This window comes from Hemitrygon akajei, chromosome 5 (assembly GCF_048418815.1).
Source record: "Hemitrygon akajei chromosome 5, sHemAka1.3, whole genome shotgun sequence".
NCBI classification, from domain to species: Eukaryota; Metazoa; Chordata; class Chondrichthyes; order Myliobatiformes; family Dasyatidae; genus Hemitrygon; species Hemitrygon akajei.
Genome location: NC_133128.1, coordinates 106,740,046 through 106,812,134, shown reverse-complemented (window position 1 = coordinate 106,812,134; position 72,089 = coordinate 106,740,046).

Here is a 72,089-nt window from a genome sequence, read left to right as displayed (position 1 = left end):
TGAATGTTTTCCACATGTAGGAGTGCCAATCGACTCACTCTGATAGAATGTTTTCCACATGTAGGAGGGCCAATTGACTCACTCTAAAGAGAAGGTTATCCACATGTAGGAGGCCCAATGGACACACTTTGAAGAGAAATTTTTTCTAAATGTAGGAAGGCAAATTGACTCACTCTAATGAGAATGTTTTCCACATGTAGGAGGAACAATTGACTCACTATGAAGAGAAATGTTTTCCACGTGTAGGATGGCCAATCGACTCAATTCAAAGAGATTGTTTTCCGCATGTAGGTGGGCTAATCGACTCACGCTACAGAGCATGTTCTCCGCATTTAGGAGGGCCAATCGACTGACTCTAAAGAGAGATATTTTCTGCGTGTAGGAGGGCCCATCGAATCACTCTAATGCGAGTGTTTTCCACATTTAAGGGGGCCAATCCACTCACCCTAAAGAATGCTTTCCTCATGTAGGAGGGCCAATTGACTCACTCTAAAGAGAAAGTTTTCCACATGTAGGAGGGCCAATTCACTCACTCTAAAGAGAATGTTTTCCACAAGTAGTAGGGCCAAACGACTCACTCCAAAGAGAATGCTTTCCACATGTAGGAGGGCCAATCGACTCACTCTGATAGAATGTTTTCCACATGTTGGAGGGCCAATTGACTCACCCTAAAGAGAATGTTTTCCGCATGTAGGAGTGCCAATCGACTCACTCTAAAGAGAATGTTTTCCAGATTTAGGAGGGCCAATTGACACACTCTAAAGAGAAATGTTTCCTACATGTAGGAAGGCCAATTGACTCACTCTAAAGAGAAAGTTTTCTACATGTAGGAGGGCCAATCGACTCAATTGAAAGAGATTGTTTTCCACATGTATGTGGGCCAATCGACTCACCCTACAGAGCATCTTCTATGCATGTAAGACGGCCAATCGACTCACCCTAAAGAGCATGGTCTCCGCATTTAGGAGGGCCAATCGACTCACTCTAAGGAGAGATGTTTTCCACATGTAGGACGGCCAATCGACTCAATTGAAAGAGATTGTTTTCCACATGTAGGTTGGCCAATCGACTCACCCTAAAGAGCATGTTCTATGCATGTAAGACGGCCAATCGAATCACCCTAGAGAGCATGTTCTCCGCATGTAGGAGGGCCAATCAACTCACTCTAAAGAGAATGTTCTCTGAATGTTGATGGGCAAATCAACTCACTCTAAAGAGAATGTTTTCTACATGTAGGAGGGCCAATTGACTCACTCTAAAGAGAAAGTTTTCTACATGTAGGAGGGCCAATCGACTCAATTGAAAGAGATTGTTTTCCACATGTATGTGGGCCAATCGACTCACCCTACAGTGCATGTTCTATGCATGTAAGACGGCCAATCGACTCACCCTAAAGAGCATGGTCTCCGCATTTAGGAGGGCCAATCGACTCACTCTAAAGAGAGATGTTTTCCACATGTAGGACGGCCAATCGACTCAATTGAAAGAGAATGTTTTCCACATGTTGGAGGGCCAATTGACTCACCCTAAAGAGAATGTTTTCCGCATGTAGGAGTGCCAATCGACTCACTCTAAAGAGAATGTTTTCCAGATTTAGGAGGGCCAATTGACACACTCTAAAGAGAAATGTTTTCTACATGTAGGAAGGCCAAATGCCTCACTCTAAAGGGAAAGTTTTCTACATGTAGGAGGGCCAATCGACTCAATTGAAAGTGATTGTTTTCCACATGTATGTGGGCCAATCGACTCACCCTACAGAGCATGTTCTATGCATGTAAGACGGCCAATCGACTCACCCTAAAGAGCATGGTCTCCGCATTTAGGAGGGCCAATCGACTCACTCTAAAGAGAGATGTCTTCCACATGTAGGACGGCCAATCGACTCAATTGAAAGAGATTGTTTTCCACATGTAGGTTGGCCAATCGACTCACCCTAAAGAGCATGTTCTATGCATGTAAGACGGCCAATCGAATCACCCTAGAGAGCATGTTCTCCGCATGTAGGAGGGCCAATCAACTCACTCTAAAGAGAATGTTCTCTGAATGTAGATGGGCAAATCAACTCACTCTAAAGAGAATGTTTTCTACATGTAGGAGGGCCAATTGACTCACTCTAAAGAGAATGTTTCCCACAGGTAGGAGGGCCAATCGACTCACTCCAAAGAGAATGCTTTCCACATGTAGGAGGACCAATCGACTCACTGTAAAGAGAATATTTTCTGAATGTAGGAGGGCCAATCGACTCACTCTAACGGGAATATTCTCCACATGAAAGAGGGCCAATAGACTCACCCTAAAGAGCATGTTCTCCGCATGTAGGAGGGCCAATAAACTCACTCTAAAGAGAGATGTTTTCTGCATGTAGGAGGGCCCATCGACTCACTCGAATGAGAATGTTTTCCACATGTAGGAGGGCCAATCGTCTCACTGTAAAGATAATACTTTCTGAATGTAGGAGGGCCAATCGACTCACTCTAACGGGAATATTCTCCACATGAAAGAGGGTCAATAGACTCACCCTAAAGAGAGATGTTTTCTGCATGTAGGAAGGCCAATCGACTAACTCGAATGTGAATGTTTTCCACATGTAGGAGGGCCAATCGACTCACTCTGATAGAATGTTTTCCACATGTAGGAGGGCCAATTGACTCACTCTAAAGAGAAGGTTATCCACATGTAGGAGGCCCAATGGACACACTTTGAAGAGAAATTTTTTCTAAATGTAGGAAGGCAAATTGACTCACTCTAATGAGAATGTTTTCCACATGTAGGAGGAACAATTGACTCACTATGAAGAGAAATGTTTTCCACGTGTAGGATGGCCAATCGACTCAATTCAAAGAGATTGTTTTCCGCATGTAGGTGGGCTAATCGACTCACGCTACAGAGCATGTTCTCCGCATTTAGGAGGGCCAATCGACTGACTCTAAAGAGAGATATTTTCTGCGTGTAGGAGGGCCCATCGAATCACTCTAATGCGAGTGTTTTCCACATTTAAGGGGGCCAATCCACTCACCCTAAAGAATGCTTTCCTCATGTAGGAGGGCCAATTGACTCACTCTAAAGAGAAAGTTTTCCACATGTAGGAGGGCCAATTCACTCACTCTAAAGAGAATGTTTTCCACAAGTAGTAGGGCCAAACGACTCACTCCAAAGAGAATGCTTTCCACATGTAGGAGGGCCAATCGACTCACTCTGATAGAATGTTTTCCACATGTTGGAGGGCCAATTGACTCACCCTAAAGAGAATGTTTTCCGCATGTAGGAGTGCCAATCGACTCACTCTAAAGAGAATGTTTTCCAGATTTAGGAGGGCCAATTGACACACTCTAAAGAGAAATGTTTCCTACATGTAGGAAGGCCAATTGACTCACTCTAAAGAGAAAGTTTTCTACATGTAGGAGGGCCAATCGACTCAATTGAAAGAGATTGTTTTCCACATGTATGTGGGCCAATCGACTCACCCTACAGAGCATCTTCTATGCATGTAAGACGGCCAATCGACTCACCCTAAAGAGCATGGTCTCCGCATTTAGGAGGGCCAATCGACTCACTCTAAAGAGAGATGTTTTCCACATGTAGGACGGCCAATCGACTCAATTGAAAGAGATTGTTTTCCACATGTAGGTTGGCCAATCGACTCACCCTAAAGAGCATGTTCTATGCATGTAAGACGGCCAATCGAATCACCCTAGAGAGCATGTTCTCCGCATGTAGGAGGGCCAATCAACTCACTCTAAAGAGAATGTTCTCTGAATGTTGATGGGCAAATCAACTCACTCTAAAGAGAATGTTTTCTACATGTAGGAGGGCCAATTGACTCACTCTAAAGAGAAAGTTTTCTACATGTAGGAGGGCCAATCGACTCAATTGAAAGAGATTGTTTTCCACATGTATGTGGGCCAATCGACTCACCCTACAGTGCATGTTCTATGCATGTAAGACGGCCAATCGACTCACCCTAAAGAGCATGGTCTCCGCATTTAGGAGGGCCAATCGACTCACTCTAAAGAGAGATGTTTTCCACATGTAGGACGGCCAATCGACTCAATTGAAAGAGAATGTTTTCCACATGTTGGAGGGCCAATTGACTCACCCTAAAGAGAATGTTTTCCGCATGTAGGAGTGCCAATCGACTCACTCTAAAGAGAATGTTTTCCAGATTTAGGAGGGCCAATTGACACACTCTAAAGAGAAATGTTTTCTACATGTAGGAAGGCCAAATGCCTCACTCTAAAGGGAAAGTTTTCTACATGTAGGAGGGCCAATCGACTCAATTGAAAGTGATTGTTTTCCACATGTATGTGGGCCAATCGACTCACCCTACAGAGCATGTTCTATGCATGTAAGACGGCCAATCGACTCACCCTAAAGAGCATGGTCTCCGCATTTAGGAGGGCCAATCGACTCACTCTAAAGAGAGATGTCTTCCACATGTAGGACGGCCAATCGACTCAATTGAAAGAGATTGTTTTCCACATGTAGGTTGGCCAATCGACTCACCCTAAAGAGCATGTTCTATGCATGTAAGACGGCCAATCGAATCACCCTAGAGAGCATGTTCTCCGCATGTAGGAGGGCCAATCAACTCACTCTAAAGAGAATGTTCTCTGAATGTAGATGGGCAAATCAACTCACTCTAAAGAGAATGTTTTCTACATGTAGGAGGGCCAATTGACTCACTCTAAAGAGAAAGTTTTCTACATGTAGGAGGGCCAATCGACTCAATTGAAAGAGATTGTTTTCCACATGTATGTGGGCCAATCGACTCACCCTACAGATCATGTTCTATGCATGTAAGACGGCCAATCGACTCACCCTAAAGAGCATGGTCTCCGCATTTAGGAGGGCCAATCGACTCACTCTAAAGAGAGATGTTTTCCACATGTAGGATGGCCAATCGACTCAATTGAAAGAGATTGTTTTCCACATGTAGGTTGGCCAATCGACTCACCCTAAAGAGCAAGTTCTATGCATGTAAGACGGCCAATCGAATCACCCTAGAGAGCATGTTCTGCTCATGTAGGAGGGCCAATTGACACACTCTAAAGAGAAATGTTTTCTACATGTAGGAAGGCCAATTGACTCACTCTAAAGAGAATGTTTTCTACATGTAGGAGGGCCAATTGACTCACTCTAAAGAGAATGTTTTCTACATGTAGGAGGGCCAATCGACTCAATTGAAAGAGATTGTTTTCCACATGTAAGAGGGCCAATCGACTCACCCTAAAGAGCATGTTCTATGCATATAAGACGGCCAATCGAATCACCCTAGAGAGCATGTTCTCCGCATGTAGGAGGGCCAATCAACTCACTCTAAAGAGAGATTTTTTCTGCATGTAGGAGGGCCCATCGACTCATTCGAATGAGAATGTTTTCCACATGTAGGAAGGCCAATCGACTCACTCTAAAGAGAAAGATTTCCAGATTTAGGAGGGCCAATTGATACACTCTAAAGAGAAATGTTTTCTACATGAAGGAAGGCCAATTGACTCACCCTAAGGAGCATGTTCTCCACATGTAGGAAGGCCAATCGACTCACTTCAAAGAGAATGCTTTCCACATGTAGGAGGACCAATCGACTCACTGTAAAGAGAATATTTTCTGAATGTAGGAGGGCCAATCGACTCACTCTAACGGGAATATTCTCCACATGAAAGAGGGCCAATAGACTCACCCTAAAGAGCATGTTCTCCGCATGTAGGAGGGCCAAACAACTCACTCTAAAGAGAGAAGTTTTCTGCATGTAGGAGGGCCCATCGACTCACTCGAATGAGAATGTTTTCCACATGTAGGAGGGCCAATCGTCTCACTGTACAGAGAATACTTTCTGAATGTAGGAGGGCCAATCGACTCACTCTAACGGGAATATTCTCCACATGAAAGAGGGTCAATAGACTCACCCTAAAGAGAGATGTTTTCTGCATGTAGGAAGGCCAATCGACTAACTCGAATGAGAATGTTTTCCACATGTAGGAGGGCCAATTGACTCATTCTAAAGAGAAGGTTATCCACATGTAGGAGGCCCAATGGACACACTTTGAAGAGAAATTTTTTCTAAATGTAGGAAGGCAAATTGACTCACTCTAATGAGAATGTTTTCCACATGTAGGAGGAACAATTGACTCACTATGAAGAGAAATGTTTTCCACGTGTAGGATGGCCAATCGACTCAATTCAAAGAGATTGTTTTCCGCATGTACGTGGGCCAATCGACTCACGCTACAGAGCATGTTCTCTGCATGTAAGACGGCCAATCGACTCACCCTAAAGAGCATGTTCTCCGCAATTAGGAGGGCCAATCGACTGACTCTAAAGAGAGATATTTTCTGCGTGTAGGAGGGCCCATCGAATCACTCTAATGAGAATGTTTTCCACATTTAAGGGGGCCAATCCACTCACCCTAAAGAATGCTTTCCTCATGTAGGAGGGCCAATTGACTCACTCTAAAGAGAAAGTTTTCCACATGTAGTAGGGCCAATTCACTCACTCTAAAGAGAATGTTTTCCACAAGTAGTAGGGCCAAACGACTCACTCCAAAGAGAATGCTTTCCACATGTAGGAGGACCAATCGACTGAATTGAAAGAGATTGTTTTCCACATGTAGGACGGCCAATCGACTCATCCTAAAGAGCATGTTCTATGCATGTAAGACGGCCAATCGAATCACCCTAAAGAGCATGTTCTCCGCATGTAGGAGGGCCAATCAACTCACTCTAAAGAGAGATTTTTTCCGCATGTAGGAGGGCCCATCGACTCATTCGAATGAGAATGTTTTCCACATGTAGGAGGGCCAATCGGCTCACTCTGATAGTATGTTTTCCACATGTAGGAGGGCCAATTGATACACTCTAAAGAGAAATGTTTTCTACATGAAGGAAGGCCAAATGACTCACCCTAAGGAGCATGTTCTCCACATGTAGGAGGGCCATTCGACTCACCCTAAAGGGCATGTTCTCTGCATGTAAGACGGCCAAGCGACTCAACCGAAAGAGCATGTTCTGCGCATGTAGGAGGGCCAATCGACCCAAGCTAAAGAGAATGTTCTCCGCATGTAGGCGTGCGAATCGACTCACTCTAAAGAGAAAGATTTCCAGATTTAGGAGGGCCAATTGACACACTCTAAAGAGAAATGTTTTCTACATGTAGGAAGGCCAATTGACTCACTCTAAAGAGAATGTTTCCCACAGGTAGGAGGGCCAATCGACTCACTCCAAAGAGAATGCTTTCCACATGTAGGAGGACCAATCGACTCACTGTAAAGAGAATATTTTCTGAATGTAGGAGGGCCAATCGACTCACTCTAACGGGAATATTCTCCACATGAAAGAGGGCCAATAGACTCACCCTAAAGAGCATGTTCTCCGCATGTAGGAGGGCCAATAAACTCACTCTAAAGAGAGATGTTTTCTGCATGTAGGAGGGCCCATCGACTCACTCGAATGAGAATGTTTTCCACATGTAGGAGGGCCAATCGTCTCACTGTAAAGATAATACTTTCTGAATGTAGGAGGGCCAATCGACTCACTCTAACGGGAATATTCTCCACATGAAAGAGGGTCAATAGACTCACCCTAAAGAGAGATGTTTTCTGCATGTAGGAAGGCCAATCGACTAACTCGAATGAGAATGTTTTCCACATGTAGGAGGGCCAATCGACTCACTCTGATAGAATGTTTTCCACATGTAGGAGGGCCAATTGACTCACTCTAAAGAGAAGGTTATCCACATGTAGGAGGCCCAATGGACACACTTTGAAGAGAATTTTCTTCTAAATGTAGGAAGGCAAATTGACTCACTCTAATGAGAATGTTTTCCACATGTAGGAGGAACAATTGACTCACTATGAAGAGAAATGTTTTCCACGTGTAGGATGGCCAATCGACTCAATTCAAAGAGATTGTTTTCCGCATGTACGTGGGCCAATCGACTCACGCTACAGAGCATGTTCTCTGCATGTAAGACAGCCAATCGACTCACCCTAAAGAGCATGTTCTCCGCATTTAGGAGGGCCAATCGACTGACTCTAAAGAGAGATATTTTCTGCGTGTAGGAGGGCCCATCGAATCACTCTAATGAGAATGTTTTCCACATTTAAGGGGGCCAATCCACTCAACCTAAAGAATGCTTTCCTCATGTAGGAGGGCCAATTGACTCACTCTAAAGAGAAAGTTTTCCACATGTAGTAGGGCCAATTCACTCACTCTAAAGAGAATGTTTTCCACAAGTAGTAGGGCCAAACGACTCACTCCAAAGAGAATGCTTTCCACATGTAGGAGGACCAATCGACTGAATTGAAAGAGATTGTTTTCCACATGTAGGAGGGCCAATCGACTCATCCTAAAGAGCATGTTCTATGCATGTAAGACGGCCAATCGAATCACCCTAAAGAGCATGTTCTCCGCATGTAGGAGGGCCAATCAACTCACTCTAAAGAGAGATTTTTTCCGCATGTAGGAGGGCCCATCGACTCATTCGAATGAGAATGTTTTCCACATGTAGGAGGGCCAATCGGCTCACTCTGATAGTATGTTTTCCACATGTAGGAGGGCCAATTGATACACTCTAAAGAGAAATGTTTTCTACATGAAGGAAGGCCAAATGACTCACCCTAAGGAGCATGTTCTCCACATGTAGGAGGGCCATTCGACTCACCCTAAAGGGCATGTTCTCTGCATGTAAGACGGCCAAGCGACTCAACCTAAAGAGCATGTTCTGTGCATGTAGGAGGGCCAATCGACCCAAGCTAAAGAGAATGTTCTCCGCATGTAGGCGTGCGAATCGACTCACTCTAAAGAGAAAGATTTCCAGATTTAGGAGGGCCAATTGACACACTCTAAAGAGAAATGTTTTCTACATGTAGGAAGGCCAATTGACTCACTCTAAAGAGAATGTTTCCCACAGGTAGGAGGGCCAATCGACTCACTCCAAAGAGAATGCTTTCCACATGTAGGAGGACCAATCGACTCACTGTAAAGAGAATATTTTCTGAATGTAGGAGGGCCAATCGACTCACTCTCACGGGAATATTCTCCACATGAAAGAGGGCCAATAGACTCATCCTAAAGAGCATGTTCTCCGCATGTAGGAGGGCCAATAAACTCACTCTAAAGAGAGATGTTTTCTGCATGTAGGAGGGCCCATCGACTCACTCGAATGAGAATGTTTTCCACATGTAGGCGGGCCAATCGTCTCACTGTAAAGATAATACTTTCTGAATGTAGGAGGGCCAATCGACTCACTCTAACGGGAATATTCTCCACATGAAAGAGGGTCAATAGACTCACCCTAAAGAGAGATGTTTTCTGCATGTAGGAAGGCCAATCGACTAACTCGAATGAGAATGTTTTCCACATGTAGGAGGGCCAATCGACTCACTCTGATAGAATGTTTTCCACATGTAGGAGGGCCAATTGACTCACTCTAAAGAGAAGGTTATCCACATGTAGGAGGCCCAATGGACACACTTTGAAGAGAATTTTTTTCTAAATGTAGGAAGGCAAATTGACTCACTCTAATGAGAATGTTTTCCACATGTAGGAGGAACAATTGACTCACTATGAAGAGAAATGTTTTCCACGTGTAGGATGGCCAATCGACTCAATTCAAAGAGATTGTTTTCCGCATGTAGGTGGGCTAATCGACTCACGCTACAGAGCATGTTCTCTGCATGTAAGACGGCCAATCGACTCACCCTAAAGAGCATGTTCTCCGCATTTAGGAGGGCCAATCGACTGACTCTAAAGAGAGATATTTTCTGCGTGTAGGCGGGCCCATCGAATCACTCTAATGAGAGTGTTTTCCACATTTAAGGGGGCCAATCCACTCACCCTAAAGAATGCTTTCCTCATGTAATAGGGCCAATTGACTCACTCTAAAGAGAAAGTTTTCCACATGTAGGAGGGCCAATTCACTCACTCTAAAGAGAATGTTTTCCACAAGTAGTAGGGCCAAACGACTCACTCCAAAGAGAATGCTTTCCACATGTAGGAGGGCCAATCGACTCACTCTGATAGAATGTTTTCCACATGTTGGAGGGCCAATTGACTCACCCTAAAGAGAATGTTTTCCGCATGTAGGAGTGCCAATCGACTCACTCTAAAGAGAATGTTTTCCAGATTTAGGAGGGCCAATTGACACACTCTAAAGAGAAATGTTTTCTACATGTAGGAAGGCCAATTGACTCACTCTAAAGAGAATGTTCTCTGAATGTAGATGGGCAAATCAACTCACTCTAAAGAGAATGTTTTCTACATGTAGGAGGGCCAATTGACTCACTCTAAAGAGAAAGTTTTCTACATGTAGGAGGGCCAATCGACTCAATTGAAAGAGATTGTTTTCCACATGTATGTGGGCCAATCGACTCACCCTACAGAGCATGTTCTATGCATGTAGGACGGCCAATCGACTCACCCTAAAGAGCATGGTCTCCGCATTTAGGAGGGCCAATCGACTCACTCTAAAGAGAGATGTTTTCCACATGTAGGACGGCCAATCGACTCAATTGAAAGAGATTGTTTTCCACATGTAGGTTGGCCAATCGACTCACCCTAAAGAGCATGTTCTATGCATGTAAGACGGCCAATCGAATCACCCTAGAGAGCATGTTCTCCGCATGTAGGAGGGCCAATTGATACACTCTAAAGAGAAATGCTTTCTACATGAAGGAAGGCCAATTGACTCACCCTAAGGAGCATGTTCTCCACATGTAGGAGGGCCATTCGACTCACCCTAAAGGGCATGTTCTCTGCATGTAAGACGGCCAATCGACTCACCCTAAAGAGCATGTTCTGCGCATGTAGGGGGGCCAATCGACCCACCCTAAAGAGAATGTTTTCCGCATGTAGGCGTGCGAATCGACTCACTCTAAAGAGAAAGTTTTCCAAACTTAGCAGGGCCAATTGACACACTCTAAAGAGAAATGTTTTCTACATGTAGGAAGGCCAATTGACTCACTCTAAAGAGAATGTTTTCTGAATGTAGATGGGCCAATCAACTCACTCTAAAGAGAATGTTTTCTACCTGTAGGAGGGCCAATCGACTCAATTGAAAGATTGTTTTCCACATGTAGGTGGGCCAATCGACTCACGCTACAGAGCATGTTCTCTGCATGTAAGACGGCCAATCGACTCACCCTAAAGAGCATGTTCTCCGCATTTAGGAGGGCCAATCGACTGACTCTAAAGAGAGATATTTTCTGCGTGTAGGAGGGCCCATCGAATCACTCTAATGAGAGTGTTTTCCACATTTAAGGGGGCCAATCCACTCACCCTATAGAATGCTTTCCTCATGTAGGAGGGCCAATTGACTCACACTAAAGAGAAAGTTTTCCACATGTAGGAGGGCCAATTCACTCACTCTAAAGAGAATGTTTTCCACAAGTAGTAGGGCCAAACGACTCACTCCAAAGAGAATGCTTTCCACATGTAGGAGGGCCAATCGGCTCACTCTGATAGAATGTTTCCCACATGTTGGAGGGCCAATTGACTCAGCCTAAAGACAATGTTTTCCAGATTTAGGAGGGCCAATTGACACACTCTAAAGAGAAATGTTTTCTACATGTAGGAAGGCCAATTGACTCACTCTAAAGAGAATGTTCTCTGAATGTAGATGGGCAAATCAACTCACTCTAAAGAGAATGTTTTCTACATGTAGGAGGGCCAATTGACTCACTCTAAAGAGAAAGTTTTCTACATGTAGGAGGGCCAATCGACTCAATTGAAAGAGATTGTTTTCCACATGTATGTGGGCCAATCGACTCACCCTACAGAGCATGTTCTATGCATGTAAGATGGCCAATCGACTCACCCTAAAGAGCATGGTCTCCGCATTTAGGAGGGCCAATCGACTCACTCTAAAGAGAGATGTTTTCCACATGTAGGACGGCCAATCGACTCAATTGAAAGAGATTGTTTTCCACATGTAGGTTGGCCAATCAACTCACCCTAAAGAGCATGTTCTATGTATGTAAGACGGCCAATCGAATCACCCTAGAGAGCATGTTCTCTGCATGTAGGAGTGCCAATCAACTCACTCTAAAGAGAGATGTTTTCTGCGTGTAGGAGGGCCCATCGAATCACTCTAATGAGAGTGTTTTCCACATTTAAGGGAGCCAATCCACTCACCCTAAAGAATGCTTTCCTCATGTAATAGGGCCAATTGACTCACTCTAAAGAGAAAGTTTTCCACATGTAGGAGGGCCAATTCACTCACTCTAAAGAGAATGTTTTCCACAAGTAGTAGGGCCAAACGACTCACTCCAAAGAGAATGCTTTCCACATGTAGGAGGGCCAATCGACTCACTCTGATAGAATGTTTTCCACATGTTGGAGGGCCAATTGACTCACCCTAAAGAGAATGTTTTCCGCATGTAGGAGTGCCAATCGACTCACTCTAAAGAGAATGTTTTCCAGATTTAGGAGGGCCAATTGACACACTCTAAAGAGAAATGTTTTCTACATGTAGGAAGGCCAATTGACTCACTCTAAAGAGAATGTTCTCTGAATGTAGATGGGCAAATCAACTCACTCTAAAGAGAATGTTTTTTACATGTAGGAGGGCCAATTGACTCACTCTAAAGAGAAAGTTTTCTACATGTAGGAGGGCCAATCGACTCAATTGAAAGAGATTGTTTTCCACATGTATGTGGGCCAATCGACTCACCCTACAGAGCATGTTCTATGCATGTAAGACGGCCAATCGACTCACCCTAAATAGCATGGTCTCCGCATTTAGGAGGGCCAATCGACTCACTCTAAAGAGAGATGTTTTCCACATGTAGGACGGCCAATCGACTCACCCTAAAGAGCATGTTCTATGCATGTAAGACGGCCAATCGAATCACCCTAGAGAGCATGTTCTCCGCATGTAGGAGGGCCAATCAACTCACTCTAAAGAGAGATGTTTTCTGCATGTAGGAGGGCCAATCGACTCACTCTGATAGAATGTTTTCCACATGTAGGAGGGCCAATTGATACACTCTAAAGAGAAATGTTTTCTACATGAAGGAAGGCCAATTGACTCACCCTAAGGAGCATGTTCTCCACATGTAGGAGGGCCATTCGACTCACCCTAAAGGGCATGTTCTCTGCATCTAAGACGGCCAATCGATTCACCCTAAAGAGCATGTTCTGCGCATGTAGGGGGGCCAATCGACCCACCCTAAAGAGAATGTTCTCCACATGTAGGCGTGCAAATCGACTCACTCTAAAGAGAAAGTTTTCCAAACTTAGCAGGGCCAATTGACACACTCTAAAGAGAAATGTTTTCTACATGTAGGAAGGCCAATTGACTCACTCTAAAGAGAATGTTTTCTGAATGTAGATGGGCCAATCAACTCACTCTAAAGAGAATGTTTTCTACCTGTAGGAGGGCCAATCGACTCAATTGAAAGATTGTTTTCCACATGTAGGTGGGCCAATCGACTCACCCTACAGAACATGTTCTCTGCATGTAAGACGGCCAATCGACTCACCCTAAAGAGCATGTTCTCCGCATTTAGGAGGGCCAATCGACTGACTCTAAAGAGAGATATTTTCTGCGTGTAGGAGGGCCCATCGAATCACTCTAATGAGAATGTTTTCCACATTTAAGGGGGCCAATCCACTCACCCTAAAGAATGCTTTCCTCATGTAGGAGGGCCAATTGACTCACTCTAAAGAGAAAGTTTTCCACATGTAGGAGGGCCAATTCACTCACTCTAAAGAGAATGTTTTCCACAAGTAGTAGGGCCAAATGACTCACTCCAAAGAGAATGCTTTCCACATGTAGGAGGGCCAATCGACTCACTCTGATAGAATGTTTTCCACATGTTGGAGGGCCAATTGACTCACCCTAAAGAGAATGTTTTCCGCATGTAGGAGTGCCAATCGACTCACTCTAAAGAGAATGTTTTCCAGATTTAGGAGGGCCAATTGACACACTCTAAAGAGAAATGTTTTCTACATGTAGGAAGGCCAATTGACTCACTCTAAAGAGAATGTTCTCTGCATGTAGATGGGCAAATCAACTCACTCTAAAGAGAATGTTTTCTACATGTAGGAGGGCCAATTGACTCACTCTAAAGAGAAAGTTTTCTACATGTAGGAGGGCCAATCGACTCAATTGAAAGAGATTGTTTTCCACATGTATGTGGGCCAATCGACTCACCCTACAGAGCATGTTCTATGCATGTAAGACGGCCAATCGACTCACCCTAAATAGCATGGTCTCCGCATTTAGGAGGGCCAATCGACTCACTCTAAAGAGAGAAGTTTTCCACATGTAGGACGGCCAATCGACTCACCCTAAAGAGCATGTTCTATGCATGTAAGACGGCCAATCGAATCACCCTAGAGAGCATGTTCTCCGCATGTAGGAGGGCCAATCAACTCACTCTAAAGAGAGATGTTTTCTGCATGTAGGAGGGCCAATCGACTCACTCTGATAGAATGTTTTCCACATGTAGGAGGGCCAATTGATACACTCTAAAGAGAAATGTTTTCTACATGAAGGAAGGCCAATTGACTCACCCTAAGGAGCATGTTCTCCACATGTAGGAGGGCCATTCGACTCACCCTAAAGGGCATGTTCTCTGCATCTAAGACGGCCAATCGATTCACCCTAAAGAGCATGTTCTGCGCATGTAGGGGGGCCAATCGACCCACCCTAAAGAGAATGTTCTCCACATGTAGGCGTGCAAATCGACTCACTCTAAAGAGAAAGTTTTCCAAACTTAGCAGGGCCAATTGACACACTCTAAAGAGAAATGTTTTCTACATGTAGGAAGGCCAATTGACTCACTCTAAAGAGAATGTTTTCTGAATGTAGATGGGCCAATCAACTCACTCTAAAGAGAATGTTTTCTACCTGTAGGAGGGCCAATCGACTCAATTGAAAGATTGTTTTCCACATGTAGGTGGGCCAATCGACTCACCCTACAGAACATGTTCTCTGCATGTAAGACGGCCAATCGACTCACCCTAAAGAGCATGTTCTCCGCATTTAGGAGGGCCAATCGACTGACTCTAAAGAGAGATATTTTCTGCGTGTAGGAGGGCCCATCGAATCACTCTAATGAGAATGTTTTCCACATTTAAGGGGGCCAATCCACTCACCCTAAAGAATGCTTTCCTCATGTAGGAGGGCCAATTGACTCACTCTAAAGAGAAAGTTTTCCACATGTAGGAGGGCCAATTCACTCACTCTAAAGAGAATGTTTTCCACAAGTAGTAGGGCCAAATGACTCACTCCAAAGAGAATGCTTTCCACATGTAGGAGGGCCAATCGACTCACTCTGATAGAATGTTTTCCACATGTTGGAGGGCCAATTGACTCACCCTAAAGAGAATGTTTTCCGCATGTAGGAGTGCCAATCGACTCACTCTAAAGAGAATGTTTTCCAGATTTAGGAGGGCCAATTGACACACTCTAAAGAGAAATGTTTTCTACATGTAGGAAGGCCAATTGACTCACTCTAAAGAGAATGTTCTCTGCATGTAGATGGGCAAATCAACTCACTCTAAAGAGAATGTTTTCTACATGTAGGAGGGCCAATTGACTCACTCTAAAGAGAAAGTTTTCTACATGTAGGAGGGCCAATCGACTCAATTGAAAGAGATTGTTTTCCACATGTATGTGGGCCAATCGACTCACCCTACAGAGCATGTTCTATGCATGTAAGACGGCCAATCGACTCACCCTAAAGAGCATGGTCTCCGCATTTAGGAGGGCCAATCGACTCACTCTAAAGAGAGATGTTTTCCACATGTAGGACGGCCAATCGACTCAATTGAAAGAGATTGTTTTCCACATGTAGGTTGGCCAATCGACTCACCCTAAAGAGCAAGTTCTATGCATGTAAGACGGCCAATCGAATCACCCTAGAGAGCATGTTCTGCTCATGTAGGAGGGCCAATTGACACACTCTAAAGAGAAATGTTTTCTACATGTAGGAAGGCCAATTGACTCACTCTAAAGAGAATGTTTTCTACATGTAGGAGGGCCAATTGACTCACTCTAAAGAGAATGTTTTCTACATGTAGGAGGGCCAATCGACTCAATTGAAAGAGATTGTTTTCCACATGTAAGAGGGCCAATCGACTCACCCTAAAGAGCATGTTCTATCCATATAAGACGGCCAATCGAATCACCCTAGAGAGCATGTTCTCCGCATGTAGGAGGGCCAATCAACTCACTCTAAAGAGAGATTTTTTCTGCATGTAGGAGGGCCCATCGACTCATTCGAATGAGAATGTTTTCCACATGTAGGAAGGCCAATCGACTCACTCTAAAGAGAAAGATTTCCAGATTTAGGAGGGCCAATTGATACACTCTAAAGAGAAATGTTTTCTACATGAAGGAAGGCCAATTGACTCACCCTAAGGAGCATGTTCTCCACATGTAGGAAGGCCAATCGACTCACTCCAAAGAGAATGCTTTCCACATGTAGGAGGACCAATCGACTCACTGTAAAGAGAATATTTTCTGAATGTAGGAGGGCCAATCGACTCACTCTAACGGGAATATTCTCCACATGAAAGAGGGCCAATAGACTCACCCTAAAGAGCATGTTCTCCGCATGTAGGAGGGCCAAACAACTCACTCTAAAGAGAGAAGTTTTCTGCATGTAGGAGGGCCCATCGACTCACTCGAATGAGAATGTTTTCCACATGTAGGAGGGCCAATCGTCTCACTGTACAGAGAATACTTTCTGAATGTAGGAGGGCCAATCGACTCACTCTAACGGGAATATTCTCCACATGAAAGAGGGTCAATAGACTCACCCTAAAGAGAGATGTTTTCTGCATGTAGGAAGGCCAATCGACTAACTCGAATGAGAATGTTTTCCACATGTAGGAGGGCCAATTGACTCATTCTAAAGAGAAGGTTATCCACATGTAGGAGGCCCAATGGACACACTTTGAAGAGAAATTTTTTCTAAATGTAGGAAGGCAAATTGACTCACTCTAATGAGAATGTTTTCCACATGTAGGAGGAACAATTGACTCACTATGAAGAGAAATGTTTTCCACGTGTAGGATGGCCAATCGACTCAATTCAAAGAGATTGTTTTCCGCATGTACGTGGGCCAATCGACTCACGCTACAGAGCATGTTCTCTGCATGTAAGACGGCCAATCGACTCACCCTAAAGAGCATGTTCTCCGCAATTAGGAGGGCCAATCGACTGACTCTAAAGAGAGATATTTTCTGCGTGTAGGAGGGCCCATCGAATCACTCTAATGAGAATGTTTTCCACATTTAAGGGGGCCAATCCACTCACCCTAAAGAATGCTTTCCTCATGTAGGAGGGCCAATTGACTCACTCTAAAGAGAAAGTTTTCCACATGTAGTAGGGCCAATTCACTCACTCTAAAGAGAATGTTTTCCACAAGTAGTAGGGCCAAACGACTCACTCCAAAGAGAATGCTTTCCACATGTAGGAGGACCAATCGACTGAATTGAAAGAGATTGTTTTCCACATGTAGGACGGCCAATCGACTCATCCTAAAGAGCATGTTCTATGCATGTAAGACGGCCAATCGAATCACCCTAAAGAGCATGTTCTCCGCATGTAGGAGGGCCAATCAACTCACTCTAAAGAGAGATTTTTTCCGCATGTAGGAGGGCCCATCGACTCATTCGAATGAGAATGTTTTCCACATGTAGGAGGGCCAATCGGCTCACTCTGATAGTATGTTTTCCACATGTAGGAGGGCCAATTGATACACTCTAAAGAGAAATGTTTTCTACATGAAGGAAGGCCAAATGACTCACCCTAAGGAGCATGTTCTCCACATGTAGGAGGGCCATTCGACTCACCCTAAAGGGCATGTTCTCTGCATGTAAGACGGCCAAGCGACTCAACCTAAAGAGCATGTTCTGAGCATGTAGGAGGGCCAATCGACCCAAGCTAAAGAGAATGTTCTCCGCATGTAGGCGTGCGAATCGACTCACTCTAAAGAGAAAGATTTCCAGATTTAGGAGGGCCAATTGACACACTCTAAAGAGAAATGTTTTCTACATGTAGGAAGGCCAATTGACTCACTCTAAAGAGAATGTTTCCCACAGGTAGGAGGGCCAATCGACTCACTCCAAAGAGAATGCTTTCCACATGTAGGAGGACCAATCGACTCACTGTAAAGAGAATATTTTCTGAATGTAGGAGGGCCAATCGACTCACTCTCACGGGAATATTCTCCACATGAAAGAGGGCCAATAGACTCATCCTAAAGAGCATGTTCTCCGCATGTAGGAGGGCCAATAAACTCACTCTAAAGAGAGATGTTTTCTGCATGTAGGAGGGCCCATCGACTCACTCGAATGAGAATGTTTTCCACATGTAGGCGGGCCAATCGTCTCACTGTAAAGATAATACTTTCTGAATGTAGGAGGGCCAATCGACTCACTCTAACGGGAATATTCTCCACATGAAAGAGGGTCAATAGACTCACCCTAAAGAGAGATGTTTTCTGCATGTAGGAAGGCCAATCGACTAACTCGAATGAGAATGTTTTCCACATGTAGGAGGGCCAATCGACTCACTCTGATAGAATGTTTTCCACATGTAGGAGGGCCAATTGACTCACTCTAAAGAGAAGGTTATCCACATGTAGGAGGCCCAATGGACACACTTTGAAGAGAATTTTTTTCTAAATGTAGGAAGGCAAATTGACTCACTCTAATGAGAATGTTTTCCACATGTAGGAGGAACAATTGACTCACTATGAAGAGAAATGTTTTCCACGTGTAGGATGGCCAATCGACTCAATTCAAAGAGATTGTTTTCCGCATGTAGGTGGGCTAATCGACTCACGCTACAGAGCATGTTCTCTGCATGTAAGACGGCCAATCGACTCACCCTAAAGAGCATGTTCTCCGCATTTAGGAGGGCCAATCGACTGACTCTAAAGAGAGATATTTTCTGCGTGTAGGCGGGCCCATCGAATCACTCTAATGAGAGTGTTTTCCACATTTAAGGGGGCCAATCCACTCACCCTAAAGAATGCTTTCCTCATGTAATAGGGCCAATTGACTCACTCTAAAGAGAAAGTTTTCCACATGTAGGAGGGCCAATTCACTCACTCTAAAGAGAATGTTTTCCACAAGTAGTAGGGCCAAACGACTCACTCCAAAGAGAATGCTTTCCACATGTAGGAGGGCCAATCGACTCACTCTGATAGAATGTTTTCCACATGTTGGAGGGCCAATCGACTCACCCTAAAGAGCAAGTTCTATGCATGTAAGACGGCCAATCGAATCACCCTAGAGAGCATGTTCTGCTCATGTAGGAGGGCCAATTGACACACTCTAAAGAGAAATGTTTTCTACATGTAGGAAGGCCAATTGACTCACTCTAAAGAGAATGTTTTCTACATGTAGGAGGGCCAATTGACTCACTCTAAAGAGAATGTTTTCTACATGTAGGAGGGCCAATCGACTCAATTGAAGGAGATTGTTTTCCACATGTAAGAGGGCCAATCGACTCACCCTAAAGAGCATGTTCTATCCATATAAGACGGCCAATCGAATCACCCTAGAGAGCATGTTCTCCGCATGTAGGAGGGCTAATCAACTCACTCTAAAGAGAGATTTTTTCTGCATGTAGGAGGGCCCATCGACTCATTCGAATGAGAATGTTTTCCACATGTAGGAAGGCCAATCGACTCACTCTAAAGAGAAAGATTTCCAGATTTAGGAGGGCCAATTGATACACTCTAAAGAGAAATGTTTTCTACATGAAGGAAGGCCAATTGACTCACCCTAAGGAGCATGTTCTCCACATGTAGGAAGGCCAATCGACTCACTCCAAAGAGAATGCTTTCCACATGTAGGAGGACCAATCGACTCACTGTAAAGAGAATATTTTCTGAATGTAGGAGGGCCAATCGACTCACTCTAACGGGAATATTCTCCACATGAAAGAGGGCCAATAGACTCACCGTAAAGAGCATGTTCTCCGCATGTAGGAGGGCCAAACAACTCACTCTAAAGAGAGAAGTTTTCTGCATGTAGGAGGGCCCATCGACTCACTCGAATGAGAATGTTTTCCACATGTAGGAGGGCCAATCGTCTCACTGTACAGAGAATACTTTCTGAATGTAGGAGGGCCAATCGACTCACTCTAACGGGAATATTCTCCACATGAAAGAGGGTCAATAGACTCACCCTAAAGAGAGATGTTTTCTGCATGTAGGAAGGCCAATCGACTAACTCGAATGAGAATGTTTTCCACATGTAGGAGGGCCAATTGACTCATTCTAAAGAGAAGGTTATCCACATGTAGGAGGCCCAATGGACACACTTTGAAGAGAAATTTTTTCTAAATGTAGGAAGGCAAATTGACTCACTCTAATGAGAATGTTTTCCACATGTAGGAGGAACAATTGACTCACTATGAAGAGAAATGTTTTCCACGTGTAGGATGGCCAATCGACTCAATTCAAAGAGATTGTTTTCCGCATGTACGTGGGCCAATCGACTCACGCTACAGAGCATGTTCTCTGCATGTAAGACGGCCAATCGACTCACCCTAAAGAGCATGTTCTCCGCAATTAGGAGGGCCAATCGACTGACTCTAAAGAGAGATATTTTCTGCGTGTAGGAGGGCCCATCGAATCACTCTAATGAGAATGTTTTCCACATTTAAGGGGGCCAATCCACTCACCCTAAAGAATGCTTTCCTCATGTAGGAGGGCCAATTGACTCACTCTAAAGAGAAAGTTTTCCACATGTAGTAGGGCCAATTCACTCACTCTAAAGAGAATGTTTTCCACAAGTAGTAGGGCCAAACGACTCACTCCAAAGAGAATGCTTTCCACATGTAGGAGGACCAATCGACTGAATTGAAAGAGATTGTTTTCCACATGTAGGACGGCCAATCGACTCATCCTAAAGAGCATGTTCTATGCATGTAAGACGGCCAATCGAATCACCCTAAAGAGCATGTTCTCCGCATGTAGGAGGGCCAATCAACTCACTCTAAAGAGAGATTTTTTCCGCATGTAGGAGGGCCCATCGACTCATTCGAATGAGAATGTTTTCCACATGTAGGAGGGCCAATCGGCTCACTCTGATAGTATGTTTTCCACATGTAGGAGGGCCAATTGATACACTCTAAAGAGAAATGTTTTCTACATGAAGGAAGGCCAAATGACTCACCCTAAGGAGCATGTTCTCCACATGTAGGAGGGCCATTCGACTCACCCTAAAGGGCATGTTCTCTGCATGTAAGACGGCCAAGCGACTCAACCTAAAGAGCATGTTCTGTGCATGTAGGAGGGCCAATCGACCCAAGCTAAAGAGAATGTTCTCCGCATGTAGGCGTGCGAATCGACTCACTCTAAAGAGAAAGATTTCCAGATTTAGGAGGGCCAATTGACACACTCTAAAGAGAAATGTTTTCTACATGTAGGAAGGCCAATTGACTCACTCTAAAGAGAATGTTTCCCACAGGTAGGAGGGCCAATCGACTCACTCCAAAGAGAATGCTTTCCACATGTAGGAGGACCAATCGACTCACTGTAAAGAGAATATTTTCTGAATGTAGGAGGGCCAATCGACTCACTCTCACGGGAATATTCTCCACATGAAAGAGGGCCAATAGACTCATCCTAAAGAGCATGTTCTCCGCATGTAGGAGGGCCAATAAACTCACTCTAAAGAGAGATGTTTTCTGCATGTAGGAGGGCCCATCGACTCACTCGAATGAGAATGTTTTCCACATGTAGGCGGGCCAATCGTCTCACTGTAAAGATAATACTTTCTGAATGTAGGAGGGCCAATCGACTCACTCTAACGGGAATATTCTCCACATGAAAGAGGGTCAATAGACTCACCCTAAAGAGAGATGTTTTCTGCATGTAGGAAGGCCAATCGACTAACTCGAATGAGAATGTTTTCCACATGTAGGAGGGCCAATCGACTCACTCTGATAGAATGTTTTCCACATGTAGGAGGGCCAATTGACTCACTCTAAAGAGAAGGTTATCCACATGTAGGAGGCCCAATGGACACACTTTGAAGAGAATTTTTTTCTAAATGTAGGAAGGCAAATTGACTCACTCTAATGAGAATGTTTTCCACATGTAGGAGGAACAATTGACTCACTATGAAGAGAAATGTTTTCCACGTGTAGGATGGCCAATCGACTCAATTCAAAGAGATTGTTTTCCGCATGTAGGTGGGCTAATCGACTCACGCTACAGAGCATGTTCTCTGCATGTAAGACGGCCAATCGACTCACCCTAAAGAGCATGTTCTCCGCATTTAGGAGGGCCAATCGACTGACTCTAAAGAGAGATATTTTCTGCGTGTAGGCGGGCCCATCGAATCACTCTAATGAGAGTGTTTTCCACATTTAAGGGGGCCAATCCACTCACCCTAAAGAATGCTTTCCTCATGTAATAGGGCCAATTGACTCACTCTAAAGAGAAAGTTTTCCACATGTAGGAGGGCCAATTCACTCACTCTAAAGAGAATGTTTTCCACAAGTAGTAGGGCCAAACGACTCACTCCAAAGAGAATGCTTTCCACATGTAGGAGGGCCAATCGACTCACTCTGATAGAATGTTTTCCACATGTTGGAGGGCCAATTGACTCACCCTAAAGAGAATGTTTTCCGCATGTAGGAGTGCCAATCGACTCACTCTAAAGAGAATGTTTTCCAGATTTAGGAGGGCCAATTGACACACTCTAAAGAGAAATGTTTTCTACATGTAGGAAGGCCAATTGACTCACTCTAAAGAGAATGTTCTCTGAATGTAGATGGGCAAATCAACTCACTCTAAAGAGAATGTTTTCTACATGTAGGAGGGCCAATTGACTCACTCTAAAGAGAAAGTTTTCTACATGTAGGAGGGCCAATCGACTCAATTGAAAGAGATTGTTTTCCACATGTATGTGGGCCAATCGACTCACCCTACAGAGCATGTTCTATGCATGTAGGACGGCCAATCGACTCACCCTAAAGAGCATGGTCTCCGCATTTAGGAGGGCCAATCGACTCACTCTAAAGAGAGATGTTTTCCACATGTAGGACGGCCAATCGACTCAATTGAAAGAGATTGTTTTCCACATGTAGGTTGGCCAATCGACTCACCCTAAAGAGCATGTTCTATGCATGTAAGACGGCCAATCGAATCACCCTAGAGAGCATGTTCTCCGCATGTAGGAGGGCCAATTGATACACTCTAAAGAGAAATGCTTTCTACATGAAGGAAGGCCAATTGACTCACCCTAAGGAGCATGTTCTCCACATGTAGGAGGGCCATTCGACTCACCCTAAAGGGCATGTTCTCTGCATGTAAGACGGCCAATCGACTCACCCTAAAGAGCATGTTCTGCGCATGTAGGGGGGCCAATCGACCCACCCTAAAGAGAATGTTTTCCGCATGTAGGCGTGCGAATCGACTCACTCTAAAGAGAAAGTTTTCCAAACTTAGCAGGGCCAATTGACACACTCTAAAGAGAAATGTTTTCTACATGTAGGAAGGCCAATTGACTCACTCTAAAGAGAATGTTTTCTGAATGTAGATGGGCCAATCAACTCACTCTAAAGAGAATGTTTTCTACCTGTAGGAGGGCCAATCGACTCAATTGAAAGATTGTTTTCCACATGTAGGTGGGCCAATCGACTCACGCTACAGAGCATGTTCTCTGCATGTAAGACGGCCAATCGACTCACCCTAAAGAGCATGTTCTCCGCATTTAGGAGGGCCAATCGACTGACTCTAAAGAGAGATATTTTCTGCGTGTAGGAGGGCCCATCGAATCACTCTAATGAGAGTGTTTTCCACATTTAAGGGGGCCAATCCACTCACCCTATAGAATGCTTTCCTCATGTAGGAGGGCCAATTGACTCACTCTAAAGAGAAAGTTTTCCACATGTAGGAGGGCCAATTCACTCACTCTAAAGAGAATGTTTTCCACAAGTAGTAGGGCCAAACGACTCACTCCAAAGAGAATGCTTTCCACATGTAGGAGGGCCAATCGGCTCACTCTGATAGAATGTTTCCCACATGTTGGAGGGCCAATTGACTCAGCCTAAAGAGAATGTTTTCCAGATTTAGGAGGGCCAATTGACACACTCTAAAGAGAAATGTTTTCTACATGTAGGAAGGCCAATTGACTCACTCTAAAGAGAATGTTCTCTGAATGTAGATGGGCAAATCAACTCACTCTAAAGAGAATGTTTTCTACATGTAGGAGGGCCAATTGACTCACTCTAAAGAGAAAGTTTTCTACATGTAGGAGGGCCAATCGACTCAATTGAAAGCGATTGTTTTCCACATGTATGTGGGCCAATCGACTCACCCTACAGAGCATGTTCTATGCATGTAAGACGGCCAATCGACTCACCCTAAAGAGCATGGTCTCCGCATTTAGGAGGGCCAATCGACTCACTCTAAAGAGAGATGTTTTCGACATGTAGGACGGCCAATCGACTCAATTGAAAGAGATTGTTTTCCACATGTAGGTTGGCCAATCGACTCACCCTAAAGAGCATGTTCTATGCATGTAAGACGGCCAATCGAATCACCCTAGAGAGCATGTTCTCTGCATGTAGGAGTGCCAATCAACTCACTCTAAAGAGAGATGTTTTCTGCCTGTAGGAGGGCCCATCGAATCACTCTAATGAGAGTGTTTTCCACATTTAAGGGAGCCAATCCACTCACCCTAAAGAATGCTTTCCTCATGTAATAGGGCCAATTGACTCACTCTAAAGAGAAAGTTTTCCACATGTAGGAGGGCCAATTCACTCACTCTAAAGAGAATGTTTTCCACAAGTAGTAGGGCCAAACGACTCACTCCAAAGAGAATGCTTTCCACATGTAGGAGGGCCAATCGACTCACTCTGATAGAATGTTTTCCACATGTTGGAGGGCCAATTGACTCACCCTAAAGAGAATGTTTTCCGCATGTAGGAGTGCCAATCGACTCACTCTAAAGAGAATGTTTTCCAGATTTAGGAGGGCCAATTGACACACTCTAAAGAGAAATGTTTTCTACATGTAGGAAGGCCAATTGACTCACTCTAAAGAGAATGTTCTCTGAATGTAGATGGGCAAATCAACTCACTCTAAAGAGAATGTTTTTTACATGTAGGAGGGCCAATTGACTCACTCTAAAGAGAAAGTTTTCTACATGTAGGAGGGCCAATCGACTCAATTGAAAGAGATTGTTTTCCACATGTATGTGGGCCAATCGACTCACCCTACAGAGCATGTTCTATGCATGTAAGACGGCCAATCGACTCACCCTAAATAGCATGGTCTCCGCATTTAGGAGGGCCAATCGACTCACTCTAAAGAGAGATGTTTTCCACATGTAGGACGGCCAATCGACTCACCCTAAAGAGCATGTTCTATGCATGTAAGACGGCCAATCGAATCACCCTAGAGAGCATGTTCTCCGCATGTAGGAGGGCCAATCAACTCACTCTAAAGAGAGATGTTTTCTGCATGTAGGAGGGCCAATCGACTCACTCTGATAGAATGTTTTCCACATGTAGGAGGGCCAATTGATACACTCTAAAGAGAAATGTTTTCTACATGAAGGAAGGCCAATTGACTCACCCTAAGGAGCATGTTCTCCACATGTAGGAGGGCCATTCGACTCACCCTAAAGGGCATGTTCTCTGCATCTAAGACGGCCAATCGACTCACCCTAAAGAGCATGTTCTGCGCATGTAGGGGGGCCAATCGACCCACCCTAAAGAGAATGTTCTCCACATGTAGGCGTGCAAATCGACTCACTCTAAAGAGAAAGTTTTCCAAACTTAGCAGGGCCAATTGACACACTCTAAAGAGAAATGTTTTCTACATGTAGGAAGGCCAATTGACTCACTCTAAAGAGAATGTTTTCTGAATGTAGATGGGCCAATCAACTCACTCTAAAGAGAATGTTTTCTACCTGTAGGAGGGCCAATCGACTCAATTGAAAGATTGTTTTCCACATGTAGGTGGGCCAATCGACTCACCCTACAGAACATGTTCTCTGCATGTAAGACGGCCAATCGACTCACCCTAAAGAGCATGTTCTCCGCATTTAGGAGGGCCAATCGACTGACTCTAAAGAGAGATATTTTCTGCGTGTAGGAGGGCCCATCGAATCACTCTAATGAGAATGTTTTCCACATTTAAGGGGGCCAATCCACTCACCCTAAAGAATGCTTTCCTCATGTAGGAGGGCCAATTGACTCACTCTAAAGAGAAAGTTTTCCACATGTAGGAGGGCCAATTCACTCACTCTAAAGAGAATGTTTTCCACAAGTAGTAGGGCCAAATGACTCACTCCAAAGAGAATGCTTTCCACATGTAGGAGGGCCAATCGACTCACTCTGATAGAATGTTTTCCACATGTTGGAGGGCCAATTGACTCACCCTAAAGAGAATGTTTTCCGCATGTAGGAGTGCCAATCGACTCACTCTAAAGAGAATGTTTTCCAGATTTAGGAGGGCCAATTGACACACTCTAAAGAGAAATGTTTTCTACATGTAGGAAGGCCAATTGACTCACTCTAAAGAGAATGTTCTCTGCATGTAGATGGGCAAATCAACTCACTCTAAAGAGAATGTTTTCTACATGTAGGAGGGCCAATTGACTCACTCTAAAGAGAAAGTTTTCTACATGTAGGAGGGCCAATCGACTCAATTGAAAGAGATTGTTTTCCACATGTATGTGGGCCAATCGACTCACCCTACAGAGCATGTTCTATGCATGTAAGACGGCCAATCGACTCACCCTAAAGAGCATGGTCTCCGCATTTAGGAGGGCCAATCGACTCACTCTAAAGAGAGATGTTTTCGACATGTAGGACGGCCAATCGACTCAATTGAAAGAGATTGTTTTCCACATGTAGGTTGGCCAATCGACTCACCCTAAAGAGCATGTTCTATGCATGTAAGACGGCCAATCGAATCACCCTAGAGAGCATGTTCTCCGCATGTAGGAGGGCCAATCAACTCACTCTAAAGAGAGATGTTTTCTGCATGTAGGAGGGCCAATCGACTCACTCTGATAGAATGTTTTCCACATGTAGGCGGGCGAATTGATACACTCTAAAGAGAAATGTTTTCTACATGAAGGAAGGCCAATTGACTCACCCTAAGGAGCATGTTCTCCACATGTAGGAGGGCCATTCGACTCACCCTAAAGGGCATGTTCTCTGCATGTAAGACGGCCAATCGACTCACCCTAAAGAGCATGTTCTGCGCATGTAGGGGGGCCAATCGACCCACCCTAAAGAGAATGTTCTCCACATGTAGGCGTGCGAATCGACTCACTCTAAAGAGAAAGTTTTCCAAACTTAGCAGGGCCAATTGACACACTCTAAAGAGAAATGTTTTCTACATGTAGGAAGGCCAATTGACTCACTCTAAAGAGAATGTTTTCTGAATGTAGATGGGCCAATCAACTCACTCTAAAGAGAATGTTTTCTACCTGTAGGAGGGCCAATCGACTCAATTGAAAGATTGTTCTCCGCATTTAGGAGGGCCAATCGACTGACTCTAAAGAGAGATATTTTCTGCGTGTAGGAGCTCCCATCGAATCACTCTAATGAGAGTGTTTTCCACATTTAAGGGGGCCAATCCACTCACCCTACAGAATGTTTTCCACATGTTGGAGGGCCAATTGACTCACCCTAAAGAGAATGTTTTCCGCATGTAGGAGTGCCAATCGATACACTCTAAAGAGAATGTTTTCCAGATTTAGGAGGGCCAATTGACACACTCTAAAGAGAAATGTTTTCTACATGTAGGAAGGCCAATTGACTCACTCTAAAGAGAAAGTTTTCTACATGTAGGAGGGACAATCGACTCAATTGAAAGAGATTGTTTTCCACATGTATGTGGGCCAATCGACTCACCCTATAGAATGCTTTCCTCATGTAGGAGGGCCAATTGACTCACTCTAAAGAGAAAGTTTTCCACATATAGGAGGGCCAATTCACTCACTCTAAAGAGAATGTTTTCAACAAGTAGTAGGGCCAAACGACTCACTCCAAAGAGAATGCTTTCCACATGTAGGAGGGCCAATCGGCTCACTCTGATAGAATGTTTCCCACATGTTGGAGGGCCAATTGACTCAGCCTAAAGACAATGTTTTCCAGATTTAGGAGGGCCAATTGACACACTCTAAAGAGAAATGTTTTCTACATGTAGGAAGGCCAATTGACTCACTCTAAAGAGAATGTTCTCTGAATGTAGATGGGCAAATCAACTCACTCTAAAGAGAATGTTTTCTACATGTAGGAGGGCCAATTGACTCACTCTAAAGAGAAAGTTTTCTACATGTAGGAGGGCCAATCGACTCAATTGAAAGAGATTGTTTTCCACATGTATGTGGGCCAATCGACTCACCCTACAGAGCATGTTCTATGCATGTAAGACGGCCAATCGACTTACCCTAAAGAGCATGGTCTCCGCATTTAGGAGGGCCAATCGACTCACTCTAAAGAGAGATGTTTTCCACATGTAGGATGGCCAATCGACTCAATTGAAAGAGATTGTTTTCCACATGTAGGTTGGCCAATCGACTCACCCTAAAGAGCATGTTCTATGCATGTAAGACGGCCAATCGAATCACCCTAGAGAGCATGTTCTCCGCATGTAGGAGTGCCAATCAACTCACTCTAAAGAGAGATGTTTTCTGCGTGTAGGAGGGCCCATCGAATCACTCTAATGAGAGTGTTTTCCACATTTAAGGGAGCCAATCCACTCACCCTAAAGAATGCTTTCCTCATGTAATAGGGCCAATTGACTCACTCTAAAGAGAAAGTTTTCCACATGTAGGAGGGCCAATTCACTCACTCTAAAGAGAATGTTTTCCACAAGTAGTAGGGCCAAACGACTCACTCCAAAGAGAATGCTTTCCACATGTAGGAGGGCCAATCGACTCACTCTGATAGAATGTTTTCCACATGTTGGAGGGCCAATTGACTCACCCTAAAGAGAATGTTTTCCGCATGTAGGAGTGCCAATCGACTCACTCTAAAGAGAATGTTTTCCAGATTTAGGAGGGCCAATTGACACACTCTAAAGAGAAATGTTTTCTACATGTAGGAAGGCCAATTGACTCACTCTAAAGAGAATGTTCTCTGAATGTAGATGGGCAAATCAACTCACTCTAAAGAGAATGTTTTTTACATGTAGGAGGGCCAATTGACTCACTCTAAAGAGAAAGTTTTCTACATGTAGGAGGGCCAATCGACTCAATTGAAAGAGATTGTTTTCCACATGTATGTGGGCCAATCGACTCACCCTACAGAGCATGTTCTATGCATGTAAGACGGCCAATCGACTCACCCTAAAGAGCATGGTCTCCGCATTTAGGAGGGCCAATCGACTCACTCTAAAGAGAGATGTTTTCCACATGTAGGACGGCCAATCGACTCACCCTAAAGAGCATGTTCTATGCATGTAAGACGGCCAATCGAATCACCCTAGAGAGCATGTTCTCCGCATGTAGGAGGGCCAATCAACTCACTCTAAAGAGAGATGTTTTCTGCATGTAGGAGGGCCAATCGACTCACTCTGATAGAATGTTTTCCACATGTAGGAGGGCCAATTGATACACTCTAAAGAGAAATGTTTTCTACATGAAGGAAGGCCAATTGACTCACCCTAAGGAGCATGTTCTCCACATGTAGGAGGGCCATTCGACTCACCCTAAAGGGCATGTTCTCTGCATCTAAGACGGCCAATCGACTCACCCTAAAGAGCATGTTCTGCGCATGTAGGGGGGCCAATCGACCCACCCTAAAGAGAATGTTCTCCACATGTAGGCGTGCAAATCGACTCACTCTAAAGAGAAAGTTTTCCAAACTTAGCAGGGCCAATTGACACACTCTAAAGAGAAATGTTTTCTACATGTAGGAAGGCCAATTGACTCACTCTAAAGAGAATGTTTTCTGAATGTAGATGGGCCAATCAACTCACTCTAAAGAGAATGTTTTCTACCTGTAGGAGGGCCAATCGACTCAATTGAAAGATTGTTTTCCACATGTAGGTGGGCCAATCGACTCACCCTACAGAACATGTTCTCTGCATGTAAGACGGCCAATCGACTCACCCTAAAGAGCATGTTCTCCGCATTTAGGAGGGCCAATCGACTGACTCTAAAGAGAGATATTTTCTGCGTGTAGGAGGGCCCATCGAATCACTCTAATGAGAATGTTTTCCACATTTAAGGGGGCCAATCCACTCACCCTAAAGAATGCTTTCCTCATGTAGGAAGGCCAATTGACTCACTCTAAAGAGAAAGTTTTCCACATGTAGGAGGGCCAATTCACTCACTCTAAAGAGAATGTTTTCCACAAGTAGTAGGGCCAAACGACTCACTCCAAAGAGAATGCTTTCCACATGTAGGAGGGCCAATCGACTCACTCTGATAGAATGTTTTCCACATGTTGGAGGGCCAATTGACTCACCCTAAAGAGAATGTTTTCCGCATGTAGGAGTGCCAATCGACTCACTCTAAAGAGAATGTTTTCCAGATTTAGGAGGGCCAATTGACACACTCTAAAGAGAAATGTTTTCTACATGTAGGAAGGCCAATTGACTCACTCTAAAGAGAATGTTCTCTGCATGTAGATGGGCAAATCAACTCACTCTAAAGAGAATGTTTTCTACATGTAGGAGGGCCAATTGACTCACTCTAAAGAGAAAGTTTTCTACATGTAGGAGGGCCAATCGACTCAATTGAAAGAGATTGTTTTCCACATGTATGTGGGCCAATCGACTCACCCTACAGAGCATGTTCTATGCATGTAAGACGGCCAATCGACTCACCCTAAAGAGCATGGTCTCCGCATTTAGGAGGGCCAATCGACTCACTCTAAAGAGAGATGTTTTCCACATGTAGGACGGCCAATCGACTCAATTGAAAGAGATTGTTTTCCACATGTAGGTTGGCCAATCGACTCACCCTAAAGAGCATGTTCTATGCATGTAAGACGGCCAATCGAATCACCCTAGAGAGCATGTTCTCCGCATGTAGGAGGGCCAATCAACTCACTCTAAAGAGAGATGTTTTCTGCATGTAGGAGGGCCAATCGACTCACTCTGATAGAATGTTTTCCACATGTAGGCGGGCGAATTGATACACTCTAAAGAGAAATGTTTTCTACATGAAGGAAGGCCAATTGACTCACCCTAAGGAGCATGTTCTCCACATGTAGGAGGGCCATTCGACTCACCCTAAAGGGCATGTTCTCTGCATCTAAGACGGCCAATCTACTCACCCTAAAGAGCATGTTCTGCGCATGTAGGGGGGCCAATCGACCCACCCTAAAGAGAATGTTCTCCACATGTAGGCGTGCAAATCGACTCACTCTAAAGAGAAAGTTTTCCAAGCTTAGCAGGGCCAATTGACACACTCTAAAGAGAAATGTTTTCTACATGTAGGAAGGCCAATTGACTCACTCTAAAGAGAATGTTTTCTGAATGTAGATGGGCCAATCAACTCACTCTAAAGAGAATGTTTTCTACCTGTAGGAGGGCCAATCGACTCAATTGAAAGATTGTTTTCCACATGTAGGTGGGCCAATCGACTCACCCTACAGAACATGTTCTCTGCATGTAAGACGGCCAATCGACTCACCCTAAAGAGCATGTTCTCCGCATTTAGGAGGGCCAATCGACTGACTCTAAAGAGAGATATTTTCTGCGTGTAGGAGGGCCCATCGAATCACTCTAATGAGAATGTTTTCCACATTTAAGGGGGCCAATCCACTCACCCTAAAGAATGCTTTCCTCATGTAGGAGGGCCAATTGACTCACTCTAAAGAGAAAGTTTTCCACATGTAGGAGGGCCAATTCACTCACTCTAAAGAGAATGTTTTCCACAAGTAGTAGGGCCAAACGACTCACTCCAAAGAGAATGCTTTCCACATGTAGGAGGGCCAATCGACTCACTCTGATAGAATGTTTTCCACATGTTGGAGGGCCAATTGACTCACCCTAAAGAGAATGTTTTCCGCATGTAGGAGTGCCAATCGACTCACTCTAAAGAGAATGTTTTCCAGATTTAGGAGGGCCAATTGACACACTCTAAAGAGAAATGTTTTCTACATGTAGGAAGGCCAATTGACTCACTCTAAAGAGAATGTTCTCTGCATGTAGATGGGCAAATCAACTCACTCTAAAGAGAATGTTTTCTACATGTAGGAGGGCCAATTGACTCACTCTAAAGAGAAAGTTTTCTACATGTAGGAGGGCCAATCGACTCAATTGAAAGAGATTGTTTTCCACATGTATGTGGGCCAATCGACTCACCCTACAGAGCATGTTCTATGCATGTAAGACGGCCAATCGACTCACCCTAAAGAGCATGGTCTCCGCATTTAGGAGGGCCAATCGACTCACTCTAAAGAGAGATGTTTTCCACATGTAGGACGGCCAATCGACTCAATTGAAAGAGATTGTTTTCCACATGTAGGTTGGCCAATCGACTCACCCTAAAGAGCATGTTCTATGCATGTAAGACGGCCAATCGAATCACCCTAGAGAGCATGTTCTCCGCATGTAGGAGGGCCAATCAACTCACTCTAAAGAGAGATGTTTTCTGCATGTAGGAGGGCCAATCGACTCACTCTGATAGAATGTTTTCCACATGTAGGCGGGCGAATTGATACACTCTAAAGAGAAATGTTTTCTACATGAAGGAAGGCCAATTGACTCACCCTAAGGAGCATGTTCTCCACATGTAGGAGGGCCATTCGACTCACCCTAAAGGGCATGTTCTCTGCATGTAAGACGGCCAATCGACTCACCCTAAAGAGCATGTTCTGCGCATGTAGGGGGGCCAATCGACCCACCCTAAAGAGAATGTTCTCCACATGTAGGCGTGCGAATCGACTCACTCTAAAGAGAAAGTTTTCCAAACTTAGCAGGGCCAATTGACACACTCTAAAGAGAAATGTTTTCTACATGTAGGAGGGCCAATTGACTCACTCTAAAGAGAATGTTTTCTGAATGTAGGAGGGCCAATCGACTCAATTGAAAGAGATTGTTTTCCACATGTATGTGGGCCAATCGACTCACCCTACAGAGCATGTTCTATGCATGTAAGACGGCCAATCGACTCACCCTAAAGAGCATGGTCTCCGCATTTAGGAGGGCCAATCGACTCACTCTAAAGAGAGATGTTTTCCACATGTAGGACGGCCAATCGACTCAATTGAAAGAGATTGTTTTCCACATGTAGGTTGGCCAATCGACTCACCCTAAAGAGCATGTTCTATGCATGTAAGACGGCCAATCGAATCACCCTAGAGAGCATGTTCTCCGCATGTAGGAGGGCCAATCAACTCACTCTAAAGAGAGATGTTTTCTGCATGTAGGAGGGCCAATCGACTCACTCTGATAGAATGTTTTCCACATGTAGGCGGGCGAATTGATACACTCTAAAGAGAATGTTTTCCACAAGTAGTAGGGCCAAACGACTCACTCCAAAGAGAATGCTTTCCACATGTAGGAGGGCCAATCGACTCACTCTGATAGAATGTTTTCCACATGTTGGAGGGCCAATTGACTCACCCTAAAGAGAATGTTTTCCGCATGTAGGAGTGCCAATCGACTCACTCTAAAGAGAATGTTTTCCAGATTTAGGAGGGCCAATTGACACACTCTAAAGAGAAATGTTTTCTACTTGTAGGAAGGCCAATTGACTCACTCTAAAGAGAATGTTCTCTGCATGTAGATGGGCAAATCAACTCACTCTAAAGAGAATGTTTTCTACATGTAGGAGGGCCAATTGACTCACTCTAAAGAGAAAGTTTTCTACATGTAGGAGGGCCAATCGACTCAATTGAAAGAGATTGTTTTCCACATGTATGTGGGCCAATCGACTCACCCTACAGAGCATGTTCTATGCATGTAAGACGGCCAATCGACTCACCCTAAAGAGCATGGTCTCCGCATTTAGGAGGGCCAATCGACTCACTCTAAAGAGAGATGTTTTCCACATGTAGGACGGCCAATCGACTCAATTGAAAGAGATTGTTTTCCACATGTAGGTTGGCCAATCGACTCACCCTAAAGAGCATGTTCTATGCATGTAAGACGGCCAATCGAATCACCCTAGAGAGCATGTTCTCCGCATGTAGGAGGGCCAATCAACTCACTCTAAAGAGAGATGTTTTCTGCATGTAGGAGGGCCAATCGACTCACTCTGATAGAATGTTTTCCACATGTAGGCGGGCGAATTGATACACTCTAAAGAGAAATGTTTTCTACATGAAGGAAGGCCAATTGACTCACCCTAAGGAGCATGTTCTCCACATGTAGGAGGGCCATTCGACTCACCCTAAAGGGCATGTTCTCTGCATGTAAGACGGCCAATCGACTCACCCTAAAGAGCATGTTCTGCGCATGTAGGGGGGCCAATCGACCCACCCTAAAGAGAATGTTCTCCACATGTAGGCGTGCGAATCGACTCACTCTAAAGAGAAAGTTTTCCAAACTTAGCAGGGCCAATTGACACACTCTAAAGAGAAATGTTTTCTACATGTAGGAAGGCCAATTGACTCACTCTTAAGAGAATGTTTTCTGAATGTAGATGGGCCAATCAACTCACTCTAAAGAGAATGTTTTCTACCTGTAGGAGGGCCAATCGAATCAATTGAAAGATTGTTTTCCACATGTAGGTGGGCCAATCGACTCACCCTACAGAACATGTTCTCTGCATGTAAGACGGCCAATCGACTCACCCTAAAGAGCATGTTCTCCGCATTTAGGAGGGCCAATCGACTGACTCTAAAGAGAGATATTTTCTGCGTGTAGGAGCTCCCATCGAATCACTCTAATGAGAGTGTTTTCCACATTTAAGGGGGCCAATCCACTCACCCTACAGAATGCTTTCCACATGTTGGAGGGCCAATTGACTCACCCTAAAGAGAATGTTTTCCGCATGTAGGAGTGCCAATCGATACACTCTAAAGAGAATGTTTTCCAGATTTAGGAGGGCCAATTGACACACTCTAAAGAGAAATGTTTTCTACATGTAGGAAGGCCAATTGACTCACTCTAAAGAGAAAGTTTTCTACATGTAGGAGGGACAATCGACTCAATTGAAAGAGATTGTTTTCCACATGTATGTGGGCCAATCGACTCACTCTGATAGAATGTTTTCCACATGTAGGTGGGCCAATCGACTCACGCTACAGAGCATGTTCTCTGCATGTAAGACGGCCAATCGACTCACCCTAAAGAGCATGTTCTTCGCATTTAGGAGGGCCAATCGACTGACCCTAAAGAGAGATATTTTCTGCGTGTAGGAGGGCCCATCGAATCACTCTAATGAGAGTGTTTTCCACATTTAAGGGGGCCAATCCACTCACCCTGAAGAATGCTTTCCTCATGTAATAGGGCCAATTGACTCACTCTAAAGAGAAAGTTTTCCACATGTAGGAGGGCCAATTCACTCACTCTAAAGAGAATGTTTTCCACAAGTAGTAGGGCCAAACGACTCACTCCAAAGAGAATGCTTTCCACATGTAGGAGGGCCAATCGACTCACTCTGATAGAATGTTTTCCACATGTTGGAGGGCCAATTGACTCACCCTAAAGAGAATGTTTTCCGCATGTAGGAGTGCCAATCGACTCACTCTAAAGAGAATGTTTTCCAGATTTAGGAGGGCCAATTGACACACTCTAAAGAGAATGTTTTCCACAAGTAGTAGGGCCAAACGACTCACTCCAAAGAGAATGCTTTCCACATGTAGGAAGGCCAATTGACTCACTCTAAAGAGAATGTTCTCTGAATGTAGATGGGCAAATCAACTCACTCTAAAGAGAATGTTTTCTACATGTAGGAGGGCCAATTGACTCACTCTAAAGAGAAAGTTTTCTACATGTAGGAGGGCCAATCGACTCAATTGAAAGAGATTGTTTTCCACATGTATGTGGGCCAATCGACTCACCCTACAGAGCATGTTCTATGCATGTAAGACGGCCAATCGACTCACCCTAAAGAGCATGGTCTCCGCATTTAGGAGGGCCAATCGACTCACTCTAAAGAGAGATGTTTTCCACATGTAGGACGGCCAATCGACTCAATTGAAAGAGATTGTTTTCCATATGTAGGTTGGCCAATCGACTCACCCTAAAGAGCATGTTCTATGCATGTAAGACGGCCAATCGAATCACCCTAGAGAGCATGTTCTCCGCATGTAGGAGGGCCAATCAACTCACTCTAAAGAGAGATGTTTTCTGCATGTAGGAGGGCCAATCGACTCACTCTGATAGAATGTTTTCCACATGTAGGAGGGCGAATTGATACACTCTAAAGAGAAATGTTTTCTACATGAAGGAAGGCCAATTGACTCACCCTAAGGAGCATGTTCTCCACATGTAGGAGGGCCATTCGACTCACCCTAAAGGGCATGTTCTCTGCATGTAAGACGGCCAATCGACTCACCCTAAAGAGCATGTTCTGCGCATGTAGGGGGGCCAATCGACCCACCCTAAAGAGAATGTTCTCCACATGTAGGCGTGCGAATCGACTCACTCTAAAGAGAAAGTATTCCAAACTTAGCAGGGCCAATTGACACACTCTAAAGAGAAATGTTTTCTACATGTAGGAAGGCCAATTGACTCACTCTAAAGAGAATGTTTTCTGAATGTAGATGGGCCAATCAACTCACTCTAAAGAGAATGTTTTCTACCTGTAGGAGGGCCAATCGACTCAATTGAAAGATTGTTTTCCACATGTAGGTGGGCCAATCGACTCACCCTACAGAACATGTTCTCTGCATGTAAGACGGCCAATCGACTCACCCTAAAGAGCATGTTCTCCGCATTTAGGAGGGCCAATCGACTGACTCTAAAGAGAGATATTTTCTGCGTGTAGGAGGTCCCATCGAATCACTCTAATGAGAGTGTTTTCCACATTTAAGGGGGCCAATCCACTCACCCTACAGAATGTTTTCCACATGTTGGAGGGCCAATTGACTCACCCTAAAGAGAATGTTTTCCGCATGTAGGAGTGCCAATCGACTCACTCTAAAGAGAATGTTTTCCAGATTTAGGAGGGCCAATTGACACACTCTAAAGAGAAATGTTTTCTACATGTAGGAAGGCCAATTGACTCACTCTAAAGAGAATGTTCTCTGAATGTAGATGGGCAAATCAACTCACTCTAAAGAGAATGTTTTCTACATGTAGGAGGGCCAATTGACTCACTCTAAAGAGAAAGTTTTCTACATGTAGGAGGGCCAATCGACTCAATTGAAAGAGGTTGTTTTCCACATGTATGTGGGCCAATCGACTCACCCTACAGAGCATGTTCTATGCATGTAAGACGGCCAATCGACTCACCCTAAAGAGCATGGTCTCCGCATTTAGGAGGGCCAATCGACTCACTCTAAAGAGAGATGTTTTCCACATGTAGGACGGCCAATCGACTCAATTGAAAGAGATTGTTTTCCACATGTAGGTTGGCCAATCGACTCACCCTAAAGAGCATGTTCTATGCATGTAAGACGGCCAATCGAATCACCCTAGAGAGCATGTTCTCCGCATGTAGGAGGGCCAATCAACTCACTCTAAAGAGAGATGTTTTCTGCATGTAGGAGGGCCAATCGACTCACTCTGATAGAATGTTTTCCACATGTAGGAGGGCCAATTGATACACTCTAAAGAGAAATGTTTTCTACATGAAGGAAGGCCAATTGACTCACCCTAAGGAGCATGTTCTCCACATGTAGGAGGGCCATTCGACTCACCCTAAAGGGCATGTTCTCTGCATGTAAGACGGCCAATCGACTCACCCTAAAGAGCATGTTCTGCGCATGTATTGGGGCCAATCGACCCACCCTAAAGAGAATGTTCTCCGCATGTAGGAGTGACAATTGACTCAGTGTAATGAGAATATTTTCTGAATGTAGGGGGGCCAATCGACTCACTCTAACCGTAATATTCTCCACATGAAAGAGGGCCAATAGACTCACCCTAAAGAGCATGTTCTCCGCATGTAGGAAGGCCAATCAACTCACTCTAAAGAGAGATGTTTTCTGCATGTAGGAGGGCCCATCGACTCACTCGAATGAGAATGTTTTCCACATGTAGGAGGGCCAATCGTCTCACTGTAAAGAGAATACTTTCTGAATGTAGGAGGGCCAATCGACTCACTCTAACGGGAATATTCTCCACATGAAAGAGGGCCAATAGACTCACCCTAAAGAGCATGTTCTCCGCATGTAGGAGGGCCAATCAACTCACTCTAAAGAGAGATGTTTTCTGCATGTAGGAGGGCCCATCGACTCACTCGAATGAGAATGTTTTCCACATGTAGGAGGGCCAATCGTCTCACTGTAAAGATAATACTTTCTGAATGTAGGAGGGCCAATCGACTCACTCTAACGGGAATATTCTCCACATGAAAGAGGGTCAATAGACTCACCCTAAAGAGAGATGTTTTCTGCATGTAGGAAGGCCAATCGACTAACTCGAATGAGAATGTTTTCCACATGTAGGAGGGCCCATCGACTCACTCTGATAGAATGTTTTCCACATGTAGGAGGGCCAATTGACTCACTCTAAAGAGAAGGTTATCCACATATAGGAGGCCCAATGGACACACTTTGAAGTGAAATTTTTTCTACATGTAGGAAGGCAAATTGAATCACTCTAATGAGAATGTTTTCCACATGTAGCAGGAACAATTGACTCACTATGAAGAGAAATGTTTTCCACGTGTAGGATGGCCAATCGACTCAATTCAAAGAGATTGTTTGCCGCATGTAGGTGGGCTAATCGACTCACGCTACAGAGCATGTTCTCTGCATGTAAGACGGCCAATCGACTCACCCTAAAGAGCATGTTCTCCGCATTTAGGAGGGCCAATCGACTGACTCTAAAGAGAGATATTTTCTGCGTGTAGGAGGGCCCATCGAATCACTCTAATGAGAGTGTTTTCCACATTTAAGGGGGCCAATCCACTCACCCTAAAGAATGCTTTCCTCATGTAGGAGGGCCAATTGACTCACTCTAAAGAGAAAGTTTTCCACATGTAGGAGGGCCAATTCACTCACTCTAAAGAGAATGTTTTCCACAAGTAGTAGGGCCAAACGACTCACTCCAAAGAGAATGCTTTCCACATGTAGGAGGGCCAATCGACTCACTCTGATAGAATGTTTTCCACATGTTGGAGGGCCAATTGACTAACCCTAAAGAGAATGTTTTCCGCATGTAGGAGTGCCAATCGACTCACTCTAAAGAGAATGTTTTCCAGATTTAGGAGGGCCAATTGACACACTCTAAAGAGAAATGTTTTCTACATGTAGGAAGGCCAATTGACTCACTCTAAAGAGAAAGTTTTCTACATGTAGGAGGGCCAATCGACTCAATTGAAAGAGATTGTTATCCACATGTATGTGGGCCAATCGACTCACCCTACAGAGCATGTTCTATGCATGTAGGAGTGACAATTGACTCAGTGTAATGAGAATATTTTCTGAATGTAGGGGGGCCAATCGACTCACTCTAACCGTAATATTCTCCACATGAAAGTGGGCCAATAGACTCACCCTAAAGAGCATGTTCTCCGCATGTAGGAAGGCCAATCAACTCACTCTAAAGAGAGATGTTTTCTGCATGTAGGAGGGCCCATCGACTCACTCGAATGAGAATGTTTTCCACATGTAGGAGGGCCAATCGTCTCACTGTAAAGAGAATACTTTCTGAATGTAGGAGGGCCAATCGACTCACTCTAACGGGAATATTCTCCACATGAAAGAGGGCCAATAGACTCACCCTAAAGAGCATGTTCTCCGCATGTAGGAGGGCCAATCAACTCACTCTAAAGAGAGATGTTTTCTGCATGTAGGAGGGCCCATCGACTCACTCGAATGAGAATGTTTTCCACATGTAGGAGGGCCAATCGTCTCACTGTAAAGATAATACTTTCTGAATGTAGGAGGGCCAATCGACTCACTCTAACGGGAATATTCTCCACATGAAAGAGGGTCAATAGACTCACCCTAAAGAGAGATGTTTTCTGCATGTAGGAAGGCCAATCGACTAACTCGAATGAGAATGTTTTCCACATGTAGGAGGGCCCATCGACTCACTCTGATAGAATGTTTTCCACATGTAGGAGGGCCAATTGACTCACTCTAAAGAGAAGGTTATCCACATATAGGAGGCCCAATGGACACACTTTGAAGTGAAATTTTTTCTACATGTAGGAAGGCAAATTGAATCACTCTAATGAGAATGTTTTCCACATGTAGCAGGAACAATTGACTCACTATGAAGAGAAATGTTTTCCACGTGTAGGATGGCCAATCGACTCAATTCAAAGAGATTGTTTGCCGCATGTAGGTGGGCTAATCGACTCACGCTACAGAGCATGTTCTCTGCATGTAAGACGGCCAATCGACTCACCCTAAAGAGCATGTTCTCCGCATTTAGGAGGGCCAATCGACTGACTCTAAAGAGAGATATTTTCTGCGTGTAGGAGGGCCCATCGAATCACTCTAATGAGAGTGTTTTCCACATTTAAGGGGGCCAATCCACTCACCCTAAAGAATGCTTTCCTCATGTAGGAGGGCCAATTGACTCACTCTAAAGAGAAAGTTTTCCACATGTAGGAGGGCCAATTCACTCACTCTAAAGAGAATGTTTTCCACAAGTAGTAGGGCCAAACGACTCACTCCAAAGAGAATGCTTTCCACATGTAGGAGGGCCAATCGACTCACTCTGATAGAATGTTTTCCACATGTTGGAGGGCCAATTGACTAACCCTAAAGAGAATGTTTTCCGCATGTAGGAGTGCCAATCGACTCACTCTAAAGAGAATGTTTTCCAGATTTAGGAGGGCCAATTGACACACTCTAAAGAGAAATGTTTTCTACATGTAGGAAGGCCAATTGACTCACTCTAAAGAGAAAGTTTTCTACATGTAGGAGGGCCAATCGACTCAATTGAAAGAGATTGTTTTCCACATGTATGTGGGCCAATCGACTCACCCTACAGAGCATGTTCTATGCATGTAAGACGGCCAATCGACTCACCCTAAAGAGCATGGTCTCCGCATTTAGGAGGGCCAATCGACTCACCCTAAAGAGCATGTTCTCCGCATGTAGGAGGGCCAATAAACTCACTCTAAAGAGAGATGTTTTCTGCATGTAGGAGGGCCAATCGACTCACTCTGATAGAATGTTTTCCACATGTAGGAGGGCCAATTGATACACTCTAAAGAGAAATGTTTTCTACATGAAGGAAGGCCAATTGACTCACCCTAAGGAGCATGTTCTCCACATTTAGGAGGGCCAATCGACTCACCCTAAAGAGCATGTTCTCCGCATGTAGGAGGGCCAATAAACTCACTCTAAAGAGAGATGTTTTCTGCATGTAGGAGGGCCAATCGACTCACTCTAAAGAGAATGTTTTCCGAATGTAGATGGGCCAAGCAACTCACTCTAATGAGAATGTTTTCTATATGTAGGAGGGCTAATCGACTCACTGCAAAGAGAATGCTTTCCACATGTAGAAGGGCCAATCGACTCACCCTAAAGAGCATGATCTCTGCATGTAAGACGGCCAATCGAATCACCCTAAAGAGCATGTTCTCCGCATGTAGGAGGGCCAATCAACTCACTCTAAAGAGAGATTTTTTCTGCATGTAGGAGGGCCCATCGACTCATTCGAATGAGAATGTTTTCCACATGTAGGAGGGCCAATCGACTCACTCTGATAGAATGTTTTGCACATTTAGGAGTGCCAATTCACTCACTCTAAAGAATGCTTTCCTCATGTAGGAGGGCCAATTGACTCACTCTAAAGAGAAAGTTTTCCACATGTAGGAGTGACAATTGACTCAGTGTAAAGAGAATATTTTCTGAATGTAGGGGGGCCAATCGACTCACTCTAACCGTAATATTCTCCACATGAAAGAGGGCCAATAGACTCACCCTAAAGAGCATGTTCTCCGCATGTAGGAGGGCCAATCAACTCACTCTAAAGAGAGATGTTTTCTGCATGTAGTGGGGCCCATCCACTCACTCGAATGAGAATGTTTTCCACATGTAGGAGGGCCAATCGACTCACTCTAAACAGAATGTTTTCCACATTTAGGAGTGCCAATTGACGCACTCTAAAGAGAAATGTTTTCTACATGTAGGAAGGTCAATTGACTCACTCTAAAGATAATGTTTTCTGAATGTAGGAGGGCCAATCGACTCACTCTAAAGAGAATCATTTCCAGTTTAAGGAGGGCCAATCGTCTCACCTTAAAGAGAATGTTTTCTGCATGTAGGAGGGCCGATTGACTCACTCTAAAGAGAATGTTTTCTGAATGTAGGAGGGCCAATTGACTCACTCTAAAGAGAATGTTTTCTGAATGTAGGAGGGCCAATTGACTCAATCTGAAGAGAATGTTTTCCACATGTAGGAGGGCCAATCGTCTCACTGTAAAGAGAATACTTTCTGAATGTAGGAGGGACAATCGACTCACTCTGATAGAATGTTTTCCACATGTTGGAGGGCCAATTGACTCACCCTAAAGAGAATGTTTTCCGCATGTAGGAGTGCCAATCGACTCACTCTAAAGAGAATGTTTTCCAGATTTAGGAGGGCCAATTGACACACTCTAAAGAGAAATGTTTTCTACATGTAGGAAGGCCAATTGACTCACTCTAAAGAGAATGTTCTCTGAATGTAGATGGGCAAATCAACTCACTCTAAAGAGAATGTTTTCTACATGTAGGAGGGCCAATTGACTCACTCTAAAGAGAAAGTTTTCTACATGTAGGAGGGCCAATCGACTCAATTGAAAGAGATTGTTTTCCACATGTATGTGGGCCAATCGACTCACCCTACAGAGCATGTTCTATGCATGTAAGACGGCCAATCGACTCACCCTAAAGAGCATGGTCTCCGCATTTAGGAGGGCCAATCGACTCACTCTAAAGAGAGATGTTTTCCACATGTAGGACGGCCAATCGACTCAATTGAAAGAGATTGTTTTCCACATGTAGGTTGGCCAATCGACTCACCCTAAAGAGCATGTTCTATGCATGTAAGACGGCCAATCGAATCACCCTAGAGAGCATGTTCTGCGCATGTAGGAGGGCCAATTGACACACTCTAAACTGAAATGTTTTCTACATGTAGGAAGGCCAATTGACTCACTCTAAAGAGAATGTTTTCTACATGTAGGAGGGCCAATTGACTCACTCTAAAGAGAATGTTTTCTACATGTAGGAGGGCCAATCGACTCAATTGAAAGAGATAGTTTTCCACATGTAATAGGGCCAATCGACTCACCCTAAAGAGCATGTTCTATGCATATAAGACGGCCAATAGAATCACCCTAGAGAGCATGTTCTCCGCATGTAGGAGGGCCAATCAACTCACTCTAAAGAGAGATTTTTTCTGCATGTAGGAGGGCCCATCGACTCATTCGAATGAGATTGTTTTTCACATGTAGTTTGGCCAATTGACTCACCCTAAAGAGCAGGTTCTATGCATATAAGACGGCCAATCGAATCACCCTAAAGAGCATGTTCTCTGCATGTAGGAGGGCCAATCAACTCACTCTAAAGAGACATGTTTTCTGCATGTAGGAGGGCCCATCGACTCCTTCGAATGAGAATGTTTTCCACATGTAGGAGGTCCAATTGATACACTCTAAAGAGAAATGTTTTCTACATGAAGGAAGGCCAATTGACTCACCCTAAGGAGCATGTTCTCTGCATGTAAGACGGCCAATCGACTCACCCTAAAGAGAATGTTCTCCGCATGTAGGAGTGCGAATCGACTCACTCTAAAGAGAATCTTTCCCACATTTAGGAGAGCCAATTGACGCACTCTAAATAGAAATGTTTTCTATATGTAGGAAGGCCAATTGACTCACTCTAAAGAGAATATTTTCCGAATGTAGATGGGCCAAGCAACTCACTCTAAAGAGAATGTTTTCTATATGTAGGAGGGCTAATCGACTCACTGCAAAGAGAATGCTTTCCACATGTAGAAGGGCCAATCGACTCACCCTAAAGAGCATGATCTCTGCATGTAAGACGGCCAATCGAATCACCCTAAAGAGCATGTTCTCCGCATGTAGGAGGGCCAATCAACTCACTCTAAAGAGAGATTTTTTCTGCATGTAGGAGGGCCCATCGACTCATTCGAATGAGAATGTTTTCCACATGTAGGAGGGCCAATCGACTCACTCTGATAGAATGTTTTGCACATTTAGGAGTGCCAATTCACTCACTCTAAAGAATGCTTTCCTCATGTAGGAGGGCCAATTGACTCACTCTAAAGAGAAAGTTTTCCACATGTAGGAGTGACAATTGACTCAGTGTAAAGAGAATATTTTCTGAATGTAGGGGGGCCAATCGACTCACTCTAACCGTAATATTCTCCACATGAAAGAGGGCCAATAGACTCACCCTAAAGAGCATGTTCTCCGCATGTAGGAGGGCCAATCAACTCACTCTAAAGAGAGATGTTTTCTGCATGTAGTGGGGCCCATCCACTCACTCGAATGAGAATGTTTTCCACATGTAGGAGGGCCAATCGACTCACTCTAAACAGAATGTTTTCCACATTTAGGAGTGCCTATTGACGCACTCTAAAGAGAAATGTTTTCTACATGTAGGAAGGTCAATTGACTCACTCTAAAGATAATGTTTTCTGAATGTAGGAGGGCCAATCGACTCACTCTAAAGAGAATCATTTCCAGTTTAAGGAGGGCCAATCGACTCACCTTAAAGAGAATGTTTTCTGCATGTAGGAGGGCCGATTGACTCACTCTAAAGAGAATGTTTTCTGAATGTAGGAGGGCCAATTGACTCACTCTAAAGAGAATGTTTTCTGAATGTAGGAGGGCCAATTGACTCAATCTGAAGAGAATGTTTTCCACATGTAGGAGGGCCAATCGTCTCACTGTAAAGAGAATACTTTCTGAATGTAGGAGGGCCAATCGACTCACTCTAACGGGAATATTCTCCACATGAAAGAGGGTCAATAGACTCACCCTAAAGAGAGATGTTTTCTGCATGTAGGAAGGCCAATCGACTAACTCGAATGAGAATGTTTTCCACATGTAGGAGGGACAATCGACTCACTCTGATAGAATGTTTTCCACATGTTGGAGGGCCAATTGACTCACCCTAAAGAGAATGTTTTCCGCATGTAGGAGTGCCAATCGACTCACTCTAAAGAGAATGTTTTCCAGATTTAGGAGGGCCAATTGACACACTCTAAAGAGAATGTTCTCTGAATGTAGATGGGCAAATCAACTCACTCTAAAGAGAATGTTTTCTACATGTAGGAGGGCTAATTGACTCACTCTAAAGAGAAAGTTTTCTACATGTAGGAGGGCCAATCGACTCAATTGAAAGAGATTGTTTTCCACATGTATGTGGGCCAATCGACTCACCCTACAGAGCATGTTCTATGCATGTAAGACGGCCAATCGACTCACCCTAAAGAGCATGGTCTCCGCATTTAGGAGGGCCAATCGACTCACTCTAAAGAGAGATGTTTTCCACATGTAGGACGGCCAATCGACTCAATTGAAAGAGATTGTTTTCCACATGTAGGTTGGCCAATCGACTCACCCTAAAGAGCATGTTCTATGCATGTAAGACGGCCAATCGAATCACCCTAGAGAGCATGTTCTGCGCATGTAGGAGGGCCAATTGACACACTCTAAAGTGAAATGTTTTCTACATGTAGGAAGGCCAATTGACTCACTCTAAAGAGAATGTTTTCTACATGTAGGAGGGCCAATTGACTCACTCTAAAGAGAATGTTTTCTACATGTAGGAGGGCCAATCGACTCAATTGAAAGAGATTGTTTTCCACATGTAATAGGGCCAATCGACTCACCCTAAAGAGCATGTTCTATGCATATAAGACGGCCAATCGAATCATCCTAGAGAGCATGTTCTCCGCATGTAGGAGGGCCAATCAACTCACTCTAAAGAGAGATTTTTTCTGCATGTAGGAGGGCCCATCGACTCATTCGAATGAGAATGTATTCCACATGTAGGAGGGCCAATCGACTCACTCTGATAGTATGATTTCCACATGTAGGAGGGCCAATTGATACACTCTAAAGAGAAATGTTTTCTACATGAAGGAAGGCCAATTGATTCACCCTAAGGAGCATGTTCTCCACATGTAGGAGGGCCATTCGACTCACCCTAAAGAGCATGTTCTCTGCATGTAAGACGGCCAAGCGACTCAACCTAAAGAGCATGTTCTGCGCATGTAGGAGGGCCAATCGACCCAAGCTAAAGAGAATGTTTTCCGCATGTAGGAAGGCCAATTGTCTCACTGTAAAGAGAATACTTTCTGAATGTAGGAGGGCCAATCGACTCACTCTAACGGGAATATTCTCCACATGAAAGGGGGTCAATAGACTCACCCTAAAGAGAGATGTTTTCTGCATGTAGGAAGGCCAATCGACTAACTCGAATGAGAATGTTTTCCACATGTAGGAGGGCCAATTGACTCACTCTAAAGAGAAGGTTATCCACATGTAGGAGGCCCAATGGACACACTTTGAAGAGAAATTTTTTCTAAATGTAGGAAGGCAAATTGACTCACTCTAATGAGAATGTTTTCCACATGTAGGAGGGCCAATTGACTCACTGTAAAGAGAATGTTTTCCACATGTGGAAGAGCCAATAGACTCAATCGAAAGAGAATATTCTCCACATGCAGGAGGGCCATTTGACTCACTCTAAAGAGACAGTTTTCCACATATAGGAGGGCCAATCGACTCACGCTACAGAGCATGTTCTCTGCATGTAAGACGGCCAATCAACTCACCCTAAAGAGCATGTTCTCCGCATTTAGGAAGGCCAATCGACTGACTCTAAAGAGAGATATTTTCTGCGTGTAGGAGGGCCCATCGAATCACTCTAATGAGAATGTTTTCCACATTTAAGGGGGCCAATCCACTCACCCTAAAGAATGCTATCCTCATGTAGGAGGGCCAATTGACTCACTCTAAAGAGAATGTTTTCCACAAGTAGTAGGGCCAAACGACTCACTCCAAAGAGAATGCTTTCCACATGTAGGAGGACCAATCGACTGAATTGAAAGAGATTGTTTTTCACATGTAGGAGGGCTAATCGACTCACTCTAAAGAGAAAGTTTTCTACATGTAGGAGGGCCAATCGACTCAATTGAAAGAGATTGTTTTCCACATGTATGTGGGCCAATCGACTCACCCTACAGAGCATGTTCTATGCATGTAAGACGGCCAATCGACTCACCCTAAAGAGCATGGTCTCCGCATTTAGGAGGGCCAATCGACTCACTCTAAAGAGAGATGTTTTCCACATGTAGGACGGCCAATCGACTCAATTGAAAGAGATTGTTTTCCACATGTAGGTTGGCCAATCGACTCACCCTAAAGAGCCTGTTCTATGCATGTAAGACGGCCAATCGAATCACCCTAGAGAGCATGTTCTCCGCATGTAGGAGGGCCAATCAACTCACTCTAAAGAGAGATGTTTTCTGCATGTAGGAGGGCCAATCGACTCACTCTGATAGAATGTTTTCCACATGTAGGAGGGCCAATTGATACACTCTAAAGAGAAATGTTTTCTACATGAAGGAAGGCCAATTGACTCACCCTAAGGAGCATGTTCTCCACATGTAGGAGGGCCATTCGACTCACCCTAAAGGGCATGTTCTCTGCATGTAAGACGGCCAATCGACTCACCCTAAAGAGCATGTTCTGCGCATGTATGGGGGCTTATCGACCAACCCTAAAGAGAATGTTCTCCGCATGTAGGAGTGACAATTGACTCAGTGTAATGAGAATATTTTCTGAATGTAGGGGGGCCAATCGACTCACTCTAACCGTAATATTCTCCACATGAAAGAGGGCCAATAGACTCACCCTAAAGAGCATGTTCTCCGCATGTAGGAGGGCCAATCAACTCACTCTAAAGAGAGATGTTTTCTGCATGTAGGAGGGCCCATCGACTCACTCGAATGAGAATGTTTTCCACATGTAGGAGGGCCAATCGTCTCACTGTAAAGAGAATACTTTCTGAATGTAGGAGGGCCAATCGACTCACTCTAACGGGAATATTCTCCACATGAAAGAGGGCCAATAGACTCACCCTAAAGAGAATGTTCTCCGCATGTAGGAGGGCCAATCAACTCACTCTAAGGAGAGATGTTTTCTGCATGTAGGAGGGCCCATCGACTCACTCGAATGAGAATGTTTTCCACATGTAGGAGGGCCAATTCACTCACTCTAAAGAATGCTTTCCTCATGTAGGAGGGCCAATTGACTCACTCTAAAGAGAAAGTTTTCCACATGTAGGAGTGACAATTGACTCAGTGTAAAGAGAATATTTTCTGAATGTAGGGGGGCCAATCGACTCACTCTAACCGTAATATTCTCCACATGAAAGAGGGCCAATAGACTCACCCTAAAGAGCATGTTCTCCGCATGTAGGAGGGCCAATCAACTCACTCTAAAGAGAGATGTTTTCTGCATGTAGTGGGGCCCATCCACTCACTCGAATGAGAATGTTTTCCACATGTAGGAGGGCCAATCGACTCACTCTAAACAGAATGTTTTCCACATTTAGGAGTGCCTATTGACGCACTCTAAAGAGAAATGTTTTCTACATGTAGGAAGGTCAATTGACTCACTCTAAAGATAATGTTTTCTGAATGTAGGAGGGCCAATCGACTCACTCTAAAGAGAATCATTTCCAGTTTAAGGAGGGCCAATCGACTCACCTTAAAGAGAATGTTTTCTGCATGTAGGAGGGCCGATTGACTCACTCTAAAGAGAATGTTTTCTGAATGTAGGAGGGCCAATTGACTCACTCTAAAGAGAATGTTTTCTGAATGTAGGAGGGCCAATTGACTCAATCTGAAGAGAATGTTTTCCACATGTAGGAGGGCCAATAGTCTCACTGTAAAGAGAATACTTTCTGAATGTAGGAGGGCCAATCGACTCACTCTAACGGGAATATTCTCCACATGAAAGAGGGTCAATAGACTCACCCTAAAGAGAGATGTTTTCTGCATGTAGGAAGGCCAATCGACTAACTCGAATGAGAATGTTTTCCACATGTAGGAGGGACAATCGACTCACTCTGATAGAATGTTTTCCACATGTTGGAGGGCCAATTGACTCACCCTAAAGAGAATGTTTTCCGCATGTAGGAGTGCCAATCGACTCACTCTAAAGAGAATGTTTTCCAGATTTAGGAGGGCCAATTGACACACTCTAAAGAGAATGTTCTCTGAATGTAGATGGGCAAATCAACTCACTCTAAAGAGAATGTTTTCTACATGTAGGAGGGCTAATTGACTCACTCTAAAGAGAAAGTTTTCTACATGTAGGAGGGCCAATCGACTCAATTGAAAGAGATTGTTTTCCACATGTATGTGGGCCAATCGACTCACCCTACAGAGCATGTTCTATGCATGTAAGACGGCCAATCGACTCACCCTAAAGAGCATGGTCTCCGCATTTAGGAGGGCCAATCGACTCACTCTAAAGAGAGATGTTTTCCACATGTAGGACGGCCAATCGACTCAATTGAAAGAGATTGTTTTCCACATGTAGGTTGGCCAATCGACTCACCCTAAAGAGCATGTTCTATGCATGTAAGACGGCCAATCGAATCACCCTAGAGAGCATGTTCTGCGCATGTAGGAGGGCCAATTGACACACTCTAAAGTGAAATGTTTTCTACATGTAGGAAGGCCAATTGACTCACTCTAAAGAGAATGTTTTCTACATGTAGGAGGGCCAATTGACTCACTCTAAAGAGAATGTTTTCTACATGTAGGAGGGCCAATCGACTCAATTGAAAGAGATTGTTTTCCACATGTAATAGGGCCAATCGACTCACCCTAAAGAGCATGTTCTATGCATATAAGACGGCCAATCGAATCATCCTAGAGAGCATGTTCTCCGCATGTAGGAGGGCCAATCAACTCACTCTAAAGAGAGATTTTTTCTGCATGTAGGAGGGCCCATCGACTCATTCGAATGAGAATGTATTCCACATGTAGGAGGGCCAATCGACTCACTCTGATAGTATGATTTCCACATGTAGGAGGGCCAATTGATACACTCTAAAGAGAAATGTTTTCTACATGAAGGAAGGCCAATTGATTCACCCTAAGGAGCATGTTCTCCACATGTAGGAGGGCCATTCGACTCACCCTAAAGAGCATGTTCTCTGCATGTAAGACGGCCAAGCGACTCAACCTAAAGAGCATGTTCTGCGCATGTAGGAGGGCCAATCGACCCAAGCTAAAGAGAATGTTTTCCGCATGTAGGAAGGCCAATTGTCTCACTGTAAAGAGAATACTTTCTGAATGTAGGAGGGCCAATCGACTCACTCTAACGGGAATATTCTCCACATGAAAGGGGGTCAATAGACTCACCCTAAAGAGAGATGTTTTCTGCATGTAGGAAGGCCAATCGACTAACTCGAATGAGAATGTTTTCCACATGTAGGAGGGCCAATTGACTCACTCTAAAGAGAAGGTTATCCACATGTAGGAGGCCCAATGGACACACTTTGAAGAGAAATTTTTTCTAAATGTAGGAAGGCAAATTGACTCACTCTAATGAGAATGTTTTCCACATGTAGGAGGGCCAATTGACTCACTGTAAAGAGAATGTTTTCCACATGTGGAAGAGCCAATAGACTCAATCGAAAGAGAATATTCTCCACATGCAGGAGGGCCATTTGACTCACTCTAAAGAGACAGTTTTCCACATATAGGAGGGCCAATCGACTCACCCTAAAGAGCATGTTCTCCGCATTTAGGAAGGCCAATCGACTGACTCTAAAGAGAGATATTTTCTGCGTGTAGGAGGGCCCATCGAATCACTCTAATGAGAATGTTTTCCACATTTAAGGGGGCCAATCCACTCACCCTAAAGAATGCTATCCTCATGTAGGAGGGCCAATTGACTCACTCTAAAGAGAATGTTTTCCACAAGTAGTAGGGCCAAACGACTCACTCCAAAGAGAATGCTTTCCACATGTAGGAGGACCAATCGACTGAATTGAAAGAGATTGTTTTTCACATGTAGGAGGGCTAATCGACTCACTCTAAAGAGAAAGTTTTCTACATGTAGGAGGGCCAATCGACTCAATTGAAAGAGATTGTTTTCCACATGTATGTGGGCCAATCGACTCACCCTACAGAGCATGTTCTATGCATGTAAGACGGCCAATCGACTCACCCTAAAGAGCATGGTCTCCGCATTTAGGAGGGCCAATCGACTCACTCTAAAGAGAGATGTTTTCCACATGTAGGACGGCCAATCGACTCAATTGAAAGAGATTGTTTTCCACATGTAGGTTGGCCAATCGACTCACCCTAAAGAGCCTGTTCTATGCATGTAAGACGGCCAATCGAATCACCCTAGAGAGCATGTTCTCCGCATGTAGGAGGGCCAATCAACTCACTCTAAAGAGAGATGTTTTCTGCATGTAGGAGGGCCAATCGACTCACTCTGATAGAATGTTTTCCACATGTAGGAGGGCCAATTGATACACTCTAAAGAGAAATGTTTTCTACATGAAGGAAGGCCAATTGACTCACCCTAAGGAGCATGTTCTCCACATGTAGGAGGGCCATTCGACTCACCCTAAAGGGCATGTTCTCTGCATGTAAGACGGCCAATCGACTCACCCTAAAGAGCATGTTCTGCGCATGTATGGGGGCCAATCGACCAACCCTAAAGAGAATGTTCTCCGCATGTAGGAGTGACAATTGACTCAGTGTAATGAGAATATTTTCTGAATGTAGGGGGGCCAATCGACTCACTCTAACCGTAATATTCTCCACATGAAAGAGGGCCAATAGACTCACCCTAAAGAGCATGTTCTCCGCATGTAGGAGGGCCAATCAACTCACTCTAAAGAGAGATGTTTTCTGCATGTAGGAGGGCCCATCGACTCACTCGAATGAGAATGTTTTCCACATGTAGGAGGGCCAATCGTCTCACTGTAAAGAGAATACTTTCTGAATGTAGGAGGGCCAATCGACTCACTCTAACGGGAATATTCTCCACATGAAAGAGGGCCAATAGACTCACCCTAAAGAGCATGTTCTCCGCATGTAGGAGGGCCAATCAACTCACTCTAAGGAGAGATGTTTTCTGCATGTAGGAGGGCCCATCGACTCACTCGAATGAGAATGTTTTCCACATGTAGGAGGGCCAATCGTCTCACTGTAAAGATAATACTTTCTGAATGTAGGAGGGCCAATCGACTCACTCTAACGGGAATATTCTCCACATGAAAGAGGGTCAATAGACTCACCCTAAAGAGAGATGTTTTCTGCATGTAGGAAGGCCAATCGACTAACTCGAATGAGAATGTTTTCCACATGTAGGAGGGCCAATCGACTCACTCTGATAGAATGTTTTCCACATGTAGGAGGGCCAATTGACTCACTCTAAAGAGAAGGTTATCCACATGTAGGAGGCCCAATGGACACACTTTGAAGAGAAATTTTTTCTACATGTAGGAAGGCAAATTGACTCACTCTAATGAGAATGTTTTCCACATGTAGAAGGAACAATTGACTCACTATGAAGAGAAATGTTTTCCACGTGTAGGATGGCCAATCGACTCAATTCAAAGAGATTGTTTGCCGCATGTAGGTGGGCTAATCGACTCACGCTACAGAGCATGTTCTCTGCATGTAAGATGGCCAATCGACTCACCCTAAAGAGCATGTTCTCCGCATTTAGGAGGGCCAATCGACTGACTCTAAAGAGAGATATTTTCTGCGTGTAGGAGGGCCCATCGAATCACTCTAATGAGAGTGTTTTCCACATTTAAGGGGGCCAATCCACTCACCCTAAAGAATGCTTTCCTCATGTAGGAGGGCCAATTGACTCACTCTAAAGAGAAAGTTTTCCACATGTAGGAGGGCCAATTCACTCACTCTAAAGAGAATGTTTTCCACAAGCAGTAGGGCCAAACGACTCACTCCAAAAAGAATGCTTTCCACATGTAGGAGGGCCAATCGACTCACTCTGATAGAATGTTTTCCACATGTTGGAGGGCCAATTGACTCACCCTAAAGAGAATGTTTTCCGCATATAGGAGTGCCAATTGACTCACTCTAAAGAGAATGTTTTCCAGATTTAGGAGGGCCAATTGACACACTCTAAAGAGAAATGTTTTCTACATGTAGGAAGGCTAATTGACTCACTCTAAAGAGAATGTTTTCTGAATGTAGATGGGCCAATCAACTCACTCTAAAGAGAATGTTTTCTACCTGTAGGAGGGCCAATCGACTCAATTGAAAGATTGTTTTCCACATGTAGGTGGGCCAATCGACTCACCCTACAGAACATGTTCTATGCATGTAAGACGGCCAATCGACTCACTCTAAAGAGCATGTTCTCCGCATTTAGGAGGGCCAATCGACTCACTCTAAAGAGAGATGTTTTCTGGATGTAGGGGGGCCCATCGAATCACTCTAATGAGAATGTTTTCCAAATGTAAGAGGGCCAATCCACACAGCCTAACAAATGCTTTCCTCATGTAGGAGGGCTAATTGACTCACTCTAAAGAGAAAGTTTTCCACATGTAGGAGGGCCAATTGACTCACTCTAAAGAGAATGTTTCCCACGAGTAGGAGGGCCAATCGACTCACTCTAAAGAGTATGTTTTCTACCTGTAGGCGTGCCAATCGACTCACTTTAAAGAGAATATTTTCTGAATGTAGGAGGGCCAATCGACTCACTCTAACGGGAATATTCTCCACATGAAAGAGGGCCAATAGACTCACCCTAAAGAGCACGTTCTCCGCATGTAGGAGGGCCAATCAACTCACTCTAAAGAGAGATGTTTTCTGCATGTAGGAGGGCCAATCGACTCACTCTAACGGGAATATTCTCCACATGTAGGAGGGCCAATCGACACACCCTAAAGAGAATGTTCTCCGAATGTAGGAGTCCGAATCGACTCACTCTAAAGAGAATGTTTTCCAGATGTAGGAGGGCCAATTGACACAATGTAAAGAGAATGTTTTCTGAATGTACCTGGGCCAATTCACTCACTCTAAAGAGAATGTTTTCCACAAGTAGTAGGGCCAAACGACTCACTCCAAAGAGAATGCTTTCCACATGTAGGAGGACAAAACGACTGAATTGAAAGAGATTGTTTTTCACATGTAGGAGGGCCAATCGACTCATCCTAAAGAGCATGTTCTATGCATGTAAGACGGCAATCGAATCACCCTAAAGAGCATGTTCTCCGCATGTAGGAGGGCCAATCAACTCACTCTAAAGAGAGATTTTTTCCGCATGTAGGAGGGCCCATCGACTCATTCGAATGAGAATGTTTTCCACATGTAGGAGGGCCAATCGGCTCACTCTGATAGTATGTTTTCCACATGTAGGAGGGCCAATTGATACACTCTAAAGAGAAATGTTTTCTATATGAAGGAAGGCCAAATGACTCACCCTAAGGAGCATGTTCTCCACATGTAGGAGGGCCATTCGACTCACCCTAAAGGGCATGTTCTCTGCATGTAAGACAGCCAATCGACTCACCCTAAAGAGCATGTTCTGCGCATGTATGGGGGCCAATCGACCAACCCTAAAGAGAATGTTCTCCGCATGTAGGAGTGACAATTGACTCAGTGTAATGAGAATATTTTCTGAATGTAGGGGGGCCAATCGACTCACTCTAACCGTAATATTCTCCACATGAAAGAGGGCCAATAGACTCACCCTAAAGAGCATGTTCTCCGCATGTAGGAGGGCCAATCAACTCACTCTAAAGAGAGATGTTTTCTGCATGTAGGAGGGCCCATCGACTCACTTGAATGAGAATGTTTTCCACATGTAGGAGGGCCAATCGTCTCACTGTAAAGAGAATACTTTCTGAATGTAGGAGGGCCAATCGACTCACTCTAACGGGAATATTCTCCACATGAAAGAGGGCCAATAGACTCACCCTAAAGAGCATGTTCTCCGCATGTAGGAGGGCCAATCAACTCACTCTAAGGAGAGATGTTTTCTGCATGTAGGAGGGCCCATCGACTCACTCGAATGAGAATGTTTTCCACATGTAGGAGGGCCAATCGTCTCACTGTAAAGATAATACTTTCTGAATGTAGGAGGGCCAATCGACTCACTCTAACGGGAATATTCTCCACATGAAAGAGGGTCAATAGACTCACCCTAAAGAGAGATGTTTTCTGCATGTAGGAAGGCCAATCGACTAACTCGAATGAGAATGTTTTCCACATGTAGGAGGGCCAATCGACTCACTCTGATAGAATGTTTTCCACATGTAGGAGGGCCAATTGACTCACTCTAAAGAGAAGGTTATCCACATGTAGGAGGCCCAATGGACACACTTTGAAGAGAAATTTTTTCTACATGTAGGAAGGCAAATTGACTCACTCTAATGAGAATGTTTTCCACATGTAGAAGGAACAATTGACTCACTATGAAGAGAAATGTTTTCCACGTGTAGGATGGCCAATCGACTCAATTCAAAGAGATTGTTTGCCGCATGTAGGTGGGCTAATCGACTCACGCTACAGAGCATGTTCTCTGCATGTAAGATGGCCAATCGACTCACCCTAAAGAGCATGTTCTCCGCATTTAGGAGGGCCAATCGACTGACTCTAAAGAGAGATATTTTCTGCGTGTAGGAGGGCCCATCGAATCACTCTAATGAGAGTGTTTTCCACATTTAAGGGGGCCAATCCACTCACCCTAAAGAATGCTTTCCTCATGTAGGAGGGCCAATTGACTCACTCTAAAGAGAAAGTTTTCCACATGTAGGAGGGCCAATTCACTCACTCTAAAGAGAATGTTTTCCACAAGCAGTAGGGCCAAACGACTCACTCCAAAAAGAATGCTTTCCACATGTAGGAGGGCCAATCGACTCACTCTGATAGAATGTTTTCCACATGTTGGAGGGCCAATTGACTCACCCTAAAGAGAATGTTTTCCGCATATAGGAGTGCCAATTGACTCACTCTAAAGAGAATGTTTTCCAGATTTAGGAGGGCCAATTGACACACTCTAAAGAGAAATGTTTTCTACATGTAGGAAGGCTAATTGACTCACTCTAAAGAGAATGTTTTCTGAATGTAGATGGGCCAATCAACTCACTCTAAAGAGAATGTTTTCTACCTGTAGGAGGGCCAATCGACTCAATTGAAAGATTGTTTTCCACATGTAGGTGGGCCAATCGACTCACCCTACAGAACATGTTCTATGCATGTAAGACGGCCAATCGACTCACTCTAAAGAGCATGTTCTCCGCATTTAGGAGGGCCAATCGACTCACTCTAAAGAGAGATGTTTTCTGCATGTAGGGGGGGCCCATCGAATCACTCTAATGAGAATGTTTTCCAAATGTAAGAGGGCCAATCCACACAGCCTAAAAAATGCTTTCCTCATGTAGGAGGGCTAATTGACTCACTCTAAAGAGAAAGTTTTCCACATGTAGGAGGGCCAATTGACTCACTCTAAAGAGAATGTTTCCCACGAGTAGCAGGGCCAATCGACTCACTCTAAAGAGTATGTTTTCTACCTGTAGGCGTGCCAATCGACTCACTTTAAAGAGAATATTTTCTGAATGTAGGAGGGCCAATCGACTCACTCTAACGGGAATATTCTCCACATGAAAGAGGGCCAATAGACTCACCCTAAAGAGCACGTTCTCCGCATGTAGGAGGGCCAATCAACTCACTCTAAAGAGAGATGATTTCTGCATGTAGGAGGGCCAATCGACTCACTCTAACGGGAATATTCTCCACATGTAGGAGGGCCAATCGACACACCCTAAAGAGAATGTTCTCCGAATGTAGGAGTCCGAATCGACTCAGTCTAAAGAGAATGTTTTCCAGATGTAGGAGGGCCAATTGACACAATGTAAAGAGAATGTTTTCTGAATGTACCTGGGCCAATTCACTCACTCTAAAGAGAATGTTTTCCACAAGTAGTAGGGCCAAACGACTCACTCCAAAGAGAATGCTTTCCACATGTAGGAGGACCAATCGACTGAATTGAAAGAGATTGTTTTTCACATGTAGGAGGGCCAATCGACTCATCCTAAAGAGCATGTTCTATGCATGTAAGACGGCAATCGAATCACCCTAAAGAGCATGTTTTCCGTATGTAGGAGGGCCAATCAACTCACTCTAAAGAGAGATTTTTTCCGCATGTAGGAGGGCCCATCGACTCATTCGCATGAGAATGTTTTCCACATGTAGGAGGGCCAATCGGCTCACTCTGATAGTATGTTTTCCACATGTAGGAGGGCCAATTGATACACTCTAAAGAGAAATGTTTTCTATATGAAGGAAGGCCAAATGACTCACCCTAAGGAGCATGTTCTCCACATGTAGGAGGGCCATTCGACTCACCCTAAAGGGCATGTTCTCTGCATGTAAGACGGCCAAACAACTCACTCTAAAGAGAGATGTTTTCTGCATGTAGGAGGGCCCATCGACTCACTCGAATGAGAATGTTTTCCACATGTAGGAGGGCCAATCGTCTCACTGTAAAGAGAATACTTTCTGAATGTAGGAGGGCCAATCGACTCACTCTAACGGGAATATTCTCCACATGAAAGAGGGTCAATAGACTCACCCTAAAGAGAGATGTTTTCTGCATGTAGGAAGGCCAATCGACTAACTCGAATGAGAATGTTTTCCACATGTAGGAGGGCCAATCGACTCACTCTGATAGAATGTTTTCCACATGTAGGAGGGCCAATTGACTCACTCTAAAGAGAAGGTTATCCACATGTAGGAGGCCCAATGGACACACTTTGAAGAGAAATTTTTTCTAAATGTAGGAAGGCAAATTGACTCACTCTAATGAGAATGTTTTCCACATGTAGGAGGAACAATTAACTCACTATGAAGAGAAATGTTTTCCACGTGTAGGATGGCCAATCGACTCAATTCAAAGAGATTGTTTTCCGCATGTAGGTGGGCTAATCGACTCACGCTACAGAGCATGTTCTCTGCATGTAAGACGGCCAATCGACTCACCCTAAAGAGCATGTTCTCCGCATTTAGGAGGGCCAATCGACTGACTCTAAAGAGAGATATTTTCTGCGTGTAGGAGGGCCCATCGAATCACTCTAATGAGAGTGTTTTCCACATTTAAGGGGGCCAATCCACTCACCCTAAAGAATGCTTTCCTCATGTAGGAGGGACAATTGACTCACTCTAAAGAGAAAGTTTTCCACATGTAGGAGGGCCAATTCACTCACTCTAAAGAGAATGTTTTCCACAAGTAGTAGGGCCAAACGACTCACTCCAAAGAGAATGCTTTCCACAAGTAGGAGGGCCAATCGACTCACTCTGATAGAAAGTTTTCCACATGTTGGAGGGCCAATTGACTCACCCTAAAGAGAATGTTTTCCGCATGTAGGAGTGCCAATCGACTCACTCTAAAGAGAATGTTTTCCAGATTTAGGAGGGCCAATTGACACACTCTAAAGAGAAATGTTTTCTACATGTAGGAAGGCCAATTGACTCACTCTAAAGAGAGATGTTTTCCACATGTAGGACGGCCAATCGACTCAATTGAAAGAGATTGTTTTCCACATGTAGGTTGGCCAATCGACTCACCCTAAAGAGCATGTTCTATGCATGTAAGACGTCCAATCGAATCACCCTAGAGAGCATGTTCTCCGCATGTAGGAGGGCCAATCAACTCACTCTATAGAGAGATGTTTTCTGCATGTAGGAGGGCCAATCGACTCACTCTGATAGAATGTTTTCCACATGTAGGAGGGCCAATTGATACACTCTAAAGAGAAATGTTTTCTACATGAAGGAAGGCCAATTGACTCACCCTAAGGAGCATGTTCTCCACATGTAGGAGGGCCATTCGACTCACCCTAAAGGGCATGTTCTCTGCATGTAAGACGGCCAATCGACTCACCCTAAAGAGCATGTTCTGCGCATGTATGGGGGCCAATCGACCCACCCTAAAGAGAATGTTCTCCGCATGTAGGAGTGACAATTGACTCAGTGTAATGAGAATATTTTCTGAATGTAGGGGGGCCAATCGACTCACTCTAACCGTAATATTCTCCACATGAAAGAGGGCCAATAGACTCACCCTAAAGAGCATGTTCTCCGCATGTAGGAGGGCCAATCAACTCACTCTAAAGAGAGATGTTTTCTGCATGTAGGAGGGCCCATCGACTCACTCGAATGAGAATGTTTTCCACATGTAGGAGGGCCAATCATCTCACTGTAAAGAGAATACTTTCTGAATGTAGGAGGGCCAATCGACTCACTCTAACGGGAATATTCTCCACATGAAAGAGGGCCAATAGACTCACCCTAAAGAGCATGTTCTCCGCATGTAGGAGGGCCAATCAACTCACTCTAAAGAGAGATGTTTTCTGCATGTAGGAGGGCCCATCGACTCACTCGAATGAGAATGTGTTCCACATGTAGGAGGGCCAATCGTCTCACTGTAAAGATAATACTTTCTGAATGTAGGAGGGCCAATCGACTCACTCTAACGGGAATATTCTCCACATGAAAGAGGGTCAATAGACTCACCCTAAAGAGAGATGTTTTCTGCATGTAGGAAGGCCAATCGACTAACTCGAATGAGAATGTTTTCCACATGTAGGAGGGCCCATCGACTCACTCTGATAGAATGTTTTCCACATGTAGGAGGGCCAATTGACTCACTCTAAAGAGAAGGTTATCCACATATAGGAGGCCCAATGGACACACTTTGAAGTGAAATTTTTTCTACATGTAGGAAGGCAAATTGACTCACTCTAATGAGAATGTTTTCCACATGTAGAAGGAACAATTGACTCACTATGAAGAGAAATGTTTTCCACGTGTAGGATGGCCAATCGACTCAATTCAAAGAGATTGTTTGCCGCATGTAGGTGGGCTAATCGACTCACGCTACAGAGCATGTTCTCTGCATGTAAGACGGCCAATCGACTCACCCTAAAGAGCATGTTCTCCGCATTTAGGAGGGCCAATCGACTGACTCTAAAGAGAGATATTTTCTGCGTGTAGGAGGGCCCATCGAATCACTCTAATGAGAGTGTTTTCCACATTTAAGGGGGCCAATCCACTCACCCTAAAGAATGCTTTCCTCATGTAGGAGGGCCAACTGACTCACTCTAAAGAGAAAGTTTTCCACATGTAGGAGGGCCAATTCACTCACTCTAAAGAGAATGTTTTCCACAAGTAGTAGGGCCAAATGACTCACTCCAAAGAGAATGCTTTCCACATGTAGGAGGGCCAATCGACTCACTCTGATAGAATGTTTTCCACATGTTGGAGGGCCAATTGACTCACCCTAAAGAGAATGTTTTCCGCATGTAGGAGTGCCAATCGACTCACTCTAAAGAGAATGTTTTCCAGATTTAGGAGGGCCAATTGACACACTCTAAAGAGAAATGTTTTCTACATGTAGGAAGGCCAATTGACTCACTCTAAAGAGAAAGTTTTCTACATGTAGGAGGGCCAATCGACTCAATTGAAAGAGATTGTTTTCCACATGTATGTGGGCCAATCGACTCACCCTACAGAGCATGTTCTATGCATGTAAGACGGCCAATCGACTCACCCTAAAGAGCATGGTCTCCGCATTTAGGAGGGCCAATCGACTCACTCTAAAGAGAGATGTTTTCCACATGTAGGACGGCCAATCGACTCAATTGAAAGAGATTGTTTTCCACATGTAGGTTGGCCAATCGACTCACCCTAAAGAGCATGTTCTCCGCATGTAGGAGGGCCAATCAACTCACTCTAAAGAGAGATGTTTTCTGCATGTAGGAGGGCCAATCGACTCACTCTGATAGAATGTTTTCCACATGTAGGAGGGCCAATTGATACACTCTAAAGAGAAATGTTTTCTACATGAAGGAAGGCCAATTGACTCACCCTAAGGAGCATGTTCTCCACATGTAGGAGGGCCATTCGACTCACCCTAAAGGGCATGTTCTCTGCATGTAAGACGGCCAATCGACTCACCCTAAAGAGCATGTTCTGCGCATGTATGGGGGCCAATCGACCCACCCTAAAGAGAATGTTCTCCGCATGTAGGAGTGACAATTGACTCAGTGTAATGAGAATATTTTCTGAATGTAGGGGGGCCAATCGACTCACTCTAACCGTAATATTCTCCACATGAAAGAGGGCCAATAGACTCACCCTAAAGAGCATGTTCTCCGCATGTAGGAGGGCCAATCAACTCACTCTAAAGAGAGATGTTTTCTGCATGTAGGAGGGCCCATCGACTCACTCGAATGAGAATGTTTTCCACATGTAGGAGGGCCAATCGTCTCACTGTAAAGAGAATACTTTCTGAATGTAGGAGGGCCAATCGACTCACTCTAACGGGAATATTCTCCACATGAAAGAGGGCCAATAGACTCACCCTAAAGAGCATGTTCTCCGCATTTAGGAGGGCCAATCGACTGACTCTAAAGAGAGATATTTTCTGCGTGTAGGAGGGGCCCATCGAATCACTCTAATGAGAGTGTTTTCCACATTTAAGGGGGCCAATCCACTCACCCTAAAGAATGCTTTCCTCATGTAGGAGGGCCAATTGACTCACTCTAAAGAGAAAGTTTTCCACATGTAGGAGGGCCAATTCACTCACTCTAAAGAGAATGTTTTCCACAAGCAGTAGGGCCAAACGACTCACTCCAAAGAGAATGCTTTCCACATGTAGGAGGGCCAATTGACTCACTCTAAAGAGAATGTTTTCTACATGTAGGAGGGCCAATTGACTCACTCTAAAGAGAATGTTTTCTACATGTAGGAGGGCCAATCGACTCAATTGAAAGAGATTGTTTTCCACATGTATGTGGGCCAATCGACTCACCCTACAGAGCATGTTCTATGCATGTACGACGGGCAATCGACTCACCCTAAAGAGCATGGTCTCCGCATTTAGGAGGGCCAATCGACTCACTCTAAAGAGAGATGTTTTCCACATGTAGGACGGCCAATCGACTCAATTGAAAGAGATTGTTTTCCACATGTAGTTTGGCCAATTGACTCACCCTAAAGAGCAGGTTCTATGCATATAAGACGGCCAATCGAATCACCCTAAAGAGCATGTTCTCTGCATGTAGGAGGGCCAATCAACTCACTCTAAAGAGACATGTTTTCTGCATGTAGGAGGGCCCATCGACTCATTCGAATGAGAATGTTTTCCACATGTAGGAGGTCCAATTGATACACTCTAAAGAGAAATGTTTTCTACATGAAGGAAGGCCAATTGACTCACCCTAAGGAGCATGTTCTCTGCGTGTAAGACGGCCAATCGACTCACCCTAAAGAGAATGTTCTCCGCATGTAGGAGTGCGAATCGACTCACTCTAAAGAGAATCTTTCCCACATTTTGGAGAGCCAATTGACGCACTCTAAATAGAAATGTTTTCTATATGTAGGAAGGCCAATTGACTCACTCTAAAGAGAATGTTTTCCGAATGTAGATGGGCCAAGCAACTCACTCTAAAGAGAATGTTTTCTATATGTAGGAGGGCTAATCGACTCACTGCAAAGAGAATGCTTTCCACATGTAGAAGGGCCAATCGACTCACCCTAAAGAGCATGATCTCTGCATGTAGGAGGGCCAATCAACTCACTCTAAAGAGAGATGTTTTCTGCATGTAGTGGGGCCCATCCACTCACTCGAATGAGAATGTTTTCCACATGTAGGAGGGCCAATCGACTAACTCTAAAGAGAATGTTTTCCACATTTAGGAGTGCCAATTGATGCACTCTAAAGAGAAATGTTTTCTACATGTAGGAAGGTCAATTGACTCACTCTAAAGATAATGTTTTCTGAATGTAGGAGGGCCAATCGACTCACTCTAAAGAGAATCATTTCCAGTTTAAGGAGGGCCAATCGACTCACCCTAAAGAGAGATGTTTTCTGCATGTAGGAAGGCCAATCGACTAACTCGAATGAGAATGTTTTCCACATGTAGGAGGGCCAATCGACTCACTCTGATAGAATGTTTTCCACATGTTGGAGGGCCAATTGACTCACTCTAAAGAGAATGTTTTCTGAATGTAGGAGGGCCAATTGACTCACTCTAAAGAAAATATTCTCCACATATAGGAGGGCCAATCGACTCACTCTAAAGAGAATGTTTTCTGAATGTTGCAGGGCCAATTGACACACTCCAAAGAGCATGTTCTCTGCATGTAAGACGGCCAATCGACTCACCCTAAAGTGTATGTTTCTGCATGTAAGACCTCTAATCGACTCACCCTAAAGAGCATGTTCTCCGCATGTAGGAGCGCCCATCTACTCACTCTAATGAGAATGTTTTCCACATGTAGGAGGGCCAATCGACTCACCCTAAAGAACATGTTCTCTGCATGTAAGATGGTCAATCAACTCGCACTAAAGAGCATGTTTTCCACATGTAAGAGGGCCAATTGACTCACTCTAAAGAGAATGTTTTTCACATGTAGGAGAGCCAAATGACTCTCTCCAAAGAGACTGTATTCCACATATAGGAGGGCCAATCGATTCACACTAAACAGCATGTTCTCTGCATGTAAGATGGCCAAGCGACTCGCACTGAAGAGCATGTTCTCCACATGTAAGAGGGCCAATTGACTCACTCTAAAGAGAATGTTTTCCTCATGTTTAAGGGCCAATCGACTCACTCTAAAGAGAATGTTTTCTGAAAGTTGGAGGGCCAATTGACACACTCCAAAGTGCATGTTCTCTGCATGTAAGACGGCCAATCGACTCACCTTAAAGAGTATGTTCCTGCATGTAAGACCCCTAATCGACTCACCCAAAAGAGCATGTTCTCCGCATGTAGGAGCGCCCATCTACTCACTCTAATGAGAATGTTTTCCACATGTAGGAGGACCAATTGACTCAATCTAAAGAAGATTTTCTCCACATGTAGTAGGGCCAATCGACTCATCCTAAAGAACATGTTCTCTGCATGTAAGACCTCGAATCGACTCACTCTAAAGAGAATGTTTTCTGAATGTAGGAGTGGCAATTGACTCAATCTGAAGAGAATGTTTTCCACATGTAGGAGGGCCAATCGTCTCACTGTAAAGAGAATACTTTCTGAATGTAGGAGGGCCAATCGACTCACTCTAACGGGAATATTCTCCACATGAAAGAGGGTCAATAGACTCACCCTAAAGAGAGATGTTTTCTGCATGTAGGAAGGCCAATCGACTAACTCGAATGAGAATGTTTTCCACATGTAGGAGGGCCAATCGACTCACTCTGATAGAATGTTTTCCACATGTTGGAGGGCCAATTGACTCACTCTAAAGAGAATGTTTTCTGAATGTAGGAGGGCCAATTGACTCACTCTAAAGAAAATATTCTCCACATATAGGAGGGCCAATCGACTCACTCTAAAGAGAATGTTTTCTGAATGTTGCAGGGCCAATTGACACACTCCAAAGAGCATGTTCTCTGCATGTAAGACGGCCAATCGACTCACCCTAAAGTGTATGTTTCTGCATGTAAGACCTCTAATCGACTCACCAAAAAGAGCATGTTCTCTGCATGTAGGAGCGCCCATCTACTCACTCTAATGAGAATGTTTTCCACATATAGGAGGGCCAATCGACTCACACCAAAGAACATGTTCTCTGCATGTAAGATGGTCAATCAACTCGCACTAAAGAGCATGTTTTCCACATGTAAGAGGGCCAATTGACTCACTCTAAAGAGAATGTTTTTCACATGTAGGAGAGCCAAATGACTCTCTCCAAAGAGACTGTTTTCCACATATAGGAGGGCCAATCGATTCACACTAAACAGCATGTTCTCTGCATGTAAGACGGCCAAGCGACTCGCACTGAAGAGCATGTTCTCCACATGTAAGAGGGCCAATTGACTCACTCTAAAGAGAATGTTTTCCTCATGTTTAAGGGCCAATCGACTCACTCTAAAGAGAATGTTTTCTGAATGTTGGAGGGCCAATTGACACACTCCAAAGTGCATGTTCTCTGCATGTAAGACGGCCAATCGACTCACCTTAAAGAGTATGTTCCTGCATGTAAGACCCCTAATCGACTCACCCAAAAGAGCATGTTCTCCGCATGTAGGAGCGCCCATCTACTCACTCTAATGAGAATGTTTTCCACATGTAGGAGGACCAATTGACTCAATCTAAAGAAGATTTTCTCCACATGTAGTAGGGCCAATCGACTCATCCTAAAGAACATGTTCTCTGCATGTAAGACCTCGAATCGACTCACTCTAAAGAGAATGTTTTCTGAATGTAGGAGTGGCAATTGACTCAATCTGAAGAGAATGTTTTCCACATGTAGGAGGGCCAATCGTCTCACTGTAAAGAGAATACTTTCTGAATGTAGGAGGGCCAATCGACTCACTCTAACGGGAATATTCTCCACATGAAAGAGGGCCAATAGACTCACCCTAAAGAGCATGTTCTCCGCATGTAGGAGGGCCAAACAACTCACTCTAAAGAGAGATGTTTTCTGCATGTAGGAGGGCCCATCGACTCACTCGAATGAGAATGTTTTCCACATGTAGGAGGGCCAATCGTCTCACTGTAAAGAGAATACTTTCTGAATGTAGGAGGGCCAATCGACTCACTCTAACGGGAATATTCTCCACATGAAAGAGGGTCAATAGACTCACCCTAAAGAGAGATGTTTTCTGCATGTAGGAAGGCCAATCGACTAACTCGAATGAGAATGTTTTCCACATGTAGGAGGGCCAATTGACTCACTCTAAAGAGAAGGTTATCCACATGTAGGAGGCCCAATGGACACACTTTGAAGAGAAATTTTTTCTAAATGTAGGAAGGCAAATTGACTCACTCTAATGAGAATGTTTTCCACATGTAGGAGGAACAATTGACTCACTATGAAGAGAAATGTTTTCCACGTGTAGGATGGCCAATCGACTCAATTCAAAGAGATTGTTTTCCGCATGTAGGTGGGCCAATCGACTCACCCTAAGGAGCATGATCTCTGCATGTAAGACGGCCAATCGAATCACCCTAAAGATCATGTTCTCCGCATGTAGGAGGGCCAATCAACTCACTCTAAAGAGAGATTTTTTCTGCATGTAGGAGGGCCCATCGACTCACTCTGATAGAATGTTTTCCACATTTAGGAGTGCCAATTCACTCACTCTAAAGAATGCTTTCCTCATGTAGGAGGGCCAATTGACTCACTCTAAAGAGAAAGTTTTCCACATGTAGGAGTGACAATTGACTCAGTGTAAAGAGAATATTTTCTGAATGTAGGGGGGCCAATCGACTCACTCTAACCGTAATATTCTCCACATGAAAGAGGGCCAATAGACTCACCCTAAAGAGCATGTTCTCCGCAGTTAGGAGGGCCAATCAACTCACTCTAAAGAGAGATGTTTTCTGCATGTAGTGGGGCCCATCCACTCACTCGAATGAGAATGTTTTCCACATGTAGGAGGGCCAATCGACTCACTCTAAAGAGAATGTTTTCCACATTTAGGAGTGCCAATTGACGCACTCTAAAGATAATGTTTTCTGAATGTAGGAGGGCCAATCGACTCACTCTAAAGAGAATCTTTTCCAGTTTAAGGAGGGCCAATCGACTCACCCTAAAGAGAATGTTTTCTGCATGTAGGAGGGCCGATTGACTCACTCTAAAGAGAATGTTTTCTGAATGTAGGAGGGCCAATTGACTCACTCTAAAGAGAATGTTTTCTGAATGTAGGAGGGCCAATTGACTCACTCTAAAGAAAATATTCTCCACATATAGGAGGGCCAATCGACTCACTCTAAAGAGAATGTTTTCTGAATGTTGGAGGGCCAATTGACACACTCCAAAGAGCATGTTCTCTGCATGTAAGATGGCCAATCGACTCACCCTAAAGTGTATGTTTCTGCATGTAAGACCTCTAATCGACTCACCCTAAAGAGCATGTTCTCCGCATGTAGGAGCGCCCATCTACTCACTCTAATGAGAATGTTTTCCACATATAGGAGGGCCAATCGACTCACACTAAAGAACATGTTCTCTGCATGTAAGATGGTCAATCAACTCGCACTAAAGAGCATGTTTTCCACATGTAAGAGGGCCAATTGACTCACTCTAAAGAGAATGTTTTTCACATGTAGGAGAGCCAAATGACTCTCTCCAAAGAGACTGTTTTCCACATATAGGAGGGCCAATCGATTCACACTAAACAGCATGTTCTCTGCATGTAAGACGGCCAAGCGACTCGCACTGAAGAGCATGTTCTCCACATGTAAGAGGGCCAATTGACTCACTCTAAAGAGAATGTTTTCCTCATGTTTAAGGGCCAATCGACTCACTCTAAAGAGAATGTTTTCTGAATGTTGGAGGGCCAATTGACACACTCCAAAGTGCATGTTCTCTGCATGTAAGACGGCCAATCGACTCACCTTAAAGAGTATGTTCCTGCATGTAAGACCCCTAATCGACTCACCCAAAAGAGCATGTTCTCCGCATGTAGGAGCGCCCATCTACTCACTCTAATGAGAATGTTTTCCACATGTAGGAGGACCAATTGACTCAATCTAAAGAAGATTATCTCCACATGTAGTAGGGCCAATCGACTCATCCTAAAGAACATGTTCTCTGCATGTAAGACCTCGAATCGACTCACTCTAAAGAGAATGTTTTCTGAATGTAGGAGTGGCAATTGACTCAATCTGAAGAGAATGTTTTCAACATGTAGGAGGGCCAATCGTCTCACTGTAAAGAGAATACTTTCTGAATGTAGGAGGGCCAATCGACTCACTCTAACGGGAATATTCTCCACATGAAAGAGGGCCAATAGACTCACCCTAAAGAGCATGTTCTCCGCATGTAGGAGGGCCAAACAACTCACTCTAAAGAGAGATGTTTTCTGCATGTAGGAGGGCCCATCGACTCACTCGAATGAGAATGTTTTCCACATGTAGGAGGGCCAATCGTCTCACTGTAAAGAGAATACTTTCTGAATGTAGGAGGGCCAATCGACTCACTCTAACGGGAATATTCTCCACATGAAAGAGGGTCAATAGACTCACCCTAAAGAGAGATGTTTTCTGCATGTAGGAAGGCCAATCGACTAACTCGAATGAGAATGTTTTCCACATGTAGGAGGGCCAATTGACTCACTCTAAAGAGAAGGTTATCCACATGTAGGAGGCCCAATGGACACACTTTGAAGAGAAATTTTTTCTAAATGTAGGAAGGCAAATTGACTCACTCTAATGAGAATGTTTTCCACATGTAGGAGGAACAATTGACTCACTATGAAGAGAAATGTTTTCCACGTGTAGGATGGCCAATCGACTCAATTCAAAGAGATTGTTTTCCGCATGTAGGTGGGCCAATCGACTCACCCTAAGGAGCATGATCTCTGCATGTAAGACGGCCAATCGAATCACCCTAAAGATCATGTTCTCCGCATGTAGGAGGGCCAATCAACTCACTCTAAAGAGAGATTTTTTCTGCATGTAGGAGGGCCCATCGACTCATTCGAATGAGAATGTTTTCCACATGTAGGAGGGCCAATCGACTCACTCTGATAGAATGTTTTCCACATTTAGGAGTGCCAATTCACTCACTCTAAAGAATGCTTTCCTCATGTAGGAGGGCCAATTGACTCACTCTAAAGAGAAAGTTTTCCACATGTAGGAGTGACAATTGACTCAGTGTAAAGAGAATATTTTCTGAATGTAGGGGGGCCAATCGACTCACTCTAACCGTAATATTCTCCACATGAAAGAGGGCCAATAGACTCACCCTAAAGAGCATGTTCTCCGCATGTAGGAGGGCCAATCAACTCACTCTAAAGAGAGATGTTTTCTGCATGTAGTGGGGCCCATCCACTCACTCGAATGAGAATGTTTTCCACATGTAGGAGGGCCAATCGACTCACTCTAAAGAGAATGTTTTCCACATTTAGGAGTGCCAATTGACGCACTCTAAAGAGAAATGTTTTCTACATGTAGGAAGGCCAATTGACTCACTCTAAAGATAATGTTTTCTGAATGTAGGAGGGCCAATCGACTCACTCTAAAGAGAATCTTTTCCAGTTTAAGGAGGGCCAATCGACTCACCCTAAAGAGAATGTTTTCTGCATGTAGGAGGGCCGATTGACTCACTCTAAAGAGAATGTTTTCTGAATGTAGGAGGGCCAATTGACTCACTCTAAAGAGAATGTTTTCTGAATGTAGGAGGGCCAATTGACTCACTCTAAAGAAAATATTCTCCACATATAGGAGGGCCCATCGACTCACTCTAAAGAGAATGTTTTCTGAATGTTGGAGGGCCAATTGACACACTCCAAAGAGCATGTTCTCTGCATGTAAGATGGCCAATCGACTCACCCTAAAGTGTATGTTTCTGCATGTAAGACCTCTAATCGACTCACCCTAAAGAGCATGTTCTCCGCATGTAGGAGCGCCCATCTACTCACTCTAATGAGAATGTTTTCCACATATAGGAGGGCCAATCGACTCACACTAAAGAACATGTTCTCTGCATGTAAGATGGTCAATCAACTCGCACTAAAGAGCATGTTTTCCACATGTAAGAGGGCCAATTGACTCACTCTAAAGAGAATGTTTTTCACATGTAGGAGAGCCAAATGACTCTCTCCAAAGAGACTGTTTTCCACATATAGGAGGGCCAATCGATTCACACTAAACAGCATGTTCTCTGCATGTAAGATGGCCAAGCGACTCGCACTGAAGAGCATGTTCTCCACATGTAAGAGGGCCAATTGACTCACTCTAAAGAGAATGTTTTCCTCATGTTTAAGGGCCAATCGACTCACTCTAAAGAGAATGTTTTCTGAATGTGGGAGGGCCAATTGACACACTCCAAAGTGCATGTTCTCTGCATGTAAGACGGCCAATCGACTCACCTTAAAGAGTATGTTCCTGCATGTAAGACCCCTAATCGACTCACCCAAAAGAGCATGTTCTCCGCATGTAGGAGCGCCCATCTACTCACTCTAATGAGAATGTTTTCCACATGTAGGAGGACCAATTGACTCAATCTAAAGAAGATTTTCTCCACATGTAGTAGGGCCAATCGACTCATCCTAAAGAACATGTTCTCTGCATGTAAGACCTCGAATCGACTCACTCTAAAGAGAATGTTTTCTGAATGTAGGAGTGGCAATTGACTCAATCTGAAGAGAATGTTTTCCACATGTAGGAGGGCCAATCGTCTCACTGTAAAGAGAATACTTTCTGAATGTAGGAGGGCCAATCGACTCACTCTAACGGGAATATTCTCCACATGAAAGAGGGTCAATAGACTCACCCTAAAGAGAGATGTTTTCTGCATGTAGGAAGGCCAATCGACTAACTCGAATGAGAATGTTTTCCACATGTAGGAGGGCCAATCGACTCACTCTGATAGAATGATTTCCACATGTTGGAGGGCCAATTGACTCACCCTAAAGAGAATGTTTTCCGCATGTAGGAGTGCCAATCGACTCACACTAAAGAGAATGTTTTCCAGATTTAGGAGGGCCAATTGACACACTCTAAAGAGAAATGTTTTCTACATGTAGGAAGGCCAATTGACTCACTCTAAAGAGAATGTTCTCTGAATGTAGATGGGCAAATCGACTCACTCTAAAGAGAATGTTTTCTGAATGTTGGAGGGCCAATTGACACACTCCAAAGTGCATGTTCTCTGCATGTAAGACGGCCAATCGACTCACCTTAAAAAGTATGTTCCTGCATGTAAGACCCCTAATCGACTCACCCATAAGAGCATGTTCTCCGCATGTAGGAGCGCCCATCTACTCACTCTAATGAGAATGTTTTCCACATGTAGGAGGACCAATTGACTCAATCTAAAGAAGATTTTCTCCACATGTAGTAGGGCCAATCGACTCATCCTAAAGAACATGTTCTCTGCATGTAAGACCTCGAATCGACTCACTCTAAAGAGAATGTTTTCTGAATGTAGGAGTGGCAATTGACTCAATCTGAAGAGAATGTTTTCCACATGTAGGAGGGCCAATCGTCTCACTGTAAAGAGAATACTTTCTGAATGTAGGAGGGCCAATCGACTCACTCTTACGGGAATATTCTCCACATGAAAGAGGGTCAATAGACTCACCCTAAAGAGAGATGTTTTCCGCATGTAGGAAGGCCAATCGACTAACTCGAATGAGAATGTTTTCCACATGTAGGAGGGCCAATCGACTCACTCTGATAGAATGTTTTCCACATGTTGGAGGGCCAATTGACGCACCCTAAAGAGAATGTTTTCCGCATGTAGGAGTGCCAATCGACTCACTCTAAAGAGAATGTTTTCCAGATTTAGGAGGGCCAATTGACACACTCTAAAGAGAAATGTTTACTACATGTAGGAAGGCCAATTGACTCACTCTAAAGAGAATGTTCTCTGAATGTAGATGGGCAAATCAACTCACTCTAAAGAGAATGTTTTCTACATGTAGGAGGGCCAATTGACTCACTCTAAAGAGAAAGTTTTCTACATGTAGGAGGGCCAATCGACTCAATTGAAAGAGATTGTTTTCCACATGTATGTGGGCCAATCGCCTCACCCTACAGAGCATGTTCTATGCATGTAAGACGGCCAATCGACTCACCCTAAAGAGCATGGTCTCCGCATTTAGGAGGGCCAATCGACTCACTCTAAAGAGAGATGTTTTCCACATGTAGGACGGCCAATCGACTCAATTGAAAGAGATTGTTTTCCACATGTAGGTTGGCCAATCGACTCACCCTAAAGAGCAAGTACTATGCATGTAAGACGGCCAATCGAATCACCCTAGAGAGCATGTTCTGCGCATGTAGGAGGGCCAATTGACACACTCTAAAGAGAAATGTTTTCTACATGTAGGAAGGCCAATTGACTCACTCTAAAGAGAATGTTTTCTACATGTAGGAGGGCCAATTGACTCACTCTAAAGAGAATGTTTTCTACATGTAGGAGGGCCAATCGACTCAATTGAAAGAGATTGTTTTCCACATGTAAGAGGGCCAATCGACTCACCCTAAAGAGCATGTTCTATGCATATAAGACGGCCAATCGAATCACCCTAGAGAGCATGTTCTCCGCATGTAGGAGGGCCAATCAACTCACTCTAAAGAGAGATTTTTTCTGCATGTAGGAGGGCCCATCGACT